This window comes from Phaethon lepturus, unplaced genomic scaffold (genome assembly GCF_000687285.1).
Source record: "Phaethon lepturus isolate BGI_N335 unplaced genomic scaffold, ASM68728v1 scaffold1164, whole genome shotgun sequence".
In the NCBI taxonomy this organism is placed as follows: domain Eukaryota; kingdom Metazoa; phylum Chordata; class Aves; order Phaethontiformes; family Phaethontidae; genus Phaethon; species Phaethon lepturus.
In genome coordinates, this window is record NW_010532416.1 from 1 (window position 1) to 66,361 (window position 66,361).

The 66,361-nt window shown below is 37.4% G+C and overlaps 1 protein-coding gene across 1 annotated transcript; it reads right to left on the reverse strand.

Moving 5' to 3' along the window:
* Positions 1-15,716: 15,716 nt before the first annotated feature.
* On the reverse strand, positions 15,717-59,164 carry PHF3 (PHD finger protein 3). The gene is made up of 15 exons (XM_010284805.1): positions 58,870-59,164; positions 48,326-48,487; positions 45,350-47,156; positions 34,001-34,328; positions 32,815-32,992; positions 30,203-30,353; positions 29,920-30,076; positions 28,742-28,858; positions 25,893-26,024; positions 25,350-25,482; positions 24,435-24,630; positions 22,686-22,833; positions 20,510-20,599; positions 19,065-19,260; positions 15,717-17,896 (listed from the first exon to the last, which is right to left on the reverse strand). Exons 1-15 carry the CDS (start codon positions 59,162-59,164, stop codon positions 15,717-15,719), a joined length of 6,270 nt encoding a protein of 2,089 aa, XP_010283107.1.
* Between the last annotated feature and the right edge of the window lie 7,197 nt (positions 59,165-66,361).

Here is a 66,361-nt window from a genome sequence, read left to right on the forward strand (position 1 = left end):
CCTAGTGATTCTGTGATTCTGTGATTAAAAATCCTCCACTAAGTTTTTCATCTGTATGGTGAAGAAATAAATGTTTATTCTGACTCCTGCAAAAGTATTTTGCATTTGGATTTTTAAACAATGCAAAAATTACACTTACGTTTATTTGAAAATGAACACTAACAAGATCCCATTTACTTTGCATTACAACTACAGGCTTGATTGTTAATGAAAATAAGACACACAAAAGACAAAATGGCATTGATTTGCTATTATCTAAGTTTTATTCTGTATCTAGGTTATTTTTAGTCTTTGGAAAGGGAAGAATTGGAAGTATTATGCACAGTGTTTATGAACTACACAAAATAACTGTAGACAACTGGTGCCATAATAATGCAGTCCTCTCAAAATATCTTTCAGAAGACATATCCTCTCGTATTTTTCAGATCTTTCCATCAGTGATCCATCTTTCAGAAGTAATGAATCATCATGGATGTCATTTGCACCCTTTTATATCCGGCATAAGACCCATATCAAACTACAGTTTCAGCCTCTCTCTCTAGACGGTATCCTATTTTACACTGCACAGCATTTGGGTACTCGGTCAGGTAAGGATATTCCAGTTTGCTGGTATCATACAACCAGGTAGTTTTTTGAAAGAGAAAGGCAGTACGTTGAAGTGATTCATGCATTCAGTCTCTGTAGCTCATTGTCCATGGTGACTGGGTTATGAGCTGTGAATAATCAAGTCCATAAGAAAAAACATGCATAACAAAATTTTGGATTAGTCCAAAGCCAGCAAGCATTTAATGAAGTGGTTCAGGAAACCATTTGCCCCTGAAAAGTAACTGTAGCCAGCTTTTCAACAGACATTTACTGATACTGCTCCCACAGTTTCAGTGCAGCTACACTAGGATTCACAGTCTGGAGGTTTGGCCCAGTGTTTTAAAATGGACAAAAATAAAGCAATATAAAAACTGATCAAGCAAGTTAAGTGAAAGTGAACAGGTTATGAGAGAGCTAATGAGATTCATCAGAAGTTCAACTTTTTACTATATAATGCTGAAAAGCTTGCTGGTGCAGCATGCAAAACATGCAAGTTCTGCATTTGCCAGGTATGCAGAGTGAAAAACAAATCTAAATAAAATATTTCTACTATTTATAAAAGTATTTTCAACTTTACTCAGTTAACATTCCTAAAACTTCATGGCAAGGAAACATAATTTGCCAACCAGTGTAAATAAATAAAAATGTAAATTTTAAAATTAAGTCTTCAAGGTGTAACCTTCTTGTAATTCTTTATTAACAGACTTCATATTTATATTGCATTTGTATGGTGTCTTGCACATTTTTAAACAGAAGCATTACATATCAACCATAACGATCTCAGAGCAAATTTTCCACTTGTATTAAGTAGTACATTATGCAAAAATGGGACTTTGTATGACAAAATAGCACTTAACTATTTATCATGTATTTTTACATTCGTTTGTTCAAAGCCTAAAGCTTTGAGACATTTCAATAAACATACTCAGCCACACATGCATATAAACACACATATGCCCAATTTACCACCTTTTTATTCTGTACACAGATGTTTTAACAGGCTGCTATCTGGTAAGATTGGTAATACATCATACACTGCTGGTATCTCTTGTTTGCCTTGTTCTAATTACAACCACATACAGAGAAGCAGCTTCAAAGAAAAATATATGGAACATCTGTAATAAAAATACATTTATTTGCAAAGAACTCTGTCTTCTACAATGAATCTTTTATAATTCTATCACTTCCAGGCTGAATTCTGAGAGTCTCAGTGAATAGTTCTCTCCTGTATAAACTAAAGCATTACACGAACCATGAAAAATAGAAGAGAAAAAAGAGTCTCGCTCAAAAGAATAGTCAGAGGTCATGGAAGCAGCTAGCATATAAAGAAATTAAGTATCTCTGTGGAAGCATCAAAGAGAATGCTAAGACTGTTTAACTTGGGCCAGGAGTGGTTTAGCACGACCATGCCCTCATTCTACTGCCATTCATGAATGTTTTGTTTGCACAGGAAGGAATGTTTTCTTTAAATCACTTTCTAGAATCCTATCAATTTCATTTCAAAATAAAAACCATCTTCTATAGGGTAATATAATTACTTTACAGATTTCCTACTTCCATTTTCACTGTCCTAAGGTTTTGAAAGATTTAGGAAAAGCTAATCGTCTGGCTCTTTGTATTTGCCTTCATATGATCCTGTCAAATCCAGACAGAATTAGACTGATGAAAGACTCAGAAGTATTCTTAGCAGCCAGCAGATGTGAAGGAGCTTTCTGTTGGGGATTAGTTTAGAAAGCACTTTATATAAAGCCTTTTCTTCTACACAGTTATGTAAGATTTAATAAATTCATTGCTGAAATCACAGGATCTTTTTCTGAAATTCCTTTTTAATAGGAAATAATTAGAACGTTTTTTTCCTCGCTAGGCAATGCTGTTTTTTTAAAACAAATGAGCTCTGACTATGCAGCTAATTTAGCAATGATACTGAGTTGTAGCATCTCATAGTGGCACAGTTATACATTGGCGTGGGTTGTCACCCATGTAAACACTACACTGGGACTTTCCCTTCAGGGGCATGCCCTCACCAAATAATCCTCCCATCATTTAAAAAAAAATTTTAGTAGGTGAAGACAGAAACATGAGACTTCTGTTGAACCATTTCCTTCTTGCTTTGTTCTTTTCAAAGAACATTACATGCATTTCTAGAAAGGGTGGGTAGGTGACTAGTCTCCTTATTTGAAAGCTGATATGCTGGTTCCAGCCTCCACTCCTCTAACAATCTGATTACTTCAGTACACACATTTAAACACCTGGAAAATTGGCATAAAATGGAAAACATCCTATGAATCTTTATCTGTTAGGACAATTTCCACTAATTCTGTCAGTCATTGGTTTTCTTGCTTTGTCAGCTGTTTCTGAACATGTATCATGACTTTAACTCTGGTAGTATTGATTTCTGCAGTCCCTAAGAAAATCACTTCCCAAGTTTGGCAAAATATATACGGCTAGCTATATGAATAATAAGCTGGGAAAAACAAACAAACAAACAAGCCATGTATGCATATTTTAGTTAGGAAACTTGCAGATAGAATGACAAGGGGACTTCCCCCCCACCCGCTTTGATTACTTGTTTTATGCCAATGAGGTAAAAGTGTGGGAGATGCAGACAGCTGTATGCACTGCTTCTGAGGGACATTTCTGCAAATAATAGATCATTCTTGTGGAGTTCAGCAGTGTAGGTAGAAGGCCAGCACACTTCACATTTTCTCAAGTGCAGCATATCCTATTTCTGACAATGAAAGTGTGTGAGCCCCGTTGAATAAACAGCCTTTGATTCAGACCGCGTTTGCTGGATGCCCGTCAACTGCTTGAACAATGTATAATTCAGTCCAATTTACATAGCAACCACTCGATATACCTGAAGGCCTTGGCAGTCTGGGTAAAAGATAGTAAGGAGCATTACTTTTTTGTTGAGTCATAGCATTACTGAAGGTTTACATTTGTTCGTGAAGGTGGAATATGCTGTAGACTGACTGCACTGTTCCAGGGTTCAGGCCAGGGTGATGAAAAGGTTTGTTCCCTGATGAGATGAGAAAGAACAGTTATGCTGGGTGACTAAGAAGGAAGTGAGGTTAATAAACAGAATGGGATGACTCACGCTAAATTTAATACTCAACATTTGCAACACCAGTGCTCTGTCTGTCTTTAACAGGATTATGTTACCTACCTGGTCTGAAAAACCTCAAAACTTAAACTCCTGATATTTAAGGCATTTCAGTTTAAAAATCTAAAGCTTGAAAAGAAGAGATAGCCAGTACAGGAGTGTGATGTCTGCACGGTTTTCTAAGACATTGTTCATGGTGAAAACTGAATCATTGAATTGGACTAAAATCTTGTGGAAATACTCAGAATTTCTAGAATACACACAAAGGAGAAGTGTTGTTTTCCTAATCAGAAACAAATTGATTATCCACCCACTTTTAGAACAGAAACTTAGGGTGGTTAAGTCTTCTCTGTTGGCTGCCCTGTTTCCTTAACTGACAGAGACATCACTTCTGCTTTGTTACTAGTTTTGGTATCATTTGTATAGACTAAATCAGCAGTGTAGGAAGCCAAATTGCCAGCTGTCTGTGTGTCAGAACAGACATCTCCATTGTCCTAAAAGCATTGCTGCTACTCGTTTCACAGTAGCAAGCAAACCAAAACTGAGGCTGGCAAAGTGAGGTTGTTCAAGGAAGGTGGTTCCTTCTAGCCGTTGAAATATGCCAGGGTGACAGTGGTGACTAAAGGAAGCAGAAAAAGTTTCTTCACCAAGGAGAGCAGCATTTTTGAAAGGTGAGGCTGAATGGTCTAACCTACAAATAGATAACTGCCCACCCCTTCTAGATGCATGAGCATCACTCTGCCTGCAGGGTTGTTCTGGATCCTAGCTATGCCCTTCTGCTCTGGGATGGTGCTCCAAGAGGAAGCTGGAATCCACCTATTGCCACAGTGATTTTTTTACATCATTTGAGAGATTTACAGGCTTGGCTTGATACCTGTTCTCAATCTTGCATTACCTGTGAGATGCAGCTCCGTATATGGAGTAGAATCATTCTGTAATAATCCATGAAAGCATACCCATGGGTAGCTCCTATAAGTTTGCATTAATGGTCATGACTAGATAAAAGATCAGGTTACAACAGCTGCAACAAGCTGATATAACCTGTCAGCTGACTGGTATGTAACTGTGTGCGTGCAGTCAGATCATGGCAAAGACAGAGTCAAGGTTAACAAATCGCTAAAGACGAGGAAGGCAACAAAGATAGAGATTAAGCTGAGAACAACAAACTTCAACCATGCTGACATTATTATTGGCTAGCAATTAGCAACAGAGGCTGCAGAAGAGTGGGAATAAGGCTCATCTCTCTGTCTTTCATTCCCTTGTTCTACCCATTTTATAGCCCTCCCTCTTCTGCTTTGCTTTCTCTTCTTGGACATGGGCCTTATTCTGGCTGCTGGAAATGCTCAGAAGACCAGCTGTGAAGGACAGCTACAATTAGGTGTCCTCCCATGTGAGCATCACAGTGCATCACCTTCCTTGGCCATAGAGTACGGCCATTCAGCTGGAGGCTGACATGGCTATTGGAACCCCTACTAGACAAGGAAAGTTCTGCTCCTTGGAAGAACACATAAAGGGTCACAGCACAGGAGGACATGATTTGGGTCCACAGAAAATCATACAGGATAGCAGGGTGAAAGGAAAACTGTGAAGTGATAGAAAACGGAAGAATCAAAGTTCAGCAAGGCAAGAAAGAGCACTGAGCAAAGATACATCTGGAGCTATAATGGTTATAGGATGCATCATACCAACAAGAGGCAACAATACTGTTGGAGACACAGGCACTTTATTATGGTGGCTTAAAAAGTCAACTTAGAGTGAAGACGAGCACACACTGAAACCAGCCTATGGTGAGAGGTTTCATTAACTGGGAATGATTTCTGTGAATGTTACTGCTTATGAGAATACAAGGTTCAAATGATCACTCTGTCACCGAGACAGTGTCAATGATAAATAAAGGTTTCTGAAAAAGGTGGAAAAAACACTACCCGATACCACAGTGATAGAAACTGACATTCTGGTCTTGAGCTACAGGACAGAAAGGTGAGGTAAAGGCAACAGAAGACACAGACTGAGGCCAGCAAACATACATCCAGAGATGCCGTCTCAGGGCTCTGAAATGGCTGAAGGAACCAAGACTATAGATGTTCTGTAACCACGAAACCACTGCCTAGAGCTCTTGAGACATCTACGCTGCAGAAGCTGCTGAAGCATTGAGCTCATCAAATTCTCTGTCCCCAGCAGAGTATAGAGTCTTCTGCTTATTTAACACAGGGTGAGAAAAAGGACAAGCCTCAGATGCCTTGTGAGTCTTTGTAAAAGTATCTAGAACTTCAGTAGTGCAGGAACTAATCAGTGAGTTTCAAGCAAACAGGGAGCCTTCAGAGAGACTTGCATCTCTCTCTCGCTGGGGATATGGGGAGACAACGGCATCAAAAAGGTGAACACCACTGACTAGAAGACTGCATCCACTGCTTCCAGAGTTACTTAAAAGGATGTTCTGAAGTCCCTTTGACCTTAAAAACTAGTGGGAAATCCTTCTTATCATCCATTTGCAGTGAAGTTCAGGAATAAATTCAGGTACTGTAACAGCTAATAAAGGCTTTGCCTTATATGCATACACACGGAGCACAGTGGTAGACTTTGAGTCACTGTGGGGAAGAGACCCTGAAAGAAAAATGTAAAGAATAGCATCCAGCATACCTACCCTGCCGCTGGTCTGTCAGCCTAAGATCCTCTGACATTGTATTCAGTCCTGATAGGAAACATATCAGCATTAGGTCGATTTGATAGTGAAGGCAGTAACTGCAGAGATCTTTGCCCAACACAGCTGTGTAAATTTAACACTATTGCATTTGTTACACATGGCAATGCTTCTGGCATGAATAGGATGTCTCAAAATAGAGTGCAGCATTCCTAGCATGCGTTTCCAACTGTACGAAGTTTTGACACATTACAATGTAGAGGAGTTTCCTGCAGTAACATAAAAACATGGTGACCTGATGCTGCTTAAGCATGATCTCCTCTCAAGATGGGGATATGCAGACACACCTGCATGTCTAGATAAAGGCTGAACATGAAAGGGCATTGTCACCATGTGGGAGAATTTAAAACTTGACTGTGTAACTTTAACCAACTTGCTTACAGACTTACATACTTATTCAGAGTAGTAGCAAGTTGAAAATTTTTGTGATGTGTTCAGAATCCATCATAAGAAATCATATAAGCTGATATCCAGATCTCACACTAGTAGTCGGATGTACCCATAGGAGACTTTTCATTAAATCCCAGATTTATGAACTGACTGCTCAGGACAGAGTTGACTTGGCCTCTGGGAATGCTGACACCTGATCTGGGAGTAAGTAAGTAAGTAAGACTTGTGCACTTTTCATCATGAAAACCTGAAAATTAAAGTGATGAAGAAAAATTGATACCTGTTTTGGAGCACTAGCTTCTACTATGTAATAGAGACACTCTACCCTATGGTGGAGCGACTTCGACCTTCAGTCATTTGGTGAAAACCCTGAACTAGGGTTTACAAGTAAAAGTGCTATCTTCATTCCAGAACAGTTCCTTCCTTAAGGCAACACCTGCTATAAAATTCTCTTCCCTGAGAAGACAAGGAAACCATCTTTTAGCATTTGGGCTATTAAAAAAAAAAATCTCCTTTTTATTTTACTGAAATGGGGAAGATGAAAGGGACAGGAAGGTGCATCAGAACAGAACTGAATGCTGGAACCATTGAAGATTTTGTTCAACACCCAGAACATTGACACGTTGCAGTTTCAAGCCACAGCTCAGCTACAATAGCCTGTTTCTAAAGATTCAACCTTACTGATATAGATTGCCTTACAGTTCCTTGCATACCATCCAGCAAGTTGGGCAAAGACTGGCGTGAACAACAGAAGAATGACTGTGAGTGCCTATCTCAGGAGTCTCTCTGCTTTTTTTGTGACACTATGATGGGGATGAATAGTCCATATTAGATGAGATGGTAATCTGAAAAGCTGGAAGCAAAGTTGTGTCTCCTGTGTGTAGGTCATACTTTCTAGAAAGTAGGGATCAACTATAGAGTCTAGTTCTGGAAAAACTGAGGAAGTAATCTCCTTCACACTTAACAAAACCAAACTTCCTCAGAAAGGTCTTTGACTCCAGTTAGGGTCGTATGGAACAGGTCCGAGTAATGCTCAAACTGGAACAGTGGAAACCACCTTGCTTCATGGTCTACCATACCGAGACTGCAGAGAGAAGAAATTCAGTGGTAAGAATGCAATTTGTTTAAAATGGTGATACAATTCTTATGATGGCATAGGCCTGCACAGGCTTAAGCTGTGCAAGTCATCCCTCAGAGACAGGGCAGATTGAGGTCCCTTGTTGAAAATGTCACTGGTTGCTGAAGTGAAGCAACTGGTTGCTGAAGTGAAGAGGAACAAAAACATAATTTACCTTCACTTTGAGAGGAAGTTTCATGGACACTGAGCACACAGCACCTTACATTAGAGTCCTAAAATGTTTCCATCCAGTTGTCCCCAAGTAGTACCTATGACATGATAAACTCATGGAGAAATACTGTGCTGAACCCTGGGATCAACGCCCACATCATAAAATTTATCTCAGCACTCTGCTGTTCTTGCCAAAGACTAAAATGGCAAGTCATCTGTGAAAAGAGAGGATCTAACCAGGGGAGTAAGAAAGTGCTTTGAGAGCCTCAGGGAGACTTGAAATTACAAAGTTTAATTTTTTTTACTCACAACTAGCAGAAAAGAAAGTTACTCCAATTTGAAGAGACACCTGAAATCTGTGTTAGAACATAATCCAGAAGTAACTCAGCCATAACTTCTCTTTACACTGTGGATAGCAGATGCAGCAACACAGATTTGCTCTTGTATTAAGCCTAAGACTCCAAAACTCACTGCAAGTACATTAGCAAGAGACATATTTAGGCTTGAGTCACCAGCACTATGACTAACTGAAGCACTATTCTCTGATGTCACCCAGACAGCTCATCATCAAATTTGCAAAGGTACCAAAAACTTCCTTCCAGGTCAGGAAGTCTTTGAGAACTTTCCAGCTTCTCCAGCTCTTGATTACAAGACAGATGAGCAAGCAACCCTGGTCAGATGTCTTCCTTCTCCCTAGACACCAAAGAATGAGACCTCATGTCCTTATGCAAGTCTGCATGTCTGGGTAGGAGAGGGGATTGAAGGCTGCCAAAGAGGTAGTTCAGAAACTTTTTCTGATGCTCCTTTCTTACCCTAGGATTGAGGTCCTGATAAAAGAAATAGACAAGAAAGTTATGTACCGTGCCCAAACAAACAAGCTAAATGAGTGCATTCAAACTATGCACTGAAAAATTAAGCAAGCTTAAAGCCAAATCACTGAGAAACCATAAATGAAGAGAATTATATTCATTTTCTGAAAAAAGTAGAAACAAACAATGTACTCAAAGTGAACACTAAATGCAGGGACGGACAACAGATCATCACAGCTGGAACTGTGAAGGAACAGTTAGAAGGAAGGGCTCTGCCGTTGCTGGACTGGAGCTGAAAGAAGAGCCTTCTTCCCGTTCTTCCCATGAGTGTCTGGGGCAGGGAAGGTGGGGCATGAAGCATGTGCTCTACAGCCACTAATACATCTGAAACATCTCCACCCTGCCTGAACGGGAACCTGAACAGTTACTGCAAAGAGAGATATCCTTTTAGTAACTTTTACAAACCTCCACTAACTTAGGCCATTCACTAAAGGCAATGTAATTCAAGGATTAGAAGCACTCAAAAATTAAACCCCCAAGAAAGCAAACTTCATCATTCTACTAACAGGTCCACTCTTAAGAATGCTGAATCTTTAAGGAAATTGTACTTTCCAAATTTAAAAGTATTTCTTTATTAGTAACATACTACATGAAACTTAACTTTTACTGGTAACTATCAGGAGAGAAAGCTTACATTCAAATTTAACAAACGTATTTATCAATTTAGTTGATAAACTTACTTTAAAAAAACCCAACAACTTTATGCCTACTATTTTCAAATGCAATATAAAAAAAGTTAAACTGCACAGGCAAACATGAAAAAAATTGAAAATGTGACTTTCATTTGCAGACTCTTCTGCTGTCTTCTTCTGCCTCCCTGTCACCTTCCCCTATTAGACTCTCTCTCTGTCCTTACATACCTTCCTTCCAGCTCCCATTTCCTAACCTTTCCCAGCTTTTCTTCTTCACATTTGTAAGTGTAGTTCGAAGTGGTACTCTCTCTGCTTTTATAATGCCTGTAAGGCCAGAAACACTGGTAGTACAAGAAAAGGTAACTCCTGCCTAACACTTCCTGTCACGGAGGCCTCCAGATGAATTCAATAGAGCTTATCTGTTCCTACAGCTGTCAGATTATTAAACCTGAAACACCCCCATTGCAGAAAAACAGCTTCAGGGACAGCAGAGTATGTTTGGTGTGGACAAACCTTCAGTGCATTAAACTGACAAATCCATCAAGCCTTATTCAGCATATGGAAATTGAGAGTATTCTGGCATTTGGAACTTGGCCAAAACTCGATTTTTGTGGGAACACCAACTCACATTCCCTGGATGCCAGAGTGATCCTGTTTCCTCCTACCTCACAGTTACCTCGTCTCTACACCAAAGGAGAGCTTTTCAGAAGGTTGGGCTTTTTACTTTGAAACAAATATGAGCTCTGTTTCCAATAAAGAAAAGGAAAAAAAAAAGGCCACAAGAAGCTCATCATGGAACATTTCCCTTTGTGCTATTTAGGTATGATGATGGTACAAGGCTACTGAAAACGGGGAAATGCTGGCACGAAAGCATCAGGATTATGAATAATGCTGTTCTTCAGTGTGCTGCCTCTAAATAAAGTAAAACTAACTTATACATTTTTTTACAGGTGACTTTCTATGTATATCATTAGTAAATGGATTTATACAGTTACGCTACAATCTCGGAGACAAGACGGTCATCCTACAGACCTTTCAGATGGTCCCCACAAGCGGAAACACATGGCATTCACTCAAAGCAGGAAGGGTTGGTAACGAAGGCTACCTGGACCTAGATGGTATCAACATTACTCAAAAAGCTAGTCCTGGAATGAACATGCTAGACACGCACACCGATTTTTTTGTTGGAGGGGTGTCCTCCTTAAACCTTGTTAATCCAATGGCAGTAGAAAACGAACCCCTAAGTTTCACCGGTTGTATACGAGAAATTGTTATAAACAACAGGGAACTGAAGCTTACCGTGACTGACCCCAAAGGTGGAGCCAACGTTGGTGACTGCGATGGAACGGTTTGTGGGTACACAGTGTGCAAAAATAATGGAACATGTCAAGTTGAAAACTCAGGCTTTTCTTGTTCTTGCCCACAGGAGTGGGTAGGGAGCACATGTGAACAACCTATTCACTGTTCACAAAATAGGTGTGGGTCTCAAGCTCTCTGTATTCCTCAACCTACTTCATTTTCATATACATGCATATGTGCACTAGGCTGGTCAGGTAAGTACTGCGATAGAAAGATCAAATTTTTTATAGCAGAGTTTGTTGGCAACTCCTATATCAAATACACAGATCCTTATTATGGAAAAAGAGACCTCCAGCATAGCCGCATTTCTTTAAATTTTACTACCAATCAAACTGAAGGCTTAATAGTGTGGATGGGAAAAGCTGAAGATGAAGACAACGATTTCCTTGCCATTGGTCTTGCCAATGGAACATTAAAAGTTGTAATTAATCTTGGAGAAAGAATCTCTGTTCCTCTAATTCATAGCAAATACTCCGCCTGTTCTGATGAAAGATGGCATTTCGCTACTGTAGTTCAAAATCAAACTTGTATTAAGGTCTATCTTGATGAGGAGCTAATTCTTTTTGAAGATATTGATCCACAGAAAAAATACACTGCTTTAAACTATGGTAGCATTTGTTATTTTGGTGGGTTTGAAATTGGCAGGAAAGTCAATATAGTCACTACAGGGCTTTTTCAGAAGGAATTCATTGGCAAAATTAAAGATGTTGTGCTCTTCCAAGATTCTAGAAAGATTCCGCTAATGAAAGCAGAAGGGTACAATGTTTACAATGGAAATTATGGCAATTAACTGAAAAACTGTTTAATAAAAAGTAATTAATTTCCCTTTTCCTCCTGCTTCTTGTGTTAGCTGGCAGTGTAAGACTCAGGAACCAATATAAGAAAGCATTAAATAAAATTGTCCCCAATTCCTTTTTCTTTTTTAATGTTCAGTATTAATAGCATATATAAAATGTGATCAGATGTTTTACCCATAACATTGCTTATACATACTCTTTAGTATTTACTTTAAAATAATGGGAAAGTCTGCAGGTTTTTTTCTTTATTGTGCTGGAAATAGTTTTGTAAACAAATAGGTAATAATTAGCTTATAAAGCCAACTGTCACTCCAGTATCACAACTTACCTGTTTCTCCAAAACTCTTAGGTTTTATTAGAATGCAGAGTTCCTCTTTTATAATTTTGTGATATTAAAGTATAAACAGAAAAGGGGAGGGGGAAGGTGTAGTTCGGGCGAAAAGTGCATGTTTGTTGTAATGGGCATTTTTAAAATCATAACATCTGTAATTACTTGTTAAGTCCACAAAGGTAATGAAGTTGTTCTCCCTCCCTTCTGAGTCTCTATCCATCACATGATGCATTTATGTAAAAGGGTAAAACTTAAGCCTGCCTTCATGCTAAAATATTAAAGAAGGACTTTAAGAGCAGAAGAGGTATTTTACTTAATTACTGAACAGATATAAAACATTGCCGCTGTTCTCCTCCAGCAGAGGTCTCCCCTATTTGACGACAGGAAAACTTTTGGGTTTAACCATTCACAACTGCAATGTGGGAACATGGCAGTCTGCCTGCAAATAACTTCTATTCCTAACAGTTTAAAAACCAGAAAGTCTAAGAACTGCTTTGCTTTAGTGATACCCTTCTGGCTTATACGTCCCTAAATGAGATTTTAAAATTTTACTAGACAAAGGTTTTGCCCACAGTAAGTTGAATTTCTGGGACTATATTTTTCACGAATTTATAATCGCAAAAGTAAATCTCGTATATAAATGCAAAAACTCTATTCCTTCTGGAAAAGCTCAGTCATATTCTAGCTTGGGGAGCAATAAAAACAAAATAAATCCAGTTATATTTTAGTGTGCTTAAACTATTTATGATGGTATCTACATTTCTCATTTGACTGCTGGCTTACTGTATAAGTAAAATACTTAAATAAACATCATAGTGAGTGATTCATACCTTTTCATTTTTTACTTAACTATTGCTCAAAAGCACATAATAAACCCTCACCTCCTTGCAGGGAAATTCTCCGAATACAAGTCTTCTGTGGGTCCCTATCAGAAACAAGTAACCATTTCTGATTTTATTTTTTTGTGTGTGTCTTTCCATAAAGCGGATACGGAGCAGAGACAATAAGCACAGTAAAACCAGGTGACACACATTACTTTCCACATAACCATAACTAGTATGTAGAAGTGGTTCACAGTTACAGATGACTTGAAAATAACTTAGGTGGGAAGGGTGATGGAACTGCAAACATCTGTGGGAAGTTCCTTCTATCCTCTTCAGCTACTCTGAGTCCTCAAGCGATCAGCCCGATGCAAGAGAGCTTCTTCCCCTCTTCCCAACAGGCTGCTCACAAAGCCCTCTTGGCATTTGAACTGGCTCCCGCTTCTTCTCTTCCAGTTTCTTTTTGGAGGGCCTTTTATGGCCATGTGATGCTGGGGAAGGATTTATCCTGTTCTCTCTGGGGCTCCTGGTGTACTGCCAGTTCCTCATCAGCGCATGCTGCTTTTTGGGGCCTGAGCAGTGACTCAGTGTAAAACAAGGATCAAGTAATCAGAGCCCTTCCAGCTAACACGAGTGTTGGAAGGAACGTGACTAAAGGTGATGAAGAAGACAGCATGCTTTATTCCTGTAGTAGCAGGATTTACTCTCATTACACTAACTCAGACTCTAGGACCAAATCCTGAAAACTGTCGCTGCTTGTTAATTTAAACTCTTAACAAAATTCTCCCTGAAGAGCTGTTTTACTGTGGCTCTCTTTGGGTTCTACATCCAAGAGGCAGGTAGTAAAGCACTTGGCAAACTTGGAAAATGTTTATATATTCTTTCCAAACAAATTATTTCTGGTAATTGTGGCAGAAAGCATTCCCGTCCCTTCCACAGGGTTACAATTTTCATTGTTCCCAACTTATTTTTAGAGTACCAATGGATGTGAATGTGAGAGACAGAGCACCAGTGAACTGGGAGTAGAATACTTTGGAACAGGTAATCTTCACAAGCAGAGCTGCTGACTTAAAATTTACTCCAAAAACCAGAACAATGCTTTGGTGCACTTCTCTGTCTAAAGAACCCTGATGTAAATACTGAAACAACACAACACATGTGTAATGCTACCAGATACATTCAATGGCACTACTGCTATACAGACCATGGAATTACTTTGGAAAAGTCTAATTTAATCATATCATGTGATCATGCTAGAGAAGTTAAAAGTTTAAATACTGCTTCTAGTTACTAACAAACTGAGGATTTTTTCTTTACAAATCTTCTCAATTATGAGTCCAAGAAACATTATTTAATAAAAGCCTACCACCTCCTTTACTCAGTACAAGATTTTTAATTTAATCAATTTGACCATGAAGCTACCTGCAAGGTATCCAAATGAAATTTTACCTTAAAATATATTCATAATTAAAACTAACAATTACTGTGTTGTTAAACTGGAAAGACCTTTCTGGAAAGAAGAGGCTTTTGCAGAGTGAAGTGCAAAATGCTACATCAGTACATAAGGTCATGTACTCAAAGTGAAAAACAAAACACTGAAAAACAACAATAAACCTAAGTTTTTCTTTCTATAGTGGAATATTTTTGTTGTTTCTGACAGACTCAACAAAATGACCGGTGTATTTCAAGAAGTGTAAGAGCAGGAGATTTTAGTTTGTTTTCAGGTTTTCTTTTTTTTTTTTTTTGGCTTTTTGTTTTTCATCAGCAGATGGTAGTCACTACAAAACATCAATTTACTAGAATTCCCAATGGTACGAACACCCTTCTGCCTTTCACCCCCTCCCCTTTTCACCTGCTGAAACTCTAAACAACCTAGCCATGAAGTGTACAACAAACGTGGCATTCTGTAACTCAGCCTGCTATATTCATTTAGCCTACAGTTTCACACCTATGAAATCAAACACACACAGTATGTGAGAAAGTTTTATCATTTTAGAATCAAAATATCCCTTAAAATATTTACATTTTACAGTAAAAAGGATAGCAAAACACAAAGTAATGTACAAGCTTAGGTATTCAAGTTTTTGAAGCATGGAAAATGGTGGGAGAAATGAATTTACTACTACAAATCATATTTTCAAGAATTTAGGTTAAAAATGCTTTCTTATTAAAACAAGTGCAGTTTAAAGCAATATCATTCGAGCAGTTCAGCCTTCCAATTTCTGGTCACAAACTGCTTCAGATGCTTATGAAATGCCTGAAAAACTAGTAAAATACACTTGAATTATTTTATTGTATTACTGAATAATTTTTAAAAAAAAACAACTCTTCACACCACTGAGCATATTATATTTTGTTGTAATGTGTGTGGATTCTGAGGCTTTGCTACAGTCTTTAAAAACAGTGCAATTTAAAAACAAGGTTATTGTAGGAAATTCACCTTTAAAATTATCAGAGCATCTTAAAACAGAAGAGAGCACAAATTACCAAAGGCAGCAACTATATTGCAGACTTGACTAAAGCCAACTTTATCAGCTAAGAAAATTTCTAAGCCTTTATTGCATATTAATCAAAGAAACCTTTAAAATTTTGAATATACAGCAATGTAAAATTTTTAAAAATATTAAACTCCTACTTCTAGAGATAGTTGGTATAATGAAAAAAAGGATGAGTATTGGTACATTGAGTGGTACCAAAACACAGACTTGTTTCCGCAAAACACCAACAATGAATAAAAAAGATGGCACAATCCTAGCAGGCTGTTTTTTTTAATACAAAGTTTTACGACATTACTCTAACAGTTTATTTAAATAGGATTTTAAAAGACTGCCTGCATCTTTTTACCTTTTGCTTTTAGTTCTGTCACTGTGGTCCCTATGTCTGTCTCTGTTCTTTTCACTTTCTCGTTCTCTATGCTTCTCTTTGCTTTTCTCCCTCTCCTTATCTTTTTCATGAGCCTGTTCTTCACTTTTAGGCTTCTCTGTCTTTTTTTCTGGATTTCTAGTCTCTCTGGGGCTTTTCCCATCAGCAGCCCTATCACTGTGTGGAGATCGCAATCTTTCTTTGTCTCTCTGTCCTTCCTCTCTGCTCTTCCTCTCTCTCTCTTTTTCCTGGTTTCTGTCTCTGCGTCTGTTTCTTTCAGAATCTTGCTCCCAGTATTTCTCGCTGTTCCACTCTTTTTCATGTCTGTCCTTCTTTTGGTGATGGGTTTCACTGTAAAATCTTTGTCTATGTTGATCATTTTTTCCTCTACTGAACCCTCTCTCCAAATGCTGTTCTTGTCTGCCCCAAGGATCGCTGTGGCGTCTTTCGGGTCTCCTACTGTCTTTACTGTGAAAAAAATTTTCTGGCCCCAAAAATCTTGATTGTTTGTGAGCCACTGGTAGCCCTTGTGCAATGGGTCCAGCATAGTGTGGTGGCTGACCTGATAAATGAGCTACTGGTGGCCACGGCATCATTGGATTTTGAGGAAAGCCAAAGCCTGGAGGAGGAAGAAGTGGAGGTGGTAAATGAGGCGGAAATCCAAACATAGGGTTGTTTTGTGAAGGGAAGTTATGAGGTCCAGGAGCCTGAAACTGAAATCCAGGCGGATTAGATTTAGGATGCTGAAAATTCTGCTGTGGAGGTCTAACAGATGAGAAGCTACCACCTGTAATAGGGCTTGGGACTTTGGAAATGAATTCAGAGCGAGAAGAGTTTTCGGTTTCAAAATGAGATGAAGTTGCTGCTGGTCCTCTTCTAAATGAGTTCACTGTTTCAATGTTTTGCATCAGCACATCTTCCTTTAAGCGTTTGGTATCTTCCGCTTGTGATGCGCCTGTGTTATCTGCTTTTGCTGCAGCTGAACTGTATTGCGTCTCATTTGTTTGCGCATCAGTTTGATACGGGTTTAAGCCCACTTCTCCAGAAGCCTGTTTATTCTCTGGTTCTGTTTGATCATTTCCTGAAGCATTCTGTCGGTCTTCATTTCTGCTAATGTCGCCTTCTTTGTTTTCCGAAGCATTAGTCTGCTGGCTTCGTCCAGCTGCCTGTCGTGGGTCTCTCTTAAGATTAATAAATGGTGGTGATTTAGAGGTATTAGCAGTGGTACCTTCAGCAGAGCCTACGCTAACAGTGTTCTCATTGGTTTTTTTCCCTGCATTTGATGAAGAAGAAAAGCTGGAATTTGTGGCCCTTCTAACTTCCTGTGCAACATTATCCTTGTCAGGTAACTGCCGCTTTGGATCATTTTCTTTACTTTCTTCAGTTTCTTTATTCTGTGACTGAGCAGATAAATTTGCTAAAAATGCTTCTGTGGAAACATCTGGAGGTTTTCCCTTCAGACTCAGTGCTATCAGAGATCCAGCACTTCTTGCAGAACTCGAGGTCCCTACAGCTGCTGCATCCACAGTTACAGCAGCGTTAGTGGATTCTTGTAGATCATCCAAACCAGTCTTTGCTTCACTAACTTCAGTAGTTACCTCAGCAACATCCATGTTCTCTTCTTTTAAGTTTGGTTGTTCATTTAATAATGGTATGTCTTCACTGGGGCTTGTTTCTGACTTGCTCTGTTCATACACCTGCCCTGTTGTACCCAACAGGCTTTGGAGAATGTCATCCACTGGCAATGGTTTATTTGCTAGCTCCAGAGTAGAAGCCTGATTCTCCCATCCAACCAGGACTCCAGGAAGAAATCTGAGAGGCTTCGGTGGTTCATGTTTGGTACTTTCCACCAACGGTTCGATAACTGCTGGAACATCTTCTATATTAGATTGCTGAGGTTTATTTCTCTGCTTGTGTAGCACAGTTGTGAAGGAATTAAAAAAATCATTTTCCTCCTCTTCTTCTAGTACCAAGTCATGATGAGACACTTCAGGTTTGTTTGGCTTGCTTTTCTTCTCTGGTGGCAAGTTACTCAAGGTACTTTCAGAAACTTCATCCACAAAACTACTAGTAACACTTGTAACAGCAGTAATCTGCCTCTTCATTTTCTGGCGAATTATCAATCCCAGTAATAAATTTGGTCGATGTATTTCAATCCCTGTACAAAATTGTAACAGCAATTTATCATCTCCTTTTGACTTGGTTAAGGCAACCATTTTAACAAATATAACCCCCATACTCTTTCTATTATAGAAAGTATTAATTCTATGACATTTCAAATTTCCACCTTAAACATAACCAACAATACTTAAAGTAATCAAAAAATGTATTTCCATCAAAAATTATTAATTCAAACATTGCAAACTAAAATTGCTTTAGGTACTATATCGCCCACTATGATTTCCAAATACAAAATACCAGACAGTTATATAGGACATCTAGTCAGGTAAGGAAAAGCACAGAAGTTAAACATCATATTAGTCTAACACAGTTACAGTCTGGTAACAGTGACAGCGAAGCACAAGAGGGGAAAAAACCAAAAAAGTAGATAGCACACTTGCAACCACAAAGTCTCCTAATAAATCCACATTAGACATACTTCTTCAAAGATTTACCAAGAGTGACTTTCCAAAATGCTTCCCTCATTCCAGGAGGGCACTGTGTTTCAGGGTATACTATTAGCTATCTCTTCACTACGTATTTTGTTCTGTATAATTTAGGTTCTTGCAAAAAAATTATGAGTTGTGGGACATCCTCTCTTCATTTTGTCCCTGTCTATCTCAAAAAAAGAAATAGTCCACAGACTTTTATAACCAAAATAAATTGATACAAAATGACTCTGGTGTAAGCAGAACAACTGAGAGCCATTTGAGGATCTTTTCTTCCTTGCCCACCTGTTTTTTTAACCTTTCCATGTCTTTTTTTTTCTTATTAAGGAAGTTTGGAACACTTGAGAAAAAACGGAATCAGTACATTTCAAATAATGAAAAATACTATTTTAAAGTTACAGTATCAATTTGGAACTCAGTACGACTACTGTCACAGTTCACTTATATTGCTGAATTTACTGAGATTGTAACCTACAAAGACACCTGGGTTAGAAGAAGAATGTAGTAAACATGAAACAAAGTTATGCACAGTAATTTTTTCGACAACAATAATCTTACAATGGGAAATTAATGTCTTTTCAAGGAAGCTAATATAATACTATGGAAAACTCATTACATGTTCGAACAGAATAGCTGACATTTTAAAATTTAATTTTCTCTTATCTTTCTTTAAGTAGCATTATGATAATAAAGTTCCAAATTCCACACTGTACTTACCAGGCCCATCAAAAGGCACAAGATGATGTGGGACTTTATCTGAGGAACCTAAAGGAATGAGGTACAAATCTTTCACTTGCTTCATGTTATTGGCTGCTACACCATAGCGTTTTCTACTGCTGAAATAGGCAAACAGCAACGCATAGGATATCTGATCCTCTTCAGTTACAGGAGTAAAGCGAACTACACAGATCTCCTGTTTATAAAGCAAGAGAGAAAAAGATGGTCATATACATTTTTATATGAAATTTTAAATGTTTTAGTGACTGCTCTTTAATTAAAAGCACCGTTCAGAGGAGGAGAAAAAGCCTCTCCAAGAATGCAAAGAAAAACTGAGGAAACAGAAGAACAGTTACAGAGCCAAAAATAAGAAAGGAAAACTGGATAACACAAATAAAAAGCATTTAGTATTAAAAAAAGAGAGTTACAGTGCTTGACAAAAAAGCCAGCATTTTATCAGCCAGCTACATAACAAGTTGTAGGGAAGCATGCCAGCTTCCAAATAATTATTCCCTTCCCCACCCTTAACATTACTAGAAAGCTTTATTTTGTAGTCTATTGTGTCCAGGATATCCATTAGTACTGGGGGAAGACCAGTATTCAGATTCCAGAACTATGACCAAAGTCCAGCTCAGGAGTCAATGCTAGGGCTGATGCTATCTAATGGCTTAATCACCTGGAAGATGGGACAGAAGACCCCCCTGCAAAACTGAGATAGCACCTAATCAGGGGCAGTGGTCAATCTGCTGAAGGGCTGGCTGCCAGTCAAAGGAGCCTCAGCATGCTGAAAAAATAGGCTGATCTTCATGAAGGTCAGCAAAGGCAAATGCAAAATCTTGCCCCTTGAGATGGAGCGACCCCATGCACCAGGACAGGCTGGGGGACTGACTGGCAGGAAAGCAGCTTGGCATAAAAGGAAGTGGAGGTCCTGGCGGACAAGTTGAATATGAACCAGCAACACGTCCATACCAAGAAGGCCAACTGCATGCTGGGTATCAGAACCAAAGGAGCCAGCAGGCCAAGGGAAATGATTATTCCCTTCTATCCAGCGCTTGTGAGAGAGCATCTAGAGAACACATCTAGTTTTGGGCTCCCCAGCACAAGGACAACCTGCACACAGCGGGACAGGTCCAGCAGAAGACCACTGAGATGGTTTTGCATACTGTAACAGTACCGAAACTAAAGAGTAACACTTGTGACATGTGGCGTCCAAACATGATGACTTACTGTCTCAAAGGAATCCAAGTATTCTCAAAGAACAAATAACAGGCTAAGGTTAGATAGTAAGAAAATAAGTGCCACCAGCTGCCATCCATCCCATTCAACATAACCATCAGTTATCCTTAAAATGTCATGCATTTCACAAATGTTCCAGGGGAAAAAAAATCTTTAGGGTAAATAGGATGTACGTTAAACGGCAAGCCTTCAATATGTAGAATTCTTACCTTGGTCCCTGAAGCTTTGATTTTTTCTACATATTCCCAGACAGTGTGAGGAGATATCCTGCCACCTACTTGAATACTATCAGGTAAATCCTATGAGAAACAACAAAATAAATCTGAATCCAATAAAAAATTGTGGTAAATCCTTCATCCAGTATCTGTTTCAGATACTCAAGACATACTTAATTCTTTTAGTTCTGAAATTATCTTTTCAAAATATCCATAGAAGTTTCAACAGTAGAAAGAAATTAATTTAAATTTTGGATATTTAACTTAAGATTCTCAGTGCAAAGTCAATGATCTGTACTAAATTAGTTATCATTCAATACTGTTCATCTATACATTCCCCAAAATTATTTACTTCAGTAACATTAACTGCAAACAAGATTGTACTCTGCTCTGGAAACACACAACTTATCTGTAAGATCAAACTGCTATGAGAGTCTCACACCTACGTATATAATAAACTTTCAAAATCTTAATCATGAGGGGAAAATATAATCTACACACATGTATATACATAGACATAAATTTGATCTTGGATATTGTTGAGTTCACTATTAACAAGCAACAAAATCAGACTTCCAGAATCTTTTAGGAATACTTAAAAAACAGTTTTTTGAAATAAAGCAGAAGAGTTTGGAAAAGCATACCATATTTGTAAAAAAATCCTTTAGTATTAAAGGGTACTGCACCTCACTGAAGATTTACAGCAGATTTACAATCACATTAACAGAAGACCTAAGTCCTTTTAATTAGAAAGCTGATGCATCCTGTGTTACTGGCAAGAAGTAACACTGAGCCTTGCAGCTCTTCAATCTTTATTTTATGACATGAAGACATTTCCTGCTTCTCAGACACTAAAGACAACACTACATAAACATTTTTTATTTTTTGCGGGGGACAATTTAGTCTTACAAGAGAAGGTTAGGACCAGGATTGCCACCAGACAGGCAAAAAAAAATAAACCCTGTTACGCAGGTTTCTGTTGTAGAAGATGACAAGACTTCTTGCACAGTCATCAGAAACCACCAGTAGACACTTCTCTTCCAAATTTGGTATCGACTCGTTTCATGCTTTGAATTCAAAACTGAGCTACAATTTTCTCACCTCTAATTCAGAAAATGGATGCCACTGAGGTAGTTATTTCAGTAGCAAATTTTGTTTCCTGCTACTTCATATATTGCCAACAGGAGCTGGCAATGTGCACCTACGGCACAGAATACCGTCTCCTGGGCTGCACCCAAAGCCGTATGGCCAGCAGGTCGAGGGAAGTGATTCTGCCCCTCCACTCTGCTCTGGTGAGACCCCACCCAGAGTCCTGCATCCAGCTCTGGAGCCCTCAGTACAGGAAAGACATGGAGCTGTTGGAGCAGGTCCAGAAGAGGCCTCAAAAATGACCAGAGGGATGAAACATCTCTGCTGTGAGGACAGGGTGTGAGAGTTGGGGTTGTTCAGCCTGGAGAAGAGAAGGCTGCAGGGAGACCTTATTGCAGCCTTCCAGCACTTAAAGGGGGCTTCTAAGAAAGATGGGAACAGACTTTTTAGCAGGGCCTGTAGTGATAGGACAAGAGGTAATGGTTTTAAACTAAAAGAGGGCAGATTTCGACTAGATATAAGGAAGACATTTTTCACAACGAGGGTGGTGAAACACTGGCACAGGTTGCCCAGAGAGGTGGTAGATGTCCCATCCCTGGAACGTTCCAGGTCAGGTTGGACGGGGCTCTGAGCAACCTGATCTAGTGGAAGATGTACCTGCTCATTGCAGGGGACTTGGACTAGATGACCTTTAAAGGTCCCTTCCAACCCCAACTATTCTATGATACCATAGAAGATGCTCCATAGTAAAAAAACCAAAACAGTTCAACTGTTATAAAACCATCTCTGGAAAAACAGCTGCTCATCCTCAAGAAACATTTTACAGTGAGACGAGAGCAAAATATCTTAAAATATATCAAAGAACTTGATTTCTGATGATGCATGGGCCCACGTAGGACAAAATGAAAAATATTTTACTTACAAATACGTACCCTAATCTATGTCCTCCGACAAATACTTTACTAAGTACAGTGATCATGCTTCACTGCCTTTCATTGTTACACTGTTATTAGCCTACAAGGTAAACAAGTCACTGAAGCTAATAAATGAATTGTTCATTCTTTGTAGTAAATATAAATACCTCCGTTAAATACTCAAAAGAGCCAGAAACTGGATAAGCTTTAATAACAAACTTTGCCACTGAAGGCATATTGATAAAACCCTTCCAGATGAAATTCAGGCGTGCCAGAAACAGACTTTCACATTCCACAGTACCAGGTGTTTCTGACCTAAAAAACAACAAACAAAAAAACCACTTTATTTAGAATATGACATATTGCACAACATAATGTAAATCATAATTTTTCTTTGTAAAAGAAATGTTGTGTCATTAAGAATTTTCTTTTTCAGTTAAGCATACTTGAGGATCAATGAAGAGAGGCAGACAACCATGCTTCTTATCTTCCAGTGGAGCAGATATTTGTTACAGGAAGGACAGTCAGGTAAGCAGCACATGAGTTCACTACTCTTATCTTTTGAGAACGGAGAAGTTATTTAGTCCAAGATTTACTAAATGCTACTGAAGAGGACACAGAGAGGTGCTGCAGACCCAGTAAGATCTTCCCCCACCACAGGAGAAGAAAACATACTGCCTGCTGGCCTATCCTCACTCTCCTTTCCTAGCTCCTATCATTTGTTGCAACACTGTCTGTCCACCACCTGAATACCTGTGACCCCCTTCCCTCACAAGCTGTCTCCTCATCTTATCTCATCTCACCCACAGCTTCTGTGAGCACCTCCTCCCAACTCCAATATCATCTCCTGTACAGAACAGTGTTTCCCCCACCTTCAAAAGAAAAAAGCCTCAGTTTTGTCAACAAAGCAGCTGCAAATAATAAACGGGAAGATTTAAATAATTTCACAGGAGAGAGTTTCTCAACCTGAGGGGTTCCTCATGGAAAGGTTACAGCCAACCTTTCCCAACATGCTGTTATCAAAATATCCTAGGCATGCTGTTAGCAGCTCTAAGCTTGCCACCCAGTAGTACACCCAGATGCTGTGCTGTTACAGTAACACAATAACCTACGTTTTGTTCTGTCTACACTAGAAATTACTTCTTTGAATCTTCAGCAAGTTATTCATAAAACAAAGTCTACCGTCCTCGGTACAGGATCACACCGCCCTGATAAAGCAGAATTTCAGCACAAACTCTGGTCAACTCTAAGTAACTGGGAGTCAGTGTTTTTCTAGAAACTCCTCCATCAAACCAGAAGAAAACAGCCTCATAAACTGCAATTCCCTCTTTAGTGGGCAACAGAGTGTGGAAGAAAATGAAGAGAGAGCTGACAGCAAGTATCACCAAACACCAAACAAGCTGCTGTTAACTGTCATTTCTAGAGAAGTGTTGCTTTGAGATTTGAAACTAGCCTGATTTATCTGTGGTAAATGCTCTGTTTAGAGCAATCTCAAATTCCCTAGCTTTATATATACGCATCTACAAACACACACACTCATTCAACTGCAGCACTGTACATACTACATTCCTTAATAGCAAGATACAATATGAAATCTATATCCTGACTTCTTTAATATGAACTCGCGTGCCTTTTTAGATCTTGTTGCACCAGAAAACGTGAGGTAGTTTACTTTTTCCCAGAAGAAAATGGGGTAATTAGAAGTTTGTAATCACAACAATATATATAGTATTATTTAAATAAATGCATAGCATCATTTACTCCAGCAGAGAACCTCATTCCTAAGAAGCATACAACTTCAAGTACACAAATGGATTAATGAAATGCCATTAAAAAAAAATAGCCTTAGTCATAGTAGCTTAACAAGATTAATAATGTCTTTCATTTAAAAATACTGTTTCTACAGTTTATATTACTTTGGGAGAGGTGTGAATGATGATTTTGATGAATCTTGCTTATCATCTTCCAGTAATTCTGAAGCTAAAATACTTGACGTTGAAGAAAGTGCGTCTGCAATGCTCTCTGCTTCGTTATCTGACTGCTTCCGTGCAACTCCAACAGAAACTTTCACTTTTTTTGCAGAAAGATCATCAGTAGGTGGTGCCATTCGGCCTGTGGAGAATGAATTGTGATTTTTTTTTTTAGTTTTTATTAGAGTCAAAAGGGGAATTCTTCTGGAGACATGGAAGATGCACCAAAACTACCACATGTTGACGTCAAAGTGGGACAGGACAAAGAAATTACGTATTTTTTATGTACGTATAGAATCACAGAATGGTGGGGGTTGGAAGGGACCTCTGAAGATCATCTGGTCCAACCCCCCTGCCAAGGCAGGATCATCTAGGGCAGGTTGCACAGGAACACGTCCAGTCGGGTTTTGAAGGCCTCCAGAGAACGAGACTCCACAACATCTCTGGGCAGCCTGTTCCAGTGCCCCATCACCCTCCCAGTAAAGAAGTTTTTCCTCATGTTGAGGTGGAACTTCATGTGCAGCATTTAATGCATAAGTTTATATGCTGTATATATTTATACAATATTATATATAAATATTGCCACTGTAATGGGATAGGATAAAGAAATGAGGAATCGACAATAGCACGTATACTCATTAAAGGGATTTTTTTTTTAAATAGAAGACAAGTTTATGCCAGTAGCCTATAATTTTAATATTTTCTCTTTTCTAAATGAAGTAAAACACTGCTTCCACTTCTTTGTCAGCAAACTAGTGAAAAAAAAACATTTATTTACATTCTTAAGTTACACTGAGATTTATGACTGAAAAGCATTATACAAGCACGATGTATTTATTTTGACATGCTTTTCAAAATTACCTATGCAGATTTTGCAGTTAAGATCAAAGAGATGATTTTTATGTTGACTTGTGGTGTCTGGAGATGCAGATTCATTTACTTCTTTCTCTTTTTCAGCTTCCTCTGACTTCTCAGACAACTTCAGATTAGGTTCCTAAGGAAAGTCAAACACATTTCAGTCAGCTGTTTTTTCCTCTGTTCATATTCCTAATACTTTCTTCCCTTCACACATAAAACTCTCCTTTAAGCTGTATAGCCTAAAAGGCTATCATAAAATCTATAAATGCATTAAAAGAAGGAACTGGTATTCCTAAATATCTTTTAGGTAAGATGTAGAATATTTTCTACTACTGCCAGTATTAATCATATAGTCATGGACACAACACGGAAAAAAGAAAAACACCAGGGCCAGAATTAAAAGTCAGTAAGAATAAAAGAAAAACTAAACTCAAAACAGACCTAACATGTAATTACAGATCCGAACAACAGAATCCTAAACTAACCACTTCACAACCATATTATCTATGAACTAAATATACTGTGTCACCATGTCTTCTCTTCTACCTGAATTTCCATGACTTCCTCTTGTTCTTTTATTGGTGTTTCACTTTCAATTTCTATTTCTCCTTTGTGAGTAATTTTTGTGATAGGTCTTCTTTCAACTTCCCTCTGTTCTTTTTCGATCATTTCAATTGTCTGTAAAAAGACAAAGTTATGTATAGATCCATATAATAAAATGTGGAACTCCACAGATGTGACAACAGAAAATAGGATTGCAATTAGGAAGCCCTCTGGTGGAAAAAAGAATACGTTCTTATTTTGCAAGTGTCAGGTAGTTTCGTAAAGCAAACGCACAAGCAGCAGGTCTAATATCACCTACGGTGCAGCAAGTACTTATCGGTTGTGTGCTTAAACAAGTTATAAAGCAGACCTTCAACACTAAATTTAAAGATAGCCAATTCTGATTTTCCAAGAGCTAAAGAAAAAAAATGCATCAACTCTTTTCCCATAGTAATAGGGACAATATAGGACATAAATACATACAGATTTGTATCATTTTGCAGGAGCTTGTTTTTTAGTACATAAACCTAACACTGTGCCTGAAAAAAAAAAGACATTTACATGTATTCTTGAAGTAATGGATATGCTAATTCTGATCAGCACTGCTGCTTTGCTCTGTTGCAAAAAATAAAACAAAACCATTATTTCTAAAATTGCTTCTTAAAGCACATTTCTACTACTTAAACCAGAATCAGTTTTTGTTGATTGTCCGAAGTATTTTAAGCCTGGTTTCATAAAGAAACAAAGATTCTATGATTGCTTTATCTGCCTGCCAAGTACCTAAAGTTACTTTTGAACACCCTGGGGAAACTTCAACAGTCTCAAAGTCTTGTTTTAAAGTAAGAAAATGAAAAATACAGTCAAAAGTTGTATTCTATTTAAACTACCAGAAATTTTGAAGTATACCTCTGTCCTGGTTTCAGCCAGGATAGAGCTGGTTTTCTTCACAGAAGCTGGTGTGAGACTGTGTTTTGGATTTGGGATGAGAAACTGTTGATAATGTGCTGATGTTTTGGGTTGTTGCTGAGCAGTCAAGGACAGTCCAGCTTCTTGTGCTGGCCTGCCAGCGAGCAGGCTGGGGGTGCACGGGGAGCTGGGAGGGGACACAGCCGGGACAGCTGACCCAGGCTGGCCAGAGAGATATTCCCTACCATACGACATCATGCCCAGTACATAAACTGGAGTTGGCCGGGGGGCGGAAATCGCTGCTCGGGGACGGGCTGTCGATCGCCGGGTGGTGAGCAATCACTGTATTGGGCATCACTTGTTCTTGTACATTCCTTTGTTGGTATTATCATTGTTGTTTCCTTCTTTCTTTCTGTCCTATTAAACCGTGTTTATCTCAACCCACGAGGTTTTTTTTTTTTCTTAATTCTCTCCCCCGTCCCACTGCGGGAAGGGGAGTGAGTGAGCGGCTGCGTGGTGCTTAGTTGCCAGCTGGGGCTAAACCACAACAACCTCCAAAATATTTAGGAACCTTCAGTAATTTTTGAGCAGCATACACCTTTGTTTTGAAGCTGTTCCTCACAGCAGTAGAATATTGTTTTGTATGGTCCGTTTTCAGTATTTTATTGATATTTATAAAAATAAATGTAATAAAGATGTACTACAAAAGATGGGCTTTGGATATTATTACAGAATAAACAAACTTCTCATGCTTTTCTAGGCCCTTCAAACAACTTTGAGGTAATAGAATCATTCAACAATTGTTTTTGCATAGGAACCAGGAAAAAGTTGTCACGATTCATGAACAGGTCTAGTTGCAATACGCAAAGGAAAAAAACAGGAATAATTAGTGTTGCAATGCAAGCTGCAGTCTCTAAAACAGCATCCCACTGTACTGAATCAGTTGCCACTGAACATTCTTTCATTCTGAGCACACAGAATTCAAGAGGATGAATATCCATCTATTCTGTGTTACACTACCTATTAATTTTTTTAATTGGAAATCATCTGATATAACTCTCAATTCCTAGTATCATAAAACCCACACAAAATGCCTATCAGTTAACTCCACCCAAATTTTGTGCCTTTCAGTTCTGTGAAGGGGTAAATAAATACCAAAGATTCTGACAACGTAAATCCAGATTTTATAAACTAGAAAATTGATGCTGTAAACCGGACATTTCTAAGCAGCTGCAGTTAACTATCATCGGACTAACTACCCAACAAACAGTGTAATCTCTAAGAAAAAGGCATTTTCTATAAAAACGATACAGCTCCTCATATTCCTGCTCATCCTTCTAAACTGTCAACACAGCTATAAATATAGTGTAACTTTCTCTTTCAAGAAGAGTAATGCTCAAACTAACCTAATTAACCTCCTACACTTTGTTGGCAGTTTTGATTTGCGGTTTTTTTCCCCTTTAGACTGTTTTTCAGACTGGCATATCAGGTTATCAGCTTCAGGTTTACTTCTTAGTGCGTGAATTGTCATGCTCCACCAGTACATAAGTTATCAACACCAGTTCGATTTAGCTTGTCCAAACACATCTCTCTCCCTTTTTAAGAAACTGGTGTCTATAAAGCTCCAGCTAGAGCTTTAAAATCTTATTGGAAATAAGGACAAAGAAGCCTTCACTCCTGAGACAGAAGAAAGACCAAGCAGCAACAAAGTTGCATGGCAAAGGAAAATGCATGGTTTCCCCCTTTCAGGAATTTATTACAACTTCTTTCAATTCTGTCCTAATAAACCCTTTGGTTTTTGAATACTAAATAAATTATAGAGATCCTCTTGATCAGAGTTGCTTTGTGCAACATGCATTCTGTTCTTTCGACATACACTTAACCTGAAAACAGAAGTTAAATATGCTTAGGCAGTCAACTGAACAACATAAATTGACAAATCTCACATGTCTGTTTTCTCTCCGTCTCCAAGCAGCCAGTTCTTTGGAAGCCAGTTCTTCTGGGCTCATTTTTATTAGATGGTCTGGAGTAACCTCTCCTTTCAGTACTTTCTTAAATAATATCTAGAAGAAAGAAGAAAAGTTCACTATTTCCATCAAGACAAAAACAGCTCACAGCAGGAAATAAAGCAGAGAAGCAACATACAACATAGTCTGTACAGCTGTACAGATCATGTGGTTTTGTAATTTTCTCCCACTGTGGGAAGCGGTAGTACATTTTATAACATTAAAAGCTTAATTCCAGAGCTCCATTTATTCTACATAACAGAATTTATCTACATATACCCTTAATGATCAGACATACAATTAACTGTTGCTCCAAAAGACAAAGTGAGTTTATGCTCATTGCAGCAGTAACTCGGGGCGGGGGGTGGGGAGGGTGTGTGTAAAGGTGTAAATCCCCTGTATTACACAGCAGAAAGAAGCCAGTATTAAAGAGCATGTCTATGCTGCTTGACTGACTGAACTGAATTCCTAGGGTATAAAAAAATCCCACATAATATAGCAGTACGAGCAAAGAGAAGCCAGTGGCACAAGTTAGCCTGTTCATGTAATTTACAGTTGGCTAATTGTAATAGTATAATACTCTAGACAAAGCAACTTGATCAGAATAGCAGATAAAAGACCAAAAGATATAAGCTGAGGAGGGGAGTATGATGTTGAATAATGGGCTCACAGAAAGCACAAAAGAGTGAAGACCAAGCTTGAGAAATCTGGGTATGAAAAAGCACAGTGAGACAAGCTACTGACCAGAAACAGAAGTGCGTGCAGTAAGCAGAGTTATGGGGAGTACAGGGACACCCAAACAACAGGTTAATGGTAAAGACAAACTCTTAAACTAGGCAAGACACATCTGTTACACTTTGAAACCCCACTATAGAAAGTACACTGGGAGCAAGGGGTTGAAGAATTAATGATGGGGAGCAAATGAAAAAGAACACAGAGAACACTGAGTGTGCAAGAGGACAAACAATATCAAAAAGATGGGGAAGCCTGCAAAAAAATGACAAACAGGATAAACTACATTGTGAAAGGATTAATAATATATCTAGATAGAAGACTGTTCCTTTAATCTACAGCAAATAAAGGATTTCTGTAAAGCACACCAGACAAATAATACATACATTATTTTTTGGATCTTTTAGATTGAACATTAAACTCCTGTATTTGTTCTTATATTTCGAGTCAGTGTCCCGAAAAAAAGAAAACAGTTCTCTCTCAATCCTTGTGGCAACTTTTGCTGCTCTCTCCTCAGGAATCTTTAAACTGGAGTCTGTCAATCTGTGAGAGAACACAAGGGCAAAAATTACCAAATGCTTCCAAATAATTAGTATTTTTTTCTCTGCCTTCTGAAAGAAAATAATTATAAACACAAATTAATAATTTAATTTAATAATATATCTTTACCTTTTCATCAGAATTTCCTTAAGGGACTGCTTGACACTTTGTCTTATCTGATCAGCAGAAGGTTTGGAAGCTGGCACAGCTGGCAGGTGAGTTGCACTAATGGATCCTTTATCATTTTTCTTTTTCTTAATTTCTTGTTTCTCGTGAACACCTATCAAAACACACAGAGTTAAAAAATTTAAGCTTACTCAAGCCACTGCTATAAACTTTTACTGTCGCTGGATGTCATGAGGTTTTATTTTTAAACTGCTAAGAACTGACCTTCGAGTAGATGGAATGGACTTAACAAGGTGGTTGGTTTGTTTTTTTTCTGATTTGGTTTGAATATTGTATTACATCGATTAATCCAGAAAAAACTTCCTTAGCAGAAACAAACAGGACTTTTACCCTTTGACATAAGTCATTATATTTTCTTCTATACTGAACCAAGATAACCAGTGTTTATTAGCTTGATCGTAAATAGGATTTTTGAATCAGAATTTTTGTAATAGCATAGAATAATTTTTCGATGAGTAAATTAAGAAATAATATACTGGGGAGCATATATTACAAGCATATTAATCTTTACTTTAAAATCGTGGTTTTCATTAAACTTAGCTGTTCTGTAGCTGTTCTGTATCTGTTAGCCATCAAAATTATTTCAATTATAACCACCTCAGCTTCTGGTTAGGTACCAGACACTCTTAAACAAGGCCATTATAAAGTTTGTGTCATGAACAATACAAACAATGGAAACTTCTAATCAAAATCACTAGAGCGAAAAACCCAAATTCCTTCAGACTTTAATTTTCAGAGTGTCAAATAAAAGCTCATTTGTCTCAGCACAAGAACATGTCACTAATTTAGAGCAGTAGCCTTCTATTCATGAAAGCAATGGGAAACAACCAATATTAATTTATTCACTTTCCACTCTAAAAAAAGACACAAATTGAAGACTGGTAAAGATCTAACTTCAGTGTTTGATGGTAAAAAGTACATCTATATTATTACTTTCACCTCCTGAGTACAACTTAAAATGCATTAATACCAGAAGCAAACTAACTGGGTTTTCAAGTAGCTATAAAAAAAGATAGACTTTCTTTTCCATTGGACAGACTGTGTGGTTGGATCATCAACTCTCTCATTAATGTGACTATGATCCCTATCAAAATTAGTGACTTGCCCTTCCTCACCAGCAAGGTGGTACAGATCTGAGACAACTGTTTCCATTCTCCACTGTGATCTAAAGTGCTCATGTGCTAGGCTTGTTAAGTAATGCACCTCTAATAATGCTTTTATTTGCTCAATACATATTTTTGCTCATCTCCTCAGAAGGAGGATGAAGAACTGGACTAAACATTTCAAAAAAATATAGCCTGAGGGGGTCAGGGCAAATGGAAAATCTCCACATGCCAGGAACATTTTGGCAAAGTTTCAACCATATGAAAACACAGTCCCATGACAGGGAAGTGATGGGCAAGATTAGCAATAAACAATGCCACTATAAGCATAATTCAAAGCGGTTAAGAGATTCAGACAAGTGTGCTGTTTAATAATTTTATGCTAATTGACCTAATTGAGACTGCTAAGCCTCCTCTCTATTTAAAAATGTTTTTTAGATTAACTTCTATTCTGAAATCATCACTGTAAAAATCTTTTTGTCATCTCCTAGTTCTATTTTGAACAATTATTTCATGGATGCCAAAGACTCATTTCACTCCATGCAATTTGCAGTTAGAAAGGATGTCAATTATTTTGTGACTCAGAATTTCAAAGTTAAGCAACAAGGTATCTGAAGTCTAAAAGACACCATTCAGTATAAAATACTTACATTTAGATTTACATTTAACCTTGACATTTTCAATTGTTTTCTTCCACCAGTAAACCAATCTAGATTCCATCAGCATTGGCAATAGACCAGAAAAGCAGATTTATTTATTTATTTATTAGCCACGAATTCAAAGCTTGAGTTTACTTGTTAAAGACACCGTTGTCACACGACATCTCTCTAGCTTTGCTGCCGAGATTTGTGTCCCAAATGACAACAATTTCATAGTACCATAGTCTTAGAAGAATAACGCTTCCTGGAAGGGAGCCGGGGAGGGCACAAAGATTGCTGGGAGGGGAAATACATCCCTTCAACCTTTTCAATAAATTTTAGATGGAAATCTGATGGCTCAGTGTACAATATAATGTTCCCCTTTGAAATGAGTTGAAATAATTTGTGCAAAAGACATCAGTAAATCAAAGTATAATTTATATAGCACTTTTATGTACATTAAGTATTTACACATAGATATGGAAGAATATTTCAAAGTTTTCTGCAATGTGAAATAAAGCTTAATACAGACATGACTTTGTGTACTTTTTCTCCCATTCTTGACTGTGTGAGCATCCTCTACTATTTAAACAGGAAACACACATCTACACACGAAACATTTACCTGCTAAATAAAATTTTAAAAGAAATGAGAAATAAAAAAAATCATAAACATCATGGGAACAAACAGCTCTTCAGATCACCATCACTTGCACTACAGAACACTGTTTGAAAAACTGATACCATAAACTCATCATCCTTCACTGTGCATATATATGAATTACAGCATAGAGTACTTCGCCAAACCTCACTACCTGATTTTGTGGACCTTTCAACCACACTAAGGGATTCTTTACTTATTTTTTCATTTTTATCTTCAGGAGACCGCCGAGGAATTACAGCAGTTTGTGATCCTTTTCGAGCAGGGACATGCTGCCCTTTTTTAGTATCTGAGTCTCTGGACTCTGACAAGTTCTTCCCATCACCAGATTCCTGAAATAAACATTTCCACATGTTAGCACACTACTGAATGCTACAATGAACCACTATGTAATTACCACACATTGTTCCCATTTTTTTTCTAAGTATACTGTATAATGAATTCCCTGAATGTATGTACCATTGTATAATATTTTCTAAAAAATTACTGAACAATATCCCAAATTACTGCCAAGTACTGCATAACAATCTTTTTGAAATATTGACCAAAGACACATCACAGGCAATTTGCAGTTAAGCCCTATGTTGAAAACCACTGTTTTTATTTATTTTAAAAGGTCAGGAATACCAATGAACATCCCTTAACCAGTTTTAGCCATGTATCCACAGGAAGTCACTTATGTTTAGAAAGGACACATAAACTAAAATTGAACCGAATGTCAGAATTACAATACTACTATTCAGAAGGCAGAAAGGATTACTGATAATTGCTATGATGAATATGACGCCATATACTAAAAGACTCTCAAGAACTGTAATAAAAACATCTCGTTGCTCTTGCAAGTTGTTTGGTTAGTAAAATGAGACACGAAGAAAGCAGAAAGGCCCTAATTAAAATGTTAGGCATTTTCTTCTACCTACAATCTGAAGTTAAAACAATCAAAACTAAAATAACGGTTTTCATATTGTTTTACAGATATTTTAATATCTGCAGTTTTTATCATACAGCAAATTGACAAATGTCCTGTAAAAGTGTTTAGAAATCTGAAATAAAAATGCGTTAAATTCTTCACCATTTCTATATACGCCTATACGTATAGGTGTATATTCACACACACATGACATGCGTATAACCCTGCTCAATATAAGAGTTCAGCAATATCATCTTGAAAGAGTCAAGACAGTTAGAAAATGAAGTAACCCTGAAAATAAAAATGGAGAAGTTTTAAATTAGATTCACAAAAATGTTTGAAACATGGCATTTTAAATGGAAGGCTATTAGGAGAAATCTCCTTCTACTCCCAATAATTAACAGAGCTTTAAGCATTAAACAGGACTCACCCGCCTGAAGATTTTGACTTTGTGCTTAGCAGCGTCCTCTGTTTGCTTTGTTTTTTCAGTTGTTACATTTAGATTACAAGTAGGTGTTTGCTTCGACACCCCTGGTTTTTCACACTCAACTGCTTTTTCTTCTCTATGGATTTCGAGCTTCACTGGAGTGTCTGGTACACTTTGATCAAAACATTCCATTTTTTTGTCTTCTTCAGCACAGCATTTCACACACACATATTCTTTATCTTCTTCACCCATCTGCTGCGCCTGAGAAAGACTCAGTCCAACACAATCGCCATGAAACCAATCATCACACCTACCACAGCCTACCATAAACCTGAAAACAAAGAAAGATGTAAGTCAGTGTATAGACTATGAAAGAAGATACAGCAACTTAAGCAGAGCGTACCATACTTGTTTTGATTTTTGTATCTCAACAATTCATTCTTACCTGGCAAGTGACTTTCTTTGTAGCTTTACATCCATCTCCAGCCTTACGACATGGTATGATCTTCCTGAGGAATACTCTTTGGCCATTTTGCCTTTTGCAATAGTCCAAGAGACTATCATAACCTCAGTATGTTTTTGTAACTTGCCCCCAAACCCTACCAACAGGATTTTTTCCTACTACTGCTAAAAAATTGGTAAGAATGTAAAAAAAAAAAAACCAAAAAACAAAAAACAAACCAAAACCCCAAAGCTCTCAAAACCAGTAAACTTGTGTTTGAAAAGACTTGAAAATAAAGTTTTCTTGCAAGTTCATGTTACCCTTGCTTTCCTTCAAATATTATCAACCTCACAGCAGAAATTTATGAACTGCAATCTTCCACAGCAGTAAGAGATATTTAAGCATTTTGACAAATATGATGAGCACAGAGACATACTATTCTAAATTAATTGCTTTTTTACATCACATTCCTTAGACCATAATCATTGATTTCCAGAAAGTTGTTTTTTATTGTCTTTACTGGTGAATATGGGGCCAGGAGTTTGGCTTCAAACTACATCTGTCTAGTTTGCAGTGACTGGTTTGTTTTAAATAAGGTACATGCCACTTTTGTGTTGCTCAGCTATTTTATTTCAGAGTTATTTCAAGAATGTTTCAAGCACCGAGAGGAATATAATTTGAAGGACACCTTTCATCTGAGTCACTTCAACTGCTTCATTATTTTAAAAGTAAAAGTAACTTTAGGTACAGCTAATATTTTCAAAGTGTAGTAAAGATCACTTGGTCTAAAATAAAACCATAATTTCTGACTATTTTGTGGAAGCATTTTGAAAGCTTCATTAGGTATCACTAGTATCCAACTGCTCTGATAGGTACAGTTTCCTGTGGAACTATTTCGGAAGGATGTGGAATTTCAAAGTTACACAGGTTAAACACCTCAATAAATCTATTACAGGAGACTTACATAGTAGTAATTATTTTTTATAATCCTTTCCTATAGTAATGAACCTGGCATCGTTACTACAGATATGCTTTCAAATTATGTAGGATTATCTCTTGCATTATCCACTTACATAGTCTTTCCCCTTTTATACCTTTTGGTTTCATTTTTGTTTTGATACTTACATAAAGTATATTAAGTATGTGTGTTATTATTTATATTGTCTGGATGAAGACAATCCAGACAGATTGCAAGTGTACTATGAAAAGTGTGAGTTCTTCGTTAACAGTGAAAAATGATTTACTGAATTACTAGTTTTTAAATTCCATAGAAGACAGACCTGATTTTAAAAGTAATTCATGAAACGCTGGTTCTTTGAGCAACATATTCAACAAGCTAATATGAACACACTGACCTGCAAACCCTGTTTCTTTGATATCCTACAAATCTCTTCTGTAAGATGATTCTAAGGAAAATTATTCCTAACTTATATATGTTCCTATTCAGGCTCAGATCTGCTCTCTGCTGACTCACCTACTTTGCAGAGCCATGTAAATATTACAAAACATGTTTAGAGAAACTCTCATTCTCCAGAACTGTAAATGAACATTCCACATGGCTTGATGCAGGTATTGTATTCAAGAACTACTGGTATGTCAAGAGATGAAAATTCTTACTAACAGCAGACGTTTGAAATAAGAGAAGAACAGAAGAAAATATCATGGCTTTATGTTCTGTCATTGCTTACCCAAAATAAATCAGGATTAAATTCTGCTGAAGTAAATAGTCTTTTAATGCAAAATGAGTTTGAGAAGTTTTAAAGCTCCAGCAGTTTCAGAAAAAGGTCATTTCCAGCTTCACTAGCCTATGATGCTGTTTGTTAGATTTGAAGAAACCAGTTTTTAATCTAGTTTGTGAAGAAAATTATTTTCTCATTTTTAATTTTCCTTTCTTCTGAGCTGCAAGTACATTTATGGTATTACTTATCACTAGCAAACAAGATCTGTCCATCTATTTAGTAGTTTCAGTTAGGAAGGCAGAGGTTCCTTTTGTCAGTATCTCAATCTCTTCAGATCGCTGTTCCAGCGAAGCAAAGATACAAGAAAGGTAACATTAGGGGACAACTGCCTCTGATGGTCTTACCAGAGTAATACCATAGCATACATAAACACAACCGGAAAACAAGAGAGAAGCGATGGAACTTGAACACAAAGATAATTGCTTCTTTCTGAGCACCTACAGCCAAACACGATGACAGGAAATACAGCACAAGTGCCTATTTCACAACTGCAAGGATCCACGAGAGGAAGCTTTACATAGGATACATCTTGTACCATTGCAAGAAAATATTAGTAAAGCTTTGGGAACATTGAAACTGGTTACAAAAATTCCAAACATAAGATTTTCTGCAGAGCCGAGATAAGATCAAAGCATACAGTCAAGTGCTTCTTGCTTAAAGGATATTTTGGTGTACTAATGAATGAATGTCTTTCGGTTAAAAACAGAAGGAAACCAAGAATACACCGTCTTGAAGCCACAACTGCTACTACTTGAATTTTTATTAAAAATATATTCAGACATTGGTGACTAATTTGTTAAATGAGCAAGGCGGATTGCAACTCAGCAAATGAACTAAATTTGCAGAAGAGAAGATATTAACTCCGGAGACTAAAATACAAGATGCTGCATATCTTCAACTTTAAATTGACAGCATGTGGAATTTTTCAACTTAGCTCACACATAGTAAATGGGCAATAAAGATGGTGTATGATAGAAGTAAAGCACCGGGATAGGCATCCAGTCTTACATCTTTTTTTTTTGATACACCTGAAAATAAAAGTTAAAGATAATTCCTATAATGAATTCAGCTCGGAAAAGATCATTCTTCACTAAGAATATACACCATGACAGACAGATGTCATTCAAGTCATCTTAAGCAAAGTACTGAAGATGGAATATCCATCTGGCTTCATTCCAGTCTTCACAGTAAAGTTTCAATTACACTATATTTAAACACACACAATAAAACTTCAGAATTCAGGATTCAGAAACTAAGACTACAAAGAGAATCTAGAAATGTCCATACTGTAAAACAGAATGTAGTGTTTACAATTGTCTTTCCTAAACCTAGTTATACAAAATGGTAATAAATATACTGGTGCTGCCTGCCTAAAAAAATTCACTATTCTACTCGTATTTTCACACTAATCAACTGCAAGACTGCAACTTCCGAGCCTGAGAGAGAACATACTGATTTCGAAACCAGTAATGTAAACAATCCTTTTCACCATAAGGCCACTTTTACATCTTTATCCATTTCACTCATCTGCACACAAAAAACAATTATGATTTGTAACAGCAATTATAACTGGGTAATGGGCAATGCTCAAAGACTAAAAAGGGGAGTCAAGGGAAACTGAAGCCTGGCTTGAAGAATCAAGGATGTCTTCTTGTACAGCTGTCAGTTTTGACTGAAGAGGTTCTGATATCTCGGACTATTAAAACACCAAAGTTTCTGACTGTAGATTGCTTCAAGTTTGAAGTGCAGGAGTTTTACCCATGTTGTAAGGCTGGATTGGAAGATGTAAAGCTGAAAGAGAAAGAAAAATGTGTTTTAAAATATTAAATCATGTCACATTCAATAACAGAATTGATTGCACAGGACTTTAATTCAAAACCAAAATTTTCTTTAAGAAAAACCTAAAAAGAGCTGACAGGTGACACCAGACAGTACTATAGTTCATTGTTTGCATAGAGTAAGTTACTGTTTCATTCCTTTAAAGAACCCGCTTGGTAGTCCACACATTGGCATGAAGAGACATACCTTAAAATCAGAAAGTAATAGATAATACGTAAGGAGAGAGAATACTTAATGCAAACCTTCCACAACCTCTCTTAGGATTGGGAGATTTTCTTCGGTGTGTTATTTGTAGTAAATTAAATTCACCTGTTAGATTAAAAAATCAGGCTTGGATGATTTATCTTCAAAATATACAGGACATATTTTACAATTAATTTACATACAGTCGATTTACGTAACAAAAGCAAGTTTCCAAATAAATCCATTACTGTGAAGCAGGATTTTACAAGTAAAATGGGCAGAAACCATCTTATTCATAAGATAATTGTTTGTTGTAAAGATATATTTTTATGAGTACAATAAAAAGACAAAAAACTGGGAGCTGTCAGAACAGTTCAGTGTGGGCCAGTAACCAGCATTTTAAGATTATTAAATAATGTAAGGTGTATTTCCACAGAAAATCATTTACTTCAGAAATAATTGCCTCTTTTGCATTTGTGGTACACAGCATAGGGAAAACACTGCAACAGGACTCAAATCTTAAAAAAAAAAAAGGCAAAACTTGAACTATTCAAAACAACACCCTACCCCCGAACTTACCCAAGAAGAGTAAAAACCCTGTTCATGCACTTTTTAAAGACTGAAATATTTAAACCATGTCCCACATCTGCATTTTCCCCCCCTTAATGGCACTGTTCACCAATCTTCTATAAAATCTGTTTTATAAATCTTGTTTTAAATTTGTATTAACATTACAACTGTGTCTCAGCTGCACTGATGCTATAGTCCAGTCAATGTTACAGCAGAGACACTGCATGGAGGCAACTGATTAGCAACTTCAGCTAATAAAAATGTTACTAGTAGAGAAGATATTTATGGCAGCTTTAATAGAGCCTATGTTCCACATCACTGAAGTAGTATGGGCATGATTCAAAGCTCAAGTGAAATGAATGTTTGTCAAAAAAAAAAAATCTGCACTACCTTGTCAGAGCACATATACATTAGCAGTTTCTCTTGTTTGCTTTTCGTAGAAGTCTAACACAGGTGACAAGATTTTTCAGGTTTTGATCTTCTAGAAACAGGCACAACCTACCTCCAAAGAAACACTATCAGCAGATCTCTTTACACAGACTTTGCAGCATAGGAAAGAGACACAGAAAACTTATTTCCTAAGTATTAAATTTCAATAACCCATCTATTATATAATGTAAGTTTGTCTTTTCCTTAAATGCATAATTTTATTTGTTTTCCATGTTACAGGAACCTCTCTAAAGGAAGCAAGCAGGGAGACAAGCAACCCTATGCTCTTTGAACTAAAGGTGAATGCATGAAACATGCCCAACAACAACAGAGGAAAACCAAAACCACTGAACTTCCCAAAACCCTGGGGGAAAAAACCCAAACAAACAGGTACAATAAATCTCCTAACATTTATCACAAATGTGTAAAAAGTAAAAAATCATTAAGGGAAGCTCCACTAGAAGTGTATTCTCATATTAATGGTTGTAAAGTAAAAGAGGGTAGATTTAGACTAGATCTAAGGAAGAAATTTTTGACAATGAGGGTGGTGAAACATTCGCACAGGTTGCCCAGAGAGGTGGTAGATGCCCCAGCCCTGGAAACATTCCAGGTCAGGCTGGATGGGGCTCTGAGCTCATGGCTGGGGGGTGGACTAGATGACCTTAAAAGGTCCCTTTCAACCCAAAGATTCTATGATTCTACCTACATGTTACATCTTGCAGAATCAGGATCATATGTTCTATAAACTGCATATATACACATACTTCATGAAACTACGTATTTGAGACAACTCATGCTATCCATTTGCCTGAATCCCTAATGGTACTGGTATTAATAATAATCCTACCAATACTGCAGTATAGTAATATAATCCATATAAAAATCTACTAATAAAACGATACAGCTGTAAATATAAAACAGTGGAGTCCTTCCATTCATTAATTATACATTACAATGCTATTTTTTTTATACTGTCATTCAGGTTTTCTACAGCTGTGAGTGAAGGTAGATGATAGCTTTTAAGGTTGCAAGGCTTTTCACAGTGGAAAAAAGCAGTAACAGAGGCAGAAAACTTAAAGCGTCATCCATGACTGTGAATTGATGCCATCTTGCATAATCTGCAGTTTAACACACTCATACTATTCAATGAACATGTACTAGAACTAAGGCATCATAATTATTCTAATTACTGTTTCTTGTGAAGAATGTTGTCACAACAATGATTCATTTGCTGTATATGCATCCACCCTTAAAGAAATATGAACATGTAACTTAAGCGTGGTCATAAATTCGGAGCCTTAATCTCCTTCCTCAACCATTCTCTTTTGTATTGGCTGTGCAAATTATATAATCATGTGGTTCCAAAATAGTTTACTGAAGTATTAGCACTATCTTAAAAAAAACAAATGTCCTAATAATAATATTTACTACACAAAAAAGTTTTCAGTTTTTTTTTTTTTTTTTAAACTTCATTCATCAGCCGAAGTAATTTTCTGTATTACAGTTGTGCAGAAACTTTTTCATGACTATGTGTATATAAGAGATCAGGAATACTGCATCTTCACTAAATCAACTCCTGCACTTACCAATTAATTGCGTTCTACAGTATTACTAACTTCTCCTCTACATTAAAGCAGAGTTGAAATGTGGGGAAAAAGATGACCCTAAGTAAAACTTCGGCCCTGCATCCCTTAGTTTTTCTGTAAGCTCTGAGAATGCCAGTTTGTCTCTGACCACAAAAACTGCATGATCAAATCCCCAGCAGCAACAAAACAAAAAACAGAAAAAACCCTCTATAAAATAACAAAAAGAAAATGCCCAAACTCCCACAGCCTATTAAAAAAAAAAAATCTTACTAGAATTGTAGGAATCAGAAGAGGAAGTCATCAGAACAAATTAAAGCTACAGACTTCCCTCGTGATATAATGCTTCTAGAAAATTTGCTTAGAAACGGAGTATCTCAAGTTACGTACTATGTGTTATTAATCAGAAGTTGGTGGAACTTCTTCTATTACAGAAGACAGAGTGAAGACAAGGGAGACAATCTGCAAAACATCAGTTAAGTTTTGCCTATCTGTACAAGGAATGAGTTCAACCCTCCAGCCTGCAGGGCACTTGAATATCTACAGTGAAAACTAGAGAAATTTATAGTATGAGCCCTTACATCTGAAGGATGCATGTGATGCATACAAGAAGAAATCTTATATTAGCAGATTTCTCAATGTCTGCAGAGCTACCATCTCCATCTAATTCTATGTCAAGAAATTAAGTACTATTTTTTTCTTAAATTATCTTCAATATCTTCGATAGTCTTCAGGAAAAATAACTATTATTTGTGGCAAAGCTTAATATTGTCAACATCACTTGAACTCATTAAGAAGCTGAGGTAGTACTTCAGTCTAACATTTTTCTATGTAATATGCATATCCATACACATACACACAGTTCATCTATAAATGGATGAATGAAAATTTATGTGTATGATTTATGTTATTAGCTGATGAGAAAACATCTGACAGCAATATGGCAACACAATGGCAAAGTCAAACAAGTTGAAAGCAATATTATAAGGAGTAAAAAGTAAAAAATACAGGGTTTAGTTTTTGTATGAAAGAACAGCTATTTTTTAGTTATGTTGCAAAAGTAAATCTCTGAATGGGAATCAACACAATACATCAAAGCAAACAAACTGAAAGAATTAGTCCTAAAGCAAACACTGACCACCTACTCTCTTTGTATTATAAAACACAAAACAGCTATGTTGGTTCCAGCTTATAAGCATCAAGACAAGTAGAAAACAGAGTATGAATAGTCACTGTTCAAAGCTCAGGTGCCAAAGAGTGACAATCTATTAGCAGAAAAAAAACCCAGGCATGCCTCTTATAAACACAGACACATTATAACTTGTAAACTTTTTGGATCATGCAAGTCACGTGTTTGTAAAAAAGGATTCCTCCCTTCTCAGCCAAACCTGATCTATCTGCAGTCCAAGGTAAGCATACTTTGATTTTGCATGTGGCCAGCAAATTATTGCATGTATTCCTAAAGATATAAATCAACTCCATTTGTCAGGTGCCACTTCTGAAATAAAACAACGTACAAGTACCATCATCCTTCTTCTACTTTTCTTCTAGCAGGCACAGTAAGATTACTCTGGGGCTGTGAAAGGTTTACATAAGCACCCCCCTTTGGGGATTCTGTACACAAACAAAATGATGAAATGATCTCCACACATTATCTTCAACCTGAATCAATTTTCCAAGCTTAGTATTACATTAACAAGTTAGTGGCTTTGCATTTATTGCAGGGAATACAAAAAGGTTCAAGTGACTACTATTTTGCAGCCTGAATTCTAAATATGTTTCATTAACATGAGATACTGCAAAGCTGTTACATTATTTCCCAACTCAGGGCTGCAACTTCAGTTCAGCTGCTTTTTCTACAAGGAATTTGTACCACAGCATTGATAAAAATTTCTGAAGTTTAAATAACCAGAGAGCAAGATACAAACACAAATATTGTTTCAAATCTTAGCTCTGGCTTTGACATTTGTTGAACTTACTGTCATTTGACAATATTTGCGTCTCACACTTTCTCCTTTTCTCCTATACAGTAAGCAGAGGAAAAAAAGGAAATAGGCTGACCAGCCAGGCTGTTACAAAAGGGAAACAAAATTTCTTTGAAAAGCAATCCACAAAGCAGATTAAAAAACCCTTAACACTATAGTAAATTTCATTAGGTTTGCTGTTTTTCCAAGTGAGGAAAGTGGAATTTATCATGTTACACACTTTTTTTTTTCTTTTGCACTGTACTAAAAATGTTTTCTTGTTCTTGCACCAATAATTAAAGAAGTACAAAATGCCAAGGCACTCGAGATACAAGTTTTGCTGACTCTTGTATCTTAATTACATCAAGTGAATCTGAAAGGTTTGAGTTTTTACTTACAGCATACACCTACAAAATGAAAGTAAACCAAAAAAAATTAAAACTTGGTTTTTTAGAATAGTGATCATAAAAAGCGTAGGACTGACAGTCTTAAGTCTTCTGTTATTAAGCATGGGGCTCAATACTGCAAGCTTCCTCACTCCACTAGTGTGTCTCAGTCACATTTTTTTTATATATATATATATATATATACACACACACATACACACACACACTAAATACCTTTCTACATTTAGTGAATCTGATCTTTTCCCACTGGAACTGTTGGCTGTGTCAACAGTTCTGTAACATAGACATATTAAAAAACCCCCAAAACTTAACAACACTGACATTACAACTTTGAGGATACCAGTAATCATCATCTGTGGCAACTCATGGGCTCTCTCAATCTGACCTCAGCTGGTGATCCATACCAGCTATATCCATACTATTCTAGCAGCACTAAGAGCTGGCAATAGAAAATTGGTTTGTAGCATTTAATCCTATATCAATGCACAGTTATGTATATCTTCTGTAGCATTACTTTGACTTTATAAACTAAAAGAAGCAGATTTAGTTCTGCCTCACTGCTCTATCTTCCCAGTACTGGTTAAATTCATTTAGTATTAAGAATCAAGACTTTCTGAACTCTAACAAGACATTCAGAACTAGAAAACCCATAGAATGTTTAAAGTGTTAGGAAAAAATACAAAGAAAACCAGATGACCTCAACTCAAAGCTGAATTTTTAACAGAGATCAAGCAGTTTAAACCCACAATATGCATATTTTGCTTTAAAAATATCCACAGATGCATTTTCATATCATGAAGCAGCCTTTCTGAATTTAAGTAACTCATTGAATTACAGGCTACCCATGTACTTCTACCATTGTGGTAATACATGAGGTGATAAAAACGAAGGAAATGCAAACTGCAAAAAATTAAACACTATTATAGAGGCACAAATGGTAAAGGGACAGTCCTAACAATAAAAAGATCTTTAAAAAAACCCCAAACAAAACAAACACACATGGAACTAAGTTTGAGTGCCCATTCAATCAGGTAATTCTCACCAACCAGGCAGAATGAACCTAGCGTTAATTCTTTTAATAGGCCACATTGACATAGTTACTATAGCTGCACAGTAAATTAATGTTATGTATTTGTTTTTCAAATGTGATATAGTAATTCAAGAAATCTCACGAGGGTTCTTCTTAGATACAAATGAACGCTATAAAAACCTCGGGCACCAAAGGTAATTGTTCCATATTTCACTCTGATATATGGAGTTCTAAAGCACACTCACTGGAAATTATTATTAAAAGCAAGCAAAGGACTAATCAGAAACATCTTCAGTTTTAAATGAAAAAAAAAAAAAGCTGGCAGGTAGAACTGCACCTACGAAAAAATACTTCAATATTAAATCTAGAAAATACAAAGTGGTAAAAAAGGAATTCCTATTCCTGGACTGATAGTTCATTAGTGGAACCCAATGGCCTTTTTCAGTTCACTTACAGTGTAGAAGATAACTTTTGTCATAGAGGGACATTATCAACTTCATATGCAACCTCATTATTAGGTTTAGTTAAAGGCAATTTCAGATATGCCCACATGTAAGTTTTATAGGGTTTTTTGAGACTGATGTTCTTCCTACCCCACTCCCCACTACTTCATTACTCCTGTTACATGAGAGCCTCACAGCAATGATTATACAAATTGAAAAAAAAACCTCTGAATCTCTAGGTATTACAATTATTAATTAACTTCTACCAGATACAACTCACATGTAAACTATTTGATTTTTTTGGTTGATGGGGATCCTTCAACTTAAGAGGTCTCTGGAAAGGAAGAAATCAGAATCTGGAACAAGGACATCTTAAGTCTTATTTCTTTTCCATGGAAAAAAAAGTCAAGTTTAAAGTGCGTATTTTAACAGCATAGCAGAACTACACATTCATCAAAAAATGTACTCATATAATAAAACATTTCTAGTAAAAATTTTTGGCCAAACTAGTTTCTAATGCTCTATTTAAAAAAAACAGAACAAAAAAAACCAAAAAAGCATATAAGTGCAAAGGAAACTAATTGACAGTATAACAGACAGGCTTCCATTATACAGCTATGCCTTTTTGTTTTGAAACCAGCATCATGAAACATTTGGTAAGGGAGGAAAAAAATTATCTTCCGAGACCAATAATAAATTCCTCAGACACAAAGCCACACACACCTGTTGCCATGCGGCTTTTTGCAAAAGCCACAGTGCTTGTTTGGCACCCAAGCGTATTTGCTTTCACTAGCAGAGCTATGTTCCAAGCCTTCCCGTTTAACAGTTGAAATGTTATCTGGAATGAACAACGGAGGTTCATCAAGTGAAAGACTTTTGCTACTTCTTCTCTGGCGAGGTTGGAGATTTTTATCAATTCTTTTTGATTTGTTTTTTTCTTTATCATCCTCCTTCAGATGTTCCACAACAGAGGGATCCTTTGTCTCTGCCTCTTCCCTTGTGGAACTATTTGGTTTTAGCACAGTTGCAAGCTGGTGTTTCTGACCCTGGGCTTGCTTCTGACCAAGATTTGAAACATGCCCTGATAATGAGTGCACGGAGTGGTGGGTATCTTTAGAACAGCTTTGATTAGTAGGAGATTTCTCATTTGCTCTTTGAATTGATGACTTCTGTACTTGCCCAGAAGCCTGGACTCGGGGTATCTTCTTCAGCATGGTCTGCTTTTTTACAGTCATCCCTGAAACACAGCTCTTTGCTTTCAAACCCAGATCAGATTGTTTCTTCCTAATTTTAACTGGGTTATTTGGATGCTGATGACTCTCTTGCTCATCTGCACTGCGCTTCAGACTTACTGAAGATGGACTGTGAAGACCTGAAACAGAAAGACCAGCTCTTGTTCTTGAACGCGTTATTTCTTGTTGCACTGTACCCGATTTCTGTTGAGTACCTGCAGTCAGATTTTGCTTATTCTGTATTATAGATTTACTATGCCGGGGCCTAACGTTCTTTTCACATTTTGATGAAATGATAATTTGTTTATCATCATCCTGAAATTTTGATGCCTCAGGGCCTTCTACTTTAGTAGTGCTGATCTGCTGCTGTACATTTTGGCTTGTTTGGTCAAGAACAGTGCTTTCTAAAATGCTGTTTCCTGCATCAGCAGAAGTAAACTCTTTGCTTTTCAAGTCTTTATTATCAAACTCTGTACTGTCCAACAGTTTCTCAGATGAAGTTAGAGTTTTCGCCACTCCCTTATCATCTACAGGTTCTGTTATGCATTCCTTTACTGACAATGTATTTTCATCAGCAATTTCCACATTGTGGGAACCTAAACTACAATCAACACCACCTTCTACAGAACGAGACAAATTTGAAAAGGTCTCAGAAATTTCACTTGGATTCACACAAGCACTAGATGGATCATTAGCTTTTCTGGTTACTCCACTTCGACCAGGCTCCTCTGTTTTTGTCTCCGATTCCTCTGTTTTATTTACAGTCTTTTCTGATGGAGAAGTTTCAGAGCCCACTGAATCAATCACATAATTTGGTTCATTTTTAACTGCAGTACTTTCAGTATCTGCAGGTACTGAACAAACTGACTCAACATTCCCAGATTCAATCTTTGTTGCAACATCTGTTATTTCCTTTGTTTCTCCAGGAGAAGGAGAACAGGCTCCTGCTAAATTAGCAGAACTTAAGTCTCTGGCTGTTTCCTCAACTTTTGCCTGCTCGAGGGTTTCAGATGTTATTTCATTCACCCCTTTGGAACCAGGAAGACATTTTGTATTACTCTGGGATGCTGTTACTGTTCCTTCTGTCTGTCCCGATCGTCTTGTACTACGCCTAACTTCTTTAGGCTGCTCTATTTTCAAGGGTACAGCAACATCCGTCTCTTTAGCCGGACTTCTCTCTTGTTTCTGTCCAGTTTTTGTAGCAGATCCACTTTTTACAGATGATTTCTTGGTATTAACAAGAGGTGCAACATTTGAACGCTTGGCTAGCGTGCTCTGTCGCAAACTCCGTACTGGTTCTAGGAAAGGAAAAAAAGAATGTCTTAGCTATACTGCATCCTCCTCTGCAAATACAAGACTTGCCTCGAGCAGAACTGATTTAACCTGATTTACCTTACCGGACACAAAGAGAACTTCAAACTCAGTTGTTTACTAACTTTAAAAAGAAAACAACAACAAAAAATCCCACCCACCCCCCCAAAAAAACACAACCCAGCTGTCTATTTTAAACAGTTAGAAATTACTTGCATTTCAATTTTACACTGTCAGTTTGGATGTAAAAATCTCATTATTCTAATGGCTATGAAAGTTATGAGTAATATACATAAAACAGAAGTTATGATAAAAAGACAATCAAAACACCCTCTACTCTTCTGCCACTCAACTTCTTCTACCTCAAGCAAAAACTGCGCAAGTTATATTAGGACTAGAAGTATAGCTGTGAAGTTTACAAAGCTTTTAGAGAACAGAGTTCATGAGTCTGAGCTCTCACATGAGGACATCATATTCTCTACACAAGGAACCATCCCAGTGCCTTTTTAAAAAGCATATTCACCAGCTTTGTACCACATGCTCTTATTTAAATTGACTTCCCTACTAAGTAATTTTATCTTTTTAACTCTGCCTACTCTATAGGAAGAAAAAGCAGAGCTGTCAATAACTCCACCAGTTCAACAAGTTAGAAAAACTCTAATCATAATCAGTTAGCTACCACACAGAATTTTAATATGTGATTAAAATACTTATTAAGCATACTGAGATATTTTTATAAAAGACAAAAAAATACACAAATAAATAGAATTAAAATTTTAATTGTAAATATTGATACATGTTAATCTAATATTCCAGTGCTATTTCCAAATACAACATGATTTTGTTGATGAAGAACCACAGTGCTAATCTGATGCAGGTAAAACAATCAAAAACTTAAAAATTAGTTTAAGGACCACAAGCCATAGAGAAGACATCAAATATTTATCAAAGAGGAATTCAAACTGAGTAGTACCCTATGCTACTGGTATGATGCTGGTTTCTAGCTGCAGAACATAAAAAAGGAAGCATCTGTACTTGAATTCACACAACCAAATAGCAAAGCTTTACTTTAAGTTTATAGATGTTGGGGGAGTGGGATTATAAAAATTCAGTTGACTTCAAATGTGCAAACACACATAATCTACTGAATGATCACCTTGTGCCATTAAACGTGGCGATTTTCTTGGTGATGTGACTGATGTTTCTTCACAACGGCTCCTCAAATTCCTGTTAGGTAAAACAAGCTCATCATCATCAATGGTGTCGTTACCACTCTCTTTAACTCCTTCTTCATCCATAATATCATCAAGACCAATAACTGGAAAAAAGCAAACAAACAAGAAATAGCCTAAAACTTAAATGATCAAAAAATGTTGCAGCTGTAATGGTGAGCAGGACAGGGGAAGAGACAAGGAGAAATAAATAAACTGGCCATCTAAAAACAAACAAGAGGGGAAAAAAAAGGCAAGACAGAAAATTCCCATGTGAGGCCGTTTCAGTGTAGAAGAAGCTATCACCCAAAGCTTAAAATTTCTGTAGATAGTCCTTATAGCTTTTTGGTGGACTCACATTTTATTGTTTTTTTGCCACAGGAACGTCCCCAGTCTTAGAGGATCAGCTGTCCCTCACTGTCCCTTCCCACCTAAGAAAAAGTGAAGAAAGGTAAACAGCAGAAAGAGCTGATCCAGAAGTGCAAAGAGTTTAAAATCACAGTTTTCTCACAGGATACAACTTTAAAACTCTAAGTCCCACCCACATCATATAACTGCATCTGCAACACCTTTTCGGAAGAGTATTGAGTGCAGCATGCACTAGTCTCCCAGGAGAGTCAGAGAACATTGTCAAATTCCTATCCTCCACTAACCTGAGAAGGATCCCAGAGGTTGCTCCTGAAAATAGGTTTCCTAAGAGGCAGTCAGGCCACTGTACCAGCCATTTTCCTCACTTAGAGTCTCTAAGTTTGGTTCTGCAATGGTAGCCTCTCCTATCCCAAGATCCTATGTGTGATTAATGAATCCTGGTCCCTGTGGGATGCGAAATTTGTGAGATCAAGCCAAACACCCAAGTGATTTTACAAAACATGTAGGAGGGTCTGAAAAATACAACACAGACTCCAAACAATCACGTATGCCTATTTTTCACTATTCAGGCACCTACCTAGAAGCATTTTTAAGATAAACTAACTCACATGACAGAAATAAGATATCTAAAAATTTCTAACAATTGCTTACTTAAAACTGATTTAAATTAATATATTTATCTTAGAACTGAAAATAAGCAAGTTAGAAATTAAAAATTGTTAGAATTTTTAGACTGTCTCAGAAAATCTGTCAATTCCTGCTCCTTTTCAAGTCTGATGTTACTGCAACTTAAAAAAAAGCTCTTGTGAAGGCACTATAATAATGAGCATACTTTTAAAATAACAGAAATTGGAAGTCGTAAAACACTGCTGAAGCCAAACAGTGACGAATAATCAAGTCTGCCAAGACCTGAATTGTAATTCTATTTACAAACACCTGTCATGAAGAATTAAAAAAGCCCAACCAAACAACCTGTTAATTTTAAAAGTTCAAATATTAGAAAAGTTTTAAACAGTCTTTTAAGGAAGGCTGACCTCAGCACCAGGTAATCATCACTCTGGACCTCTGTAATTAGATGGACACCAGGAGTTGACAGCTAGGAGTTTCTTAAGCTGACGATTTATTGTTACTCATCTTATTTTAACCATAATTTTTCGTTACTGCATTGTATATATTCATTTACAGGAAAAGTGTGTTTTCCGAAATTAATGGTAGCTTTCACTTTCTGATCCACAAAGCCATCTTTATGCCTGCGCGCGTGTACATATATACACAGATATCACACACCAGCTGCAAAGGACTGATAATATGCTGGTCTTACTTCACGCACCCAAATGTTCCTTAATCACTTACTTGCTGTAAGCTACATACTGGGAAAAAGGACACACTGGCAAGAAGATGACATTGTCACTGCCCCGTTTGACTTCACCCTCCCCTAAATATCTAATACCGGCCATTGTCCAAGATGGAAAATGGAATGAGATGGACCCTCACTCTAACTCCAGCCGCCCATTCTTGTGTTCTCAAAGACTATGTCATCCCAACAGCTCTGCAGACTGGTATTAGCGCTCTCATTAACATGTTCCTACAAAAAGTGGAACTGATATTCGGGACAGACTGTGACAAAGGAGACTCCTTTCAGATCTTCTTAAGTTTCTTCAGTGTAGAATTAAACTACTAAGCTACTGAAGACAACATAACAAAGAAAAACTACTCAGAAAACTTCTAAAACAGCTCTGGAGCAGATTTCAAGGCTAGAGCCTCAGGTTTTACAGTGTTCTTGGTGAAGTTACTGAATTTAAACACCCTCCTTTACTAATAACAATGGGGACACATTCAATCTACTATTGACAGACAGCTTGAAATATTAGAATTAAAGTATTTTCATACTTACAAGACTCTGTGCTGTAGCTTTAATTTTAGAGGAATTTGAAGCACAGAATCTTGCTAATTTCAAACCACCTGAGCTATAACTCGGCTAGTACAGCCCCACGAGGCCCCTGGATGAGGAGCATTCGACACAGACCCTGCTGGGAAGAGAAAAAGTGACAGAGAATAGTAACAGATATAGAGGAGACTAGGAAATTAAATTATGAAAGAGAAGTGAAGGCAGAGAAACAGCATTGGGAGAAATAAACCAACAAAAGCAAAACAAGACAGAACAAAAAGAAAAAAGAAATATAGATGATCTTAGTAACAAATAACTAAAGATTATCTCAGTAATAAATACAGAAATTAACACAGAAGGATAAAAGAAGAAAGGAAAAAGTAAAGAAAAAACATGTCTGACTAGAAAAAGGTGTACACCAGTGTACAATTGAACAAGCTGCAAATAAGGAAAACATGAGTCACATCCAACATATTCATACTGGAAGAGGCACCACTGGCCTTCAACTTAGTATTTTGAGTCTCTTCATTACTTGTAAAGTATTTAAATTTCCAAACTACTGTGCTGTATTACTGACTCATTTTTATACATGTTAAAAATAGTTTACTTGAAAATTTAAAGTAAAATTTTCCATGCATTAAAACAAAAGCATGACAGCTTTTTAATTCTTCAGCAATGTAAAATTGAGGAAAACAAGCCCTACTTGATGGGGGAAAAAAAGGAAAGGAGAAGAAAATACCCTTATAAAGTTCAAAGATTTTTATGTTTTTAAGTCTTTATTTTTATTAACATAAGTCTTCCCTCCATTATCTTCAGCTAAAATCAGACAGACACACTGGTCAAGGTAAATCTCAAGTGCAGAAATAAATTTATTTTCTGTAGATGTTAGCCCTGGTTTTCTTTCGGTTAGCTTAGCTACCCACACAGAACAGAACTCCACTGTTGTTGCTGCTTTGCATTGTTGTAAATGTTACATCAATCTGAATCATGCTACTAGCAGGACTGAGCAAATCCACAGCGGATTCCATATTTTAATTCTAGAAGCATAACAAATTATATGGAAATGATTGAATGTTTTAAAATTTCTACTGGATGATATGCGGGCGATAACATAAAACTCTAACATTATGCTTCAATGAAAAGAAGAGTAACAGCCCAAAGCAGTAACTAAGATATGTCTAGGTAAGCCTCAAGAAGAGCTAATAAACTCTACTAAAGCAATGAAACATATATACTGATATTGAAAAAAATATCACTGTTTCAAGACTCTAAATGAAGATGTTATATTTTATATGAAAACCTTTTTCCTACTGACATTTGCAATGCATATGTTCAAAAAACAGAATTTAAAATGCTCTTTGTAAAAAAAAAAAAATTTCAAGAGAAATGACATCACTGATGATATGACTTACATAAGAAAACACAAAATTCTAACTGCTTTACGAAAGTTTTCCTGAAGCCTGTAACCCGTTTAACTGAAAATTTGCCTGCAAGTATGTTGTACTGACTGCCCAGTGCAAGAAAAGAATCACGTGAAATACTGACTAAGCATTTACTCCATTCTCCATTAATTTTTAAATGGTAAAAGGGATTTTTCCTGTTTTTAGAATAGTAACATATGAAAAACAAGCTGTTTTAAGTTTATTAATCCTAATTGAATCTTGCCAGAGGACTGAATCCCCATTTTAAAAAAAAGATAAGAGCTACATTACAGGGCTAGTGATTTATGGATCTTTACCCACAGGAACCTGTTAATTTGAAAATAAAGAGTAGTAAAGCACAAATTTCAATAAAGTGAAAAGACAGCATCAAACCAAGCACTTTAAATCAAATTATGTTAAGAACAGAGCCTTTAGATGAGCTATGTAATCCATAAATACATAAACTGCCTTGCATATCCTGTTACAGAGCCAACCTCTCTCCATCCATGAAACTCCATGAAAGTGATCCAAAAGAATAACTAAGGTCGTCATAAGGACTTAAAATGGGGAAAACTCAGTTTTTTACCTAAGAACAGAAAAGCATGCAAAACAAACATTCTCCAGGTTCTCAGTATAATAAATCTAGATTTTATACAGGAAAGTTGCTACCTTGGTCACAAGACACTGTGCAACTGTTCACATTGACAGCTTGGAGGAAGGCAGGCCTAAAGAGGTAAGAAAACTCAGAATAACAATTGTAGACCCAATTTTGGGTTGCAATCTGAAGGTTATATTCAAAATCATAAAATTTTGGATGAAAAATGCACATATACTTGGCATCAGTGAAAAGAGCCTGAAATGGCTAACACAGTGTATTGGGTTTGTGTGGCAAGGTTTTGGTAGCAGGGGGGCTACAGGGGTGGCTTCTGTGAGAAGCTGCTAGAAGCTTCCCCTGTTTCCAATGGAGACAACCCCAGCCAGCTCCAAGACGGACCCACCGCTGGCCAAGGCTGAGCCCAGCAGCGATGGTGGTAGCACCTCTGGGATAACAGAGTTAACAAGGGGCAAAAAAAAAACCTGCACAACTGCAGACAAAGAGAGGAGTAAGAATATGTGAGAGCAACAACTCTGCAGACACCAAGGCCAGTGAAGAAGGAAGAGGAGGAGGTGCTCCAGACACCAGAGCAGAGATGCCACTGCAGCCAGTAATGAAGAGGTGAGGCAGGCTGTCCCCCTGCAGACCACGGAGCTCCACACTGGAGCAGATATCCACCTGCAGCCCATGGAAGACTGCATGCCGGAGCAGGCAGATGCCCAAAGGGGGCTGTGACCCCATGGGAAGCCCATGCTGGACCAGGTTTGCTGGCAGGACCTGTGACCCCAAGGGGGACCCAGGCTGGAGCATTGCTGGCAGGACCTGTGACCCCAAGGGGGACCCAGGCTGGAGCAGTCTGTTCCTGAAGGACAGCACCCTGTGGAATGGACCCAAGCTGGAGCAGTTCGTGAAGAATTGCAGTATGTGGGAAGGACCCATGCTGGAGAAGTTCGTGCAGCACTGTCCCCTGTGGGAGGGACCCCACACTGGAGCAGGGCAAGAGTGTGAGGAGTAGTCCTCCTCATGAAGAGGGAGGAGCGGCAGAGACAACACGTGATGAACTGACCACAACCCCCATTCCCCGTCCCCCCCATCCCCCTGCCACCCAGGGGGAGGACGTAGAAAAAATCAGGAGTAAAGGGGAACCTGGGGAAGGGAGGGGTAGGGAGAAAGTGTTTTAAGATTTGGTCTTCTCATTATCCTACTTTGACTGGCAACAAACTAAAATAATTTCCCCAAGTTGAGTCTGTTGTGCCCATGACAGTAATTGCTGAGTGATCTCTCCCTGTCCCTATCTTGACCCAGGAGCCTTTCCTTACATTTTCTCTCCCCTGTCCAGCTGAGGAGGGGAGTAATAAAGCAGCTTTGGTGGGCACTTGACGTCCAGCCAGGGTCAACCCACCACACACAGCCAGACAGGGCACTAGCTAAAGAAAAGAAGTATTTGTAGTCAGAACAATTGGTTTGGCTCCAAAGATTCAGTAGTTGATCATGATTTTAGCTGAGGTAATGCTGCTTTCAACAGTACTCATGAAAACACAGGCTAAAACCAGAAAGAACAGGCTGCACTTGGGGGAAACACTTTCCTAGCAGCAACCCAGATGGACAGGAAAAAAGGGCAATTAAAAAGACGTCCTTAACAGTCTTTGTACACTCTTACAGGGTCAGTCTTCCTCATCACTTATGATAAATACCTGATTTCATAAACATAGCCAGAAACTAAACTGGTGAAAAGTCTGATTTTATTATGAAAACCAGAAATGTCTCCAGATGATACACAATTCAAATTCCAGTCCCTCTATTACATGTACAATAAATCAAACTGCCCCAGTAAATGACATCCTGAAAAGCTACAGAATTTGTGATAGCTAAGAAATAGCAATTTAGTATGAATGCTGGTTATTTAGTTCACTGGCATGTGACCAGTATGACCTGCAACCAGTCTGACCTGCTATGCTCACCAGCTTATAAAATTAGCAGGTAAGCTTCCAGCATGTCTTCCAGCAAGAAATAACAGAACAAAACAGAAAATCTATCATTAGAATACCATCCAAAGTTGAAAAAGTGTGTTGCTCTCAAAAGTCCTATCCTAAACTTCATGGTTTCCACGTCTGATCAAGGAATTGCTCAGAAGTGGGAGGGAAGCAACCCAAAAAACACACATCCACACCCACCCACACCACTCAAACATTAAAGATGCCAAAGAGCTGTTCTACATAATCTACCTTCCTGTGTTGGTCATTCAGTTCTTACAACAGCCACCTGACCACACTGATGAACAGAAGCACAGACATCCCTAAAACGCGATATGGGACACGTCCAATTGTTTCAAGAACTCGGGTTTCATTTAATTCTCAAAAGCCTCATTTTGTCAAATTCTGTCCTTTAAAAGGCAAAGACAGCAGTTATATCAGTTTCCACTACTGACACCAGGTCCTTCTGCTAACACCTACTTCAAGACAGTAAATGGCCTTCATTACTGCTAAGCTCCTATGAGCTGCAGTGTAGTACCTTGATTCACTCAAATAACAGCACAGTTAGGAAGCTTTCTGTAAGAGCAGAAGTCTGCCCAGTCTAACTCCACAAACCAGCAACCCAACTACATCTTTACAGCTTAGGAGTCACTCTTCACAAACACAAACCAAAAGGTTTTCAGCATCACATCTGTTAACTTGACCCATACCCTTTTCCAGCTTGTTAAAAGTTACTTCTACTTCTGTTCAAAGCCATTAACCGGCATCACCTGCAAAGAATCTTCTTGTCTTCTCCAAACATGTAACTGTTCAATCAAAGCTAATTCTACAAACTAAACAAACCCATTCTACTACTCAGTGGCAATTACATACCAAACTCATAGAGTAGACAAAGACCAACAATGTCATCTAACTGAAGAAACCATTTAGATCCAGCACAAACTGGATTCAAGCCAAGATGCGAACATGAGACTTCTTTACTGGTACTGATTAGTTCTTCCTATCAATAGATGGGCAACAGACATCCATTCTCATGTTCCTTGGTATTTGTCATATGCCAGTACTGCTGACTATGCTCAGCACAGGAAAGACATGGACCTGTTGGAGATGGCTCAGAGGCCCACAAAAATGATCACAGGCGTTGAACACCTCTCCTCTGAGGACAGGCTGAGAGAGTTGGGGTTGTTCAGCCTGGAAAAGAGAAGGCTCCAGGGAGACCTTATTGCAGCCTTCCAGTACTTAAACGGGGCTTATAAGAAAGATGGGGACAGACTTTTTAGCAGGGCCTGTTGGGATAGGACAAGGGGCAATGGTTTTAAGCTAAAAGAGGGTAGATTCAGACTAGATATAAAGAACACATTTTTTACACAATGAGGGTGGTGAAACACTGGAACAGGTCGCCCAGAGAGGTGGTAGATGCCCATCCCTGGCAACATTCAAGGTCAGGCTGGACGGGGCTCTAAGCAACTTGTTCTTTGTTGTGCATAGGTTTACAAATGGTCTTCAACTCTGCTCAAGCCAGGCTTTCAAAGCAGTATTAGTGAGCCATGCCTTCTGCCACTCCATTTCATTTATAAGACCTAATACCATTTTAGCCAAATCACCTCCTCAGTCCAACTATTTTTACCTTTATCTCTTCAGCTTGCTCACAGCAATCAAGTAAGCTGGAGCATGAAATATTCACCACTTTAAAACCTGGACAGAACAGAGTATGTTCAAGTTAGTCATGGAGCAGCAAGCATGATAAATCTGTCCTTTGCTAATCCTCTGAACTAGTTTCCATGAGCATTCTGCTCCTTTTCTTAAACTGTCCCATGGCCTAGGCATGAGCTATGAAAAATACTGTTTGAAGGTCTAAAATAAATTGTGGTAAATAATTTGTGCCTCTGGAAAAAATTAACTCTTTGCTTCAGCAATGAAATCAAGAGTATAAGAAACACCACCAACTACCATTTCAGTATTTCCTAGGTCTTGCCCTGCTTAGCATGAAGAACAACAAATGTACTTAAACATAGTAAAACCCTACTGAAAATACTTTTTTTCTAGGTACACTTCCAACCCTAGTGAAAGGTTAAGAGAAGAGCCAATAATCAACCATTTTGTTACCATACTGCTTAATGCAGTACAGAATAAATTCATAGAGAGATCCTACACAGAGGCGGGCAAAAAGAACTGGAAGGATCAGAATACAGCAAACAGTCTGTATGACATATCAGTGGTGTTGTAGCTCTAAGGATGTAATGAAGGCAAGTTTTGTGGGGAGAGTTAGGCTTTTTTCTTTTTTTAGACAAATTGATGTTGAAGTAGCTTTCACCTATAATGCCTGGAAAAAAACAACTTTTGTAGGGGTAAATTCTTATCCAAGGTACTATCATCTTGCACGACTGCATTTTTACCAGCAGACTACATAAGCTGTGTTATGTCACCAACAGTCTCAGACACATCAAATAAATCACAAGCTATATGAATACTCAAGGAAGACAGACAAGCAAAAAAACTTTGCTTCAAAATGGTAATCGCTATTCTCAACTAAAAAACTATAAATACATACAGCAGCCCTACCATCTCAGAATAAGGACAGTTCTTATCAAGATCTACAAAGAACATGCAACAGCAAGAACATTTTGTGTCCTTTTGGATACCTACTACATTAATTCCAAAGTGTATGTTTTAATTTATTTACTGAAATGTGGCTCTGCTCTTGCTTTCAGATTTAAAAACAAAATGTTGAATTCATGAACTCAGCATGTACCAAATCAGTTTTGATTCCATTAGTCTGCAGACAGCCTGAAATAGTAGCCCCCAAGTAAATGAGTTATCTCACTAATTTTAATGGACCTTAAGAATTAATTGCAATTATTTAAGTATCAATAGTATTAATTATTGCACTACTGATCACTTTTAGGAGAAATACGTGCCAAAAAGCCCCCAAAAGTCTGCCTGTAACTTCCAAAATATCCAGCTGTACCCTATGAGTCAATTAAAAAATTTTAAATACGGTATAGGTTTACCAGAGGATGCACAGGATGCAGTGTGAAACAAGAATCTGCATCACTGTTTTACTGGAAGGAAATAGAAAATTTAGAGAGAATGAATTTGTTTTAGTTGGGTACATTGTACAGTCTTACGCACATTAAGAGTTTTGTTTGGTGGGTATAAAAATGTGTAAGGATACAAACTACAGCAAGAATAAACAAAAACGTTAAAGGATGGCCTCAAATAACGTTCTATTAAAGTAATAAAAAGATCAAGTATCTTGTTTTGGCTTTATAGTTCACTTTTTCATTGCTTCAGTCAATATCATCTTTGATTTACAGTGTTGCATATTGTAATTCCACTTAGTGTAGGTGAGAGTTTAGTCTGTTAGTAGAAACAAAATACATATATCAGGAATTTATCATGATTTTCAGAAACAGTTCATAAAAGTTACTCAAAAAAAATTAGATGTTGATATAATCAAAGTTATCTGCAGTAATCTACAACACTTTTCAGTAATGAACCTAATTTTTTTTTCTTTAAACTTCCAGTTCAATACAATAAACTATTAAGCATAGAGTAAATTTTTGTCTCTTACACCAAACTCAGTGTAATTATTCCAACTATTCATCAATATAAATAAATTTATGGACTGAATCACCTTGGTTGTTTGGTTTTTTATCTTCCAAAACTATTCCACAACTCCTAGGATTATTTCTGTTTAAAACTTTGCTCTAAATTGGTTCCAAATCAGGTGTTTCCAAACAGTAAAAAAAGAATTGTATTATCATTCCAGGGTTTTGCTTGAAGCCAACCAAAGCAAGACACCCAGAATCCAGTATGAGCTCAGTACTAGACTAGGCCTAGCACTAACAGAATAACGCTGAGGTCTGAGCAGTAATTTGTACAACTCATGCTCCTACTGCTAATAGAGAATTACTACATTTGTTGAAGACAACTAGCAACTTCACTGATCAGGCACAGTACTTACACTAAACAAATAACGACTTCCATTGGGAATAATTTACACATATTCAAAATAAAGCCTTAATTACTTCTGATCCAGATTAGGAGCCTTCCTCTATTGTTATGCAACAATAGTTAAAAAGAACTGCACATAGTTTACATGCCAGGCATGTAAACAGTGCAACAAAAAGGGCAGGAAGAAGACAAATCCCAAATTATTATTTCTACATTACCAAAAAAGGGTTGGTACTAGAGTATAACTGTATTTTAAATTGTAATCTTAAAAAATCATAAGATTTACCTGTTGAACAAGGCATCTGGAAATTGGGATCATTGCTATCCAAAACAGGCAAACAGAACTGGGCACTTGCAGATCCTAGCATAGGATCCTTATCGCTGAGCATGTTCTTCAGCGAATCCTCTAAGACATTTTGACTTGTACTAAAATCATCACAGACTTCATTCTCCAGGTTGGATCCTAGAAATAGGGCATCATCTAAGTGTTCAGTAGGAATTAAATGGTTAAATGTATCAACTATATCCATGAAGACTCCTGTGTGTCTTTCAGCCCTATAGAAAGACAAGAAAAATACCATAAGAAAATAAGCTACAAATTGTAAAACACCTAAGAAACCAGCAAATTGTTTTGGCTGTTGTGTTTTATAAAGATTGCTTAAGGTATTTTAGAATTGTAATTAAAAAAAAAAAAATCTGCGTATGGCTTAGTATGGCCCACTGCATATCTAAAACTCAATTCTCTAACTAATTATTTTTAAAAGAAATAGCATGCTAAGTTAATAAAAACGCCACTGCCAGCATCAGAGCACTGCCACTTCTACAGAGTGTGTATAACCAGGGTAACTAAAACACCTGCTTTCTAGAATTTGTTTAAACCTTAACCAACCCAAGGGGGTGGGACACCAGAAAGAGAGAGAAATCAAGAACAAGCAAACCTGGTTAGCAGGACTGTGAGCGCACACCCTTTCTTCACCTTTAAATGTAAAAAAGTTAGATCAGCTTCCATTCACATCAATAGAGCTGAAAGCAAGCTCAGGAGCCTGCCACACTAGGCCCAAAATTGAGAAGGACTATATTTCCGCTACTAAGTAGCTACCAAGTACCTCACAGCAAGTAACTATTTTTAAGCAGCAATGCCTTCTCTCTATTGTTTTTCACCTATCATTACATTCAATAAAATTACAGAAACTTTATATGAAAATCTGACCTCAATCAAGTATGCGAGAATTCTGAGCTGGCTTGAAAAGGGCCAGGAGCCAAAACTTTAATTTTGAAGAAGATTAGGTAAAACTTAAGGAACTGTATTCAAAGATGGCACCTACATTTTACAAGAAAGGATTCCCTATTTTCTAGATCACTTCTTTGGAATATAGCAGAAATGCAACTATTGCAGCAGAGATTCAACTGATAAGAATGCATAACTACAGAACAGAATGCAAAAAAAAGTCCGCAAAATGTTTCTTCAGAAGTTTAGCATAAGCATACCCTTAAGAGTAGAGAGATAATGATAATATAGTTACAGAGGCAAGGAATATGGAATAGTACAGTAGTGCCTGACTTAATTTGGCATACAGGAAAGTTTGGGAGAACAGTTTTGGCACACACCAAAATGGTAAACGTTTTGGAAACAGAAAAAGGACATACGTTCTCTCCTGCTCCTTCCTTCATTATCCTCCTCCCACACACTAGGGTTTTTTTTAATGAATTAATTAATTAAAGGAAAAGTGAGATTTAGAGTTTGTAGTGCTTGAATTACTTTCTAGACCCCTTTTCCAGCTACCTGCCACTAAATAAATCCAGTAACTACTCATGCTTACTAGAATAGTAAGTATGCTCCCTTACACACATTAACAGGACATTTCTGTTTTAGCGATCAACAGGGAAAATCCTAGTCATACACATGTAAGCTCTGCTACAATTTCAACCCTATTTATGCAATTTATTTCATTTCACAAAGTTATGAAAACTACAGATGAGCATGAAAAATGTTTCATTCTGTTCTGTTTTTTTGTTTCTTTGTTTTTAAAAGCATGACAGTCTTTCTTCTTTCTCCCATAAGGCAGCTCAGAAGAAAACAATGGTCAGCTATGGCACTATGCCTTTCCAGAGTGTGGTATCTTTACCGTATCTACACACTAACCGTGACAAAACAGTCTAATACACAACAACCTACTGACCAAACAGCCAACAAGAAGGAAAGGCAGGCAAAATCAGGTGCATTTAGTAAGTAGGTAACAGTCTTAGAGCAACAAGTATGTTATAATTTGAAAGCTCTCTACACCAAAAAATGGACTATTTTTATCAAGCAATGCAGTGCATCTACACATACACCATGCCAACTAACACCTATAGCAGGCCACATTCTGTTTGAAGTTGTCAAAATAATTTCCAAATTTGGTAATAAAGCAGCAAACTAATGGAGGAAGTGCTATGTTGCACTGTATAATCTATTTTTATCATGCCATGTAGTTACAACAATATGATACTATACAGGATAAACTATAAGAGCTGTAGCGCATCAAAATAAGAAAATAATTATAAATGCCCCAATCCAGTACTTCAAAACACCTTCCTGTAATCACAGGGTTTTTTTCCTATTAGCATCACATGAGCACAAGAGTAGCAGACAGCGGATAAAACAACCCCGACACTAGCAAGTGCCAATGACACTGCAACAGAACACCCATGAATTACTCTTAACAAATCTTTTGTACCCAACGTTAAGTATAGAAGAGTGGATAGGAGGGGAAGATTTACGTAATTGTTACTCAAACATTGCTGCTACCACAGCAGTGCTGAGCACTCCATTAAAAGCAGCGTTAAACAGCAAAGCTGAAGGAGAATGCTAGCCCTTCCTACAAAAAAATCGCTGCTGACATGAATTAACCTGTCTTCAGCAATGTGATGAAAAAAGCATACCTACAGTCTTGCAAGACTACCATGCAGCCATTCAGAACACTAAAAGCACTGCAAAATAACTGTCAATGCAACTACACATGCAGTGGCCACAGCCACTTTCAATGTCACCTACCCAGCTATTAGAGAAAATTCAAAAGGAATTTTATTGAAAGCTTTACTTCTGGAGCACAAGTCTATGATCAAGTGTAAGTCCTGTATAAATTTTGCATCAGAAAGTCATTGTAAGGATATAAACAAAGTGGTTTTGCATAAAAATCCTACCACCACAAAATCTAAGATGAAAGAATTTATGTTCTACTATTTTTAAAACTGTTAGAGAGGTTATCCCAGTAAAGCACATGTAATCAAAATCTTGCTTTACCTGGTTCAAGCAAATACTGTTCAGTTCTCTGCATAACTTACACAGGAACAAGTTTAGAAAAGTATTTCTAGCATTACTAGATTAACTATTGCATGAAATGCAGAATCCACAGGCACCAACAACCAAAGATACACTTCTTGCTAGACAGCCAATTGCTAGAAACAGTTGCTACAAAAAAAGAATTCTTCCCTTACACAATGCCTGAAGTGCATGAATATTCAATGGTTTATTTTGCATTTGAAACACTTTGAACACCAGGAAAAACAGCCAGAGCTATAGGTAAAAATACAGTTAAGTTTTTGATGGTCACTTGTTTCCAAAGATTTTTTTCTAACCGCTGGGAAAAAGGAATGTATTGTTCCCCTGGAACACAGCTCTGTCCTCCCCTTGAACTCTAAAGGCCAGTGGCTTGGCATACTCACAGTAAAATTGCACATACCAAGTGTACTCCCATCGCGCAATAATTCAAAAGTGTTTTCCCACTGGGTAGTTAATCAGAAGCAATAGAATGTGACGTCTCATGTATGGACAACTGGTGAGAAGAGGAGCGCTCATGAACGAGGCAAAGGAGCATATGACAGAATGAAGCCCCAGCCAGGTTCAGTCTGGACAGCTGTGAAACTCCTCCCACCCGCTGGCTCCTGGAGCATCAGGGCATGTACCGAGACTGCTACAGCACCCAGCACAGCAAGATACAGGAGTGTGCGCACAAGGAGATCTGACCAACAAGCAAAGCTGAAGGTATAGAGAGCATTCTCCTCAATTCGTTAAAGTACATTTCTCTGCCACTTTTGAGACTGATTTGTTTCAATCAGCTCCCCACTGCAACAATAGGTACTCATTGAAGTCACCCACCAACTAAAACCTTTCATTAAGTGATCCATCATTAAAAACAACCGGGTTAAAGAGAAAAAGCATGTCAGTTACACATGACTTTCAGAATTTCTCTGCATTATGTTTACCATAAAAATATCTTCATGCTCTCAACATAATTTTCTTTTTCAGTCTAAGTCTTACAATTTATAAAACTCATTTCTTCAGTTGTTGAATTAGTTTATTTAATTCAGGTATATCACAATACTGCCTCAAATCCCAGCAAATACTGGTATGAAATACACATGCTGTAGGATCTGATACTGCAGACTTTTCTCTTGTCCCCATTTAACTACTTTTTCATTACACCTCTAGCAGCTCTAAATGACTTTCCAAAATTAACACATAAATAGCCAGAGTGATCACTTGCTAAGGAAAGAAACTGCGATCTCAAACAAGCACATCCTTTCAAACTAATCTTAGAGAGGAAAGAAGACTAATATCTGGTTAAGATATACTGTAGTTCTTTAAGTTTTCTCATTGTTTAGTTTGTCTGTGAAAGAGGGAAAAATTTACTTCCGTTCCTGTTGTAGTATTTACTTATCAGAATAGAGCGTAACAGTCTAGCAGAAATATCCAACTGCATCAGCATGTCTCTGCCATCTTATCTAAAATCCACCTCAAGCAGAGGTGATCACAAATTGTATATACCACTAGAAATCTTCAGTGTTTCTTAGCTGATGTACAGGCCAAGGATACTCTTGTCTTTTCATTCCGAATTAAGTCTCCCTTAAACACCAGGTATGTGCAAGTGTTTAATTTTCCAACTGTGTATCTGGATTTTCATTATATATATATCTTGATATTTTATTATTTTCCTTTACATATGTTTTGTTCAGTTTTAATAGTATTCCTACATCATTTATTTTACTAAACAAAAGTTAAGTTTCACACTTTTAAATAATATTCACTGTAATTACTTTCTCTCCTCCCTTCTCTACCCAGGGGGTGACTTTCATATATGAGTTTACATTTTAAACTTGGCTTCCATATAATAGCTTGTATTTTAAATATAAAATAGAAGTTCTTGTATTTTTAATGATTTTCAATTTGAAAAGAAATGCAGTTTATGAAAGTCCTCAGAAGCTGGACTTCAGAAAAATAAAATATTTCTACAAAGAAATTAAAAAAAAAAAAGCCTAAACTGGGAACAACGAGGGGGGGGGAACCTGAAGGGACCTAATCAAAGAGAAATAAAGCTCACTGCTTATTTAGGATACTCGAAATCCTAGATGTTGAAGATCTTATCCACCTTATTGACCCACCTGAATCAGTGAGTCTAAAGTTGCTGAAGATAGCATAGTAACATTACAAGTCCTTCCATTTTGTTTATGTACCTTTCTGAATAGTGTCTGTTGTTTCCAATTCACTGAATCTGGCTAGTGCTTTTAAAAGCTTTTGTAAATTTAGTTATTGACTGAAGTAATGTTGGCAACACTGCAACACTCAAAATATAACACTTGGTCTGTTGTCCTGTAAACACCTCCCTTCAGCTCATGTATGCCAAATGGCTGAGAGCAAGGACTAGTCCTAGCAACAGTAACAGACTCCATAAAAAAAACCCGTATTATACTTATTTCTTCAAGTAGTAGTAATAAATACTGGTTAGAAAAGAATACAAAAGGAACAGAGTTATTTGGATGAATAGCACTTTAGATGTCAAAACATATGGGAAAAGCTGACTCAGCACTGTCACAGAGGAATCAAATAATAAGTAACAATAACTGACAAAAAACTTTTCAGCAGAAGAGGGAAATGACACCTTAAGTGACATGAAATTAGCTAACAGCACAGGCACTTGAAAGAAAAAAAAAAAAGTCCCGCACCTGAGTCTTTTGGTAATTACTGTACCTAAAAAGAGCATTCAAACTATCAAATGTCTGTCTATGTTCACCGGAGCTGTGATGTCGGTCCACCCCATGTGCTCACTGATGCCTTGACACTTACAAGCCACCTACCAATCAAAGTAATCATCTACTTCAAAGTGGTGAGGCTGACACAGGCAAGTTTCACTATCATCCTCCCCCTTCCTCGTATACAAAACCTCAAAGTTTAACATCACAAGCACCTAAAAGAAAATTAATACTAAGTTGCCATGTGTCCATGTTTTAAGCACTAGAAGCACCGCATTCATTCTTACATTTATCAACATTACAGCACCAAAAGCCAGAACCGCGACCCGGGTCCCCTGTAGTAAAAGATTTTGGCCAAGACAGCTCGCAGACCAAGTACATCATGGGATAAAAAAGGAAATCATACCAGGCCGCACATCAGTGGCAGTAAGAAAACCTTTACAACTGTCATGCCAATTTACTTTCTACTGTTGATTCACATTGGCTCAAACCCCATCAGCTAGGACAGTCTTCAAGAATTGAACTAACTGACAAAACATTTTTGACAGGACAAGCAATTTGATTTATGAGCATATGAATTGCAATACAGTCACAAAAATGTGTTCAGAACTGTTAAATAGAAATTTCAGTGTCCTTGGATGGAATATGGTTTGTTGAGCTTTGACCTTTGAGCGTAACAACAAATTTGATCTTTCTCATTCACCCATCTCCCATCAAACAGGACACTGTCAAAGACCTGCCTAATAGCAACATGTACTGAACAGGTTTATTTGAAACATTAGTATTGCTGTAAAGGAGGACCAGGTACAAAGCTGTACACCAGAAACATCAACCTGTAAGTATCCATATGCCACCTGTTCCCTTATTTAAATCCCTTATTTATTATTATTTATAATTTCAATCCTTCATTTAAAAGAGTTAGCTTTTAGTGGCACGAAAATCAAAGCCCTGCCACAGATCAAAGAACAAAAAATGTAAATCTGAGCACGTCTTCTCTACTGTTGTCTTCCCCTCACCCTAAAGTCTTCAGACACCAACTGACCCAAATCTTATCACCCTGCTACTAAAATCTCAAGTCTGACACATCAAATAACCACATCCCAAACTCTATCCATAATCTCAAAGTACATGCTGCTCCCCTCACTGACACAGCAAATCCCTTACCACCTCCTATCGCAATATTTGAAAAAATGGCAGACAGTTCATGATATTTTCTTTATTAAACCTTCACTATCCAAAAGAATCACATTCACCAGCCAGAATTATACCTTGTTTCAGTTAACAGGAAGAAAAAGTAAATTTCAAACGACGGATTTAATTGGAAGGCAAAGAAATGCAGAAAAAGTACAGAGAAACCTTTCCTTAATCATACAAGATCAAATTATTGTATCACAGAAAATCAACTCTGTTCTCTTTTGAACAGAGTAACCTCTCCTAAAAAAAAGAAAAAAAAAAAAAAACATTCCTCACCCTCACTTCACAGCTCAAAGAGACACAAAGTGCTGCACCTAAAAGTTGTGTTCTGTCACAAAAATGTCTTTACATTGTGAAATCCTTCAAATGTATCTTGTAGAGCACACTGTTTTCCTTTGCTGGACTGTTCCATCAATGAATACTCTTGAAACCCACAAAAATTAAGTGTAATCAAAGGTTATACATAATTTTATTCATCTCTGCATATACCTCTAGAATTTGTAAGCTCACCACCAAGAGACATTTGCCCAAAAAGAAAAAGACGAGGACAGATATTTTTCCATCACTACTGCGAT

Coding starts and splice junctions, on each gene's coding strand:
- PHF3 (XM_010284805.1), bottom strand. CDS start 59,164: ATGGTATTTTTCTTGTCTTTCTATAGGGCTGAAAGACACACAGGAGTC. Junction 24,631..25,349: donor TAACTGCAAAATCTGCATAG/GTAATTTTGAAA, acceptor CATTCTCCACAG/GCCGAATGGCACCACCTACT. Junction 17,897..19,064: donor TGTGCCTTTTGATGGGCCTG/GTAAGTACAGTG, acceptor AATTTTGTACAG/GGATTGAAATACATCGACCA.